Raw genomic sequence first — 72,089 nt, forward strand, 5'->3', positions numbered from 1 at the left:
AATTATTGAGTCTATCATCTGCACCTCTATAATTGTCTGGTTTGGTTCTGCAACCCAACAGTACAGATACAGACTTCAGAGGATAATCAGGAGTGCAGAAAAAACAATTACTACCAACCTGCCTTCAATTGAGGACCTGTATACTGCACAAGTCAAAAAGAGGGCTGTGAAAATATTTACAGACCCCTTACATCCCAGACATACACTCTTTCAACTCCTACCCTCAAAACGATGCTATAGAGCACTGCACACCAGAACAACTAGACACAAGAACAGTTTTTTCCTGAATGCCATCACTCTGCTAAACAAATAATTCCCCCAACACTGTCAAACTATTAAGTCTGCACTACTATTGCGATTAAACTTCTCGTCACTCCTTATCTCTTCTAAGTTTCTTTTTCTGTCTACTATTCAGTTTTGGACAAAACTTGCTTTTATCTGTACCTTAGCTAGGAAGGACTTCTCCTAATTTCCCAACTTCGTTCACATATACTGTTATATCACCCTCGTACTCCCAAATTTATTTATTTATTTATTATTTATTTGATTTGATTTGTCAATTGTTTACAAGATAATAAGTATAAGCGTATACATAGTTATGAATACATAAAATGGGTACATATAAGAAAAATAAAAGAAAAATAAAAGAAACAATAGGACAGGGACGGTAGGCACGTTGGTGCGCTTATGCACGCCCCCTAGAGACCTCTTAGGAAAGGGGTGAGGTCAATAGTAGACAGTCTAAGGTTAAAGTTTTTGGGGTTTGGCCACAATATGATTGACTTTGTCGAATTTAGCCATATTTAGTAGGAGGAAAAATTCAGGTATTTTATTTACAAGGCTTCTTGCATTGAGTAGCTTGCATTTAAGGCCAGCAGTAGTTGGAATTGAGGTAGTTAGGGGCGTGCGTGCCTAGTCTTGGGTGATGGTGGATTGGTTAAGGTAGGGTTGTAGTTGAAGGTTAAAGCTGAGTTGTGGGATCTGTGACTTACTTTTGATACAGTCAGCATGGTAGTCAATGTACAGGTCCTTCTCTCCATTGTCTAGACGTTTTTTGAGTTCAGTGCGGAGTACACGGGAGCGGGCACGTTGCTGTATGGTTAGGTCAGGGCGACAACGGAGGTTCTTATGGTTGGTGTTGGTTTTGGCGAGTGAATTTATAGTGTAAATGAATTTGCGTTTGCTTGATTCATTTTTGCAAATGACCCTGCAGAAGCGTGGGGTCACAGAGCCGTCTCTGTTTTTGAGCTCTCGGCCAATGCGGGAAATGTCAAGTATTTCATCAGGGGAGATGGTTGATGCTTGATAATTACTGATGATGTTTCGGACAGTTGTGATGTAATCATTATCATTGATGCCCTCTAGACCAAATAAGATGGCGTTTGGACGTTTCCGTTCACGCTCAACAGCTTCTCTGATGAGGATTGGGATAGCAATATTTGTCTGGGTTATGTTTTTTTGTAGATTGGGTTGTGGATTGGGTTGTGGTTGTTGGGTAGAGATGTGGTTTGTAGCTATTGGATGTTCAGGTTTTTGCGTTGTGTCTTGTTTTTCGAGGTTGGATAATCTTTCTTTTAAGGCGTCCAAGGATGCTACTATGGTATCAAGGGATGTTAATCGTGTTTCAATGGTATCAACTCTTTCCAACAGATCCAGTTTAGGTCTGCATGATTTGCAGAGATATGGAAACTCGTTGCATGATTCTAGGTATTGAATCATTTGCTTGGGTAATCCCAAGCAGTCATGATGAGTGTATTTGTTACACAGAGAACATTTGATGGAGTTTTCATTTTCCTTTAGAGTTTTGTAGCATTTAAGGCATGTGCAGGAGTCTTGTGGTTCATTGTTGGGGATTAATTTCTCTTTAGGTTGTGGTTTGGCATTGGATTTTTTTCTTGGCATGGTAGGTTTGTTAAGATAGTACGTTGATTGAATTAATTAATGGAACAATTTTGGGTAATCAATATAGCCAATATCACACCAATCAATCAATTGCAGTAATCTCTCTAGTCAGATAATTTCCTAAGCAACAATCAACCTAATCAATTAATTACACTAACTACTAATCAATTAATTACACTAATCATTAGTCACACTGTTCAATTAAATTCACTAAATCACTGATTTTACTAATCAATTAAATTACATGAATCTTGAACTAGTCAGTAATCACACACTTTGCACTAAACACTCTAATCACACTAATCAATTAATACAATAAATCAATTAAACCATTAATAAAATATTTTATAGAAATTGATTATCTAATCATTGATGTAGGTGATGAGGTAGAAGTTGTAAGTTTTGAGGTAATGAATTAATGGGTGTTTGATTAAAGTAATGAGGTAGTACTGAGAGTCTTTAAGGAAAGGGTTGTTTGTTTTTCTAGCAGCTGTGATAGACTGGGTAAGAGGAATTTATTGCTCTGATTGCTGCTGTTATTGCTCTGTAAACAAAAGGCTGTAACAGGATGTTCAAAGCACGCTGGGTTTTTGAAAGAGAGCAAAACTCGCTGAATTAAAACTCTTTAACTACAATCAATATGTCTCTGAATAGGATTGTTTTGCAATAGTTTCCTAAAGTTCTTCAAGTTGAGTAGTACTAAAAATACAGTCCAGAAATTTGGGTTAACTAATCCAATCTGTCCTTTACTTTTAAAGTTGCAATACCCTTTTTTTAACTAAATCTAACAGTCACTCCAGATCGTTAATCACAGTTATTTTCCTCCTTTGAGTCCCACTTTCCGAGGAAAATTCCACTGCAGAAATTTGAGTGATTCTAACCAAGACTAAGCACGCTGTTACAAGATCTTTCCTTTCTTTTTCACTTCTGTCTCAGCTGACTTACTGGTTTTGATTTAGCTATGCAGGCAATTCTCTTTTTAGTTCGGATGGAGGGGTTTTCTTCGGGTCAGTCAAGGAGACTGTCCTGTCCTCTCAACAACCGAAACTGGTTATGGCCTATGAGAATTATTTATTTATTTTTATTTGTTTGTTTTTCTATTTAATTTTCATAGTATTGCATCTCAGCTAGGTGATTTTGGACTGAGAACTCTTCTAAAATGCATGTGTGTTGTTTTCATTCTCCTCTGGAAAACGTTCAGGATCATAAATGATCTCCTGTTTATGGGACACCTGCCCCTCCCTTGGGAATCTCTTGATCTTGGTCACATCTACTGTGGAAGGAACAGATATGTTACCTGTTGCTCAGTCTCTTACACTGTTCTCATCCCAAAAGGTGTCCTTATTGCTCATTTACCTAAATGCCTTTCATAAAAATGGAGCACTCTTCCGAGAATTCTCCATATTTATCTTGCTTATCCCAAAACTATGATGTGACTGGGAATAAAGGAAAAAAGGAAGTGCTATTTTATATATCCCTGGTCATCTATCACAGGAACAGTTATCTAAACTCAATTTTCTGATTGATGAAGGAGGAACTTTCCACTATCTATTCAATTTAATATCAACATTCTTGGGTGTGGAGGGACTCCACATTGTATGTGGATATGCACTACTGTTTGTGGAGATGGAAAATGTATTTGGGTAAGAGGCATTCAGAAACCACAAAGTGAACAAGTCCGAATGAGCAGGTAGTGAAATAGGTTCTGCTGTTGAAAACCATTGTTTGTACTCAGTCAAGCCACTTTTGATAATGCACTATAAGGAAATACAGACATTCTTGCAGTTGGAACCCTGGGCTGATATGTAGGGACCTCAAGTACAGTTCTCCTATAACTGCAGTGTGTAGCCTTCATTCTGTGTAAGTAGTACTACGTAGACCATAGCAAAGAGTAAAAAAAAATAATGTACTTAATAAATTGAAGTCATGTTGAAAGAGATAGAAAAAGAATTATTACAGCTTTTACAACCTTAGATATACACTAGTTATTCTCACTATCCTTCAAAGGGTTGACTGAGGGTATGAGGTTAAGGAAATATCCCTGCCAGGTCTGATGCTCAGTGTTCTCTTGTACAATAAAACACATTTCAACATTCCATGTATCTGATATAAAAGGCCTGACTGAATTTTAGGAGCATTGCAAATAATAGTTACAAGACAGAACATTCCAAGGATTTGTAGGTTTATTTAAGAGTATGCTTAGAATTGGATTCATGCAAGTTGTTTCTGTGGAAGTTTGGATTCCTTCCTCAGCTGCTGAATCCACTCCATCTGTCAAACAATCCCATCAGTGAGATCAGGAATTGGAGTCAATGTTACCCTGGAAAGGAGACAGAATCAAAATCAAGTTGTCAGCAGTAGAAGAGTCAAGTATGTCATTGGTTCCTTAGTCTGCTCTAGCTTGTAGGGCACCCAACTCCTCAGCGGGAAAATTGAACATAGGCAGAATGAGGTATGGACCTTAGTGTGTTTTCTATCTGATTATCGGTATGTGCATTTTTTTTTATTTCCTTATTTTATTCATAATGTGATGTCCTGATGCATTATATGATGCCATGCTTCACAGCAGGAAAGAAATGGTTCTTCCCCACTCCAAGGGAAGGAATCTGCAAAATCCCTATTCCCTCCCCACCCCGCTAACCTGCTTTGCAGCTCCATTCTCCTGTGCAGGACAACCAAAAGAGACCCAGCCGATCAGCTGGGACTCTGATCAGGTGTGAGTGAGGAGGCAGAGAATAGATGGGGGTGGGGCAAGTCAGAGGTGATATTTATAGGTTCTCCAAACTACTCAAAATTTCCGCTACCATTTCTCCAGAGCCTGTCAGAACTGGATGAATATCACCTCTGGATGCCATGTTTCACAGCAGGAAAGAAGTGGTTCCAAAACTGACTTTTCATTGTCTTTCTAGAAAGGCTGGAACCAAGCAAGTCTCTCTAATTTAGATAGATAGCAAGAATTATGGATCCCTCACAAACAAAGGAGAAAAGCTCAGGTGGAGGAAATAGGATGAGGTAGGAGAGATGCCAAGATACTCAAAAGATACCAGGTCTGTGATTGAGAGAGAGCTAGGGGAAAAAAGTCCCAGTCTACAGCCAGATCCACACTGATGGAAATCTCACTTAAATGCTGCAGTAAATTTCATTGCCACTTAGGTGCAAAGTAGCACCATTTTTCCAGAATACATTAAAATGTAAATGTAAAATGTAAAAATATACATTTTAATGGTATATAATATAATTTCCTTCATGGAGCATGATGGCCAGGCTGTCTGGACAAACAAAAGCATCTCCAGGCATTACATGTGTTACAGCTCTGATATTTCCTGTGAGGAACATATAATTTCCTTTGATTCTACCGTATTTTACTCAATTTTAATTCTAATTCTTCTCTTTATAAATACTCACACAATTATTTGCAAGAAAAACAGTAAAAACAAGAAAGCTTGCTATATGGCACTTCTTTATGAAATATCTTTGTATTTTTACTATTTTAAAAGATCGATAAACTCCTTACTAGTCCAGGGCCTAGAATGCTGAACTGAGATTAAATTAACTTTAGGACTAAAGAGTTTTCAGATCATTGACTGATGGACAAGACTAACATGTTTCTTTTAATGGTGTGCCTAGGCAAAGATTGAAATTTCTTCCTTACCAGAACGTTGACATGTAGCTCTGCATTGATTAAATGTTATGAAGTTGTTTCTCAATTGAGCTGCTCCGAGCATCCAGAGAGTGGGAGGTGCTCTAGTCTTCACCAATTGCAGGCTGAGCTATAATTTGAGGAACGCTCCTCCCACCACGTGGCTTCTCCATGCGTTCCCCAGTTTTTAGCTCAGCCTCGCAAGAGACAGGCAGCTATAGATCATTCTCCATAGAGCTGCTACGAGTGTCCAGGCTGGGAGGTGCTCCAGTCTCGGCTCTCACAGGCTGAGCTTGAAATTGAGGAACGCCTCTCACCATCACGTGGTCCTCTGGTCGCTCCCCAGTTTTTAGCTCAGCCTCATGGTAGTCAGGCTGTTTTTCTCTCACCTCTTGGTCGTTCAGCATTTTTCAGAGTTTCTTCCACTTAAATTGGACCCGATCTCAGCAGCGCAGGGGATTTGAGGTTTGAACTCCTTGGGAGTCTTCTCTTCTAAGGGGGATACTTTATTCCGCTTTTCTCCAGGGGTAGAATCTAGCGCTTCGAGCGCTGCCCCCTCCGTCTGCCGCTATTTTTGCTCCGTGCGAAGCCGCTTCGTTCTTTTTCCTGCCTTACTCTCTGATCGCTGTTTCCCCCCCACGAACGCCTTTTAGCCCAGGGAAACTCGCTTCCCTGTCTCTCCCAATGGTTTTTGCGGCCTGCTGGCCTTTTGCATTCGTTCTGGGAGATTACCGCCGCTGGGTTTGCCTCCATTAATTCGCGGCCTCCTTTTTGGGCGCCGCGTGGCGTCCGCCATCTTGGGTGCACCCAGGAGTCACCGCCATTTTGTGTGTGGCCGCATGGCCGTCCGCCATTGCCAGAGGCCTAGCTGCAGGCTGTGTTTAATCTCGATTCACTAGGCAGATCCTCGGACTGCCTACATCTCAGCCTGTACTTCAAACACTCTGTCAAGGTTTTTTTCTCAGGAAATAAGGGTCCGTTGGCTCCGCAGGCCCCCCCAGCAGGCGAGGTAGCAGCACTGGCTTCCCCCTCCCCCGGTCCGCCCGGCAGGAGCAGCTGCTTGGCGTTCACTTTCTGGCTGATTGGTTCCTGGGCTAGGCCCTGCTCCTCAACAACTTTTACAAAAAAATTTTGATCAAAGGGGTGTGTGAAACGAGCGCTGGGATCCCCGGCCTCAACGTAGGCCGCATCCAGATGTGCCAACCGTCTTACACTAACCAAAATCCTTTTTCTCTCTCTCCAGATGGCAGATGACAATGCATCTCGTGGCACTTCTTTGAAGGCCAAGTCAAAATCTCATCACCTGCACAAACAGGCACAGGAGGTCTCCAAAGCCTCCCAGAGGGATGTCCTCAGGCGGCACAGGGCTCTTGAGAAAGAGATTGACAGGCGGTCCAGAGAGTCATGCTCCGTGCCCCTGGCTCCTTCCACCCCCACTCCCTCAACCTCCACCCACCCTCCTCTCCCCTCTTCCCCTGCTCCTTCCTCTTCCTCACAGCCTAGACAGGCCCCTGAGGCCACTTTTACTCCCACTGCTGCAGGCCTGCGCCCAGAGGAGCCTCATCCACTCCCCACGGTGGAGATTCCCGAGAGCCTGAAACAATGAATGGAGCTGGCCATCCGGCAAGGGATAGCGCAAGAGCTCCAGCAGATGGCCGGTCCGGCCCCTGAGGTTCAAGCTCCATCTGTTCGATCGCTCTCCGGATCAGCGGTCTTGCACGGTCAGGTAGCATCCCACAGGGATTTGCCCTTGCCTTTGGGGATGGAGGAGATGGAGACCCAGGAGCCCGGGGGACCTACTCTCTTTGGGGACGAGGAAGACCTCGACTTGGGGTCCATCATGGGCAGTGAGCTCTTTTCGGGAGCAGACCCACTGGAGGGGGACATGTCGGAGGACGAGGGCCTCACTCCGGACCAGCCCGCATTTGTGGGGCTGTTTAAACCGCACCTGTTTAGGTCCCTTCTATTCAAGGCCAAGAATACCTCTGGCCTGACCCCTCCCACTCCATCCAAGCCAGCGGCCTCGGGGGAACCTCTCGACTCCATCTTTTCCCAGCCCGTGGTGGAAACCAATGTGATCCCTGTTCCACCTATCTTTTCCGACCTGGTCTCCAGGCAGCTAGCCTCCTCGGGGCCCCCTCCCCCTCCCACCACTCAGGACAAGCGGTTTTTCAACCTTGACCCGCAGTTCTCCCTCTTGCTCGATCCCCCTCCTGTGGACGAGCCTATTGTGGGCCTAGCTTCCCGTTCAACTCCTAGCGATGCCCTCGAGGCACTCAAGCCTGAGGACAAACGAGCCGAGCTGGCCCTGCGCCGCGCTCACCTTTCTGACGCTTGGGCAGTCAGAGCATCCACTGCCGCGTCCTTTTTTATCAGATCCTCTATCAAGTGGCTTCGACAGCTCAAACAGCATGTCCCCGCAACCAACCTCAGAGCACAGCAGGACATCGCTAAGCTCATGGCCGCGGCCGAGTTTTCGGCGGACGCCACTTTCCAAGCCGCAAAATTTACACCCCCTTCCCTCTTTCCTGCCTTTTCAAGCTGTTCCTGCTTTTAAGCAGAGGCTTGCTATCATGCTCTCCTAGCACGCGTTGTGTCTTCCCCCCCCGAATGCCTTTTCCTAGCCCTTATTTGTCCAGCTCAATCTTTTTAGCTGACTGCTTTTTTCTTAGGGCTATTCCGTCTCTGAGCCCTGCTTCCAGCCCGGTAGCCATTTTTAGGCGTGCCTCGTGGCGGGCGCCATTTTGTCCAGGCTCAAATTGCTGCGAAGTTGATAGAGTCCCATAGCAGGCCCTACAGGCCTGTGGGAGCTTTTATTTCAGAAGGGGTGTTGTGGCCTTGTGCCCTGTTGCCCCATTTTAATTGTTGGCATTCCACAGCCTGCTCAGAGGTGAAGACAGGCACCTACTTCCCAGGTTGTTGGGAGGCAGCCTCAGAGGCCTTTACAATTTCTTTCCTGGTATATTTTTTCATGTTTTAAGTTTGGCCTCAGCGTTCATTTGGTTAAATTTGGTTGTTTAGAGATAGTTTTCTCATCTTAATTTTTCCCTATTTTTTTTTTTAAAAAAAACCAAACCATTTATATTTTATTAATAATTTAGTTCCTTTTTTGGTCATTTGGTGCAGTTATGGTATACCTTAGAGGTGTTTTTTTCCTTTTTCCAAAAATAAATAAATAAATAATCATAAATAAATAAATAAATATATCTTAAAAAATTTCCAAAAGGGGGACATGGCTCGACTGTAGGATACCCGGTTCCCATTGTGGACCGCATTCCTAGGCGTGCCAACCGCCTTCATATTCAATATACCTTGTTTCTACCTTTTGGTTATAATGGCAGAGGAAAATCCCAGAGGGCCTTCCCTAAAGGCTAAGTCTAAAACTCACCATCTGCACAAAAGGGCCAAGGAACCTACCACAGCCTCTGAAAGGGACGCCCTGAGGCGCCACAGAGCTCTGGAAAAGGAGTTTGATAGGCGCTCCAGGGACTCTCATTCTGTAATTCCAGCTTCTATTCCCTCTACCTCTAACCAACCTCCCCCTTTGCCAGAACAACCTTCTCTCTTCAGGCACAACACACCTGTCCAGAGCCCCCGGGCCACTCGAACTCCAGAGGAGACTTTCACCCCAACCGCTGCTGGCCTACGCCCAGAAGACCCTTCAACTAGCATCATCCCTGACAGCGTTAAGGAATGGATGCAGCTTGCCATCCGCCAGGGGATCGCGGAAGGTATGCAACAGTTGTCCAAGACAGCCTCTCAAGCAATGGCACCCGAGATTGATTCTGCCTCCGGAGAACCTCTACCCAGACCGGTGACTCTCCACAGACAGGTACCTTCCCAAGGGGACCCTCCTTTCCCAGAAGGGGAGGAAGAGGAGGACGAGGAAGAGGAAATGGCCTTTGCACCCTACGGGGCAGAGGAAGGGGCAGAGAGGGGGTCCCTCCATTATTCTGAGCCCTTTTCCGAAGTGGAACAGCTGGAAGGGGACATGTCGGAGGATGAGGGCATCTCCCCCGACCAGCCCTCCCTTGTAGGCCTGTTCAAGCCTCATTTATTTAAGTCCTTGCTGTTCAAAGCAAAGAATATCTCAGGCCTAACTCCCCAGCCATCTTCTAATTCCTTGCCAGCAGCCTCTGGGGCTCCAGAGGATGCCATTTTCAGGCAGCCAGCGGTGGAGGCCGAAGTTGTGCCAGTCCCTCCAATCTTCTCCAATCTAGTGGCGAAACAGTTAGCCTCTTCCGGTCTCCCCTCTGCCCCCTCAGGACAGGACAAGAGATTTTTTAATCTCGACGCAGACTTCTCCACCATGCTAGACACCCCCGAGGTGGATGACCCTATTATCAGACTGGCATCCTCATCTAACCCCACAGACGCTCTGGAAGCCTTAAGGACAAGAAGCCGGAGGACAAGAAAGCGGAGATGGCGCTGCGACGGGCGCACCAGTTTGATGCTTGGGCCATTCGTTCTGCCACCGCCTCATCTTTTTTTACTAGGTCATCTATTAGGTGGCTTCGAAGCAGCATGTTCCTCCATCTAATACTAGGGCCCATCAAGATATTGCAAAACTAACAACAGCAGCTGAGTTTGCGGCCGATGCAAATTTTCACTCGGTGAAGTTCTCCTCTCGGCCCATATCCTCTCATGTTACGGCCTGACGGCTGCTTTGGCTTAGACATTGGCAGGCCGACATTAAAAACAAGTCGAAACTGGCCTCAGCTCCCATCTCCGGAAATAAATTTTTTGGTCCAGCCCTGGAACCATTGTTGATGGAGAACCGGAACAAAAAGAAATTTCTTCCGGCTCTTTTTCGTAGGCAAGAGTCCAGATCCTTTCAGCCCTTTCGAAGGGGCTCCTTCCGTACCCCCTTTCAAACTCCCTTCTCCCCCCGTTATCAGAGATCTCCAACCTTTCGCCCGGCCTATCAAGACCGGGGCGATTAGGGAGACAGATCCAGAGGGGGGGGGTAGTTACAGAAGACCCTTCCAGGGTTCAGCAGGTAAGACTCCCCGCCGTCCAAGATAGGTTTTCAGCCCCCTTACCCATTGGCGGTCGCCTTAAATTCTTTGCGAGCCAGTGGGAAGCATCTACGTCTGATGCTTGGGTTAAAGACACGGTCCAATTTTGTTTTTCCCTTCAAGTCACTCCACCCGAACACTTCATGGTTTCTCCCATTCCAGGGATCATACCAAGCGCGCTCTCCTAGAGACCGCCATTAAACATCTGTTGGATATTAAGGCCATACAGCCCGTGCCACCTTCTCAACGAGGAGAGGGATTCTATTCCCTCCCCTTTTCTAGTCCCTAAGCACTCTGGGGGTTGGAGGCCCATTTTGGATTTTAAAAAGGCTCAATCGTTATATTGTTCATCATAAATTCAAAATGCATACCCTTCAGTCCATCCTACAGGGCACCAGGGAAGGAGACTGGCTCACTTCCATGGACCTCTCTGAGACATATCTTCACATACCCATTCACCCCTCCTTTTCTAGATATCTGAGATTTTATTACAATGGCTGTCATTATCAATATGTAGCCCTTCCCTTTGGGTTAGCCTCGGCTCCCAGGACCTTCACCAAGGTTTTGGCAGCCTTAGCAGCTCACCTCAGACAACTCCCTGTCCATATTTGCTGCTATCTTGACTACATTCTCATTCTTTCTCCAACCCAAAGCCAAGCTGAGAGGGACACCAGAACCACTCTTTCAGTACTTCAGGATCATGGTTTCCTTGTAAATTGGGAAAAGAGCCAGCTTACCCCTTCCACTCGAATAGTTCATTTAGGGGCGGTGATTGATTCAGTTGAGAGAAGGTTTTCCTCTCCCTGGAAAGGTTTGCTAGCATTCAAAATTTGATTAAGGCCATCAGGCGGGCAAAGAAAGGTTCATTGCTGCACCTATCTAAATTGCTTGGGAAAAGGATCTCATGTATATCCATTGTTCCCTGGGCCCAATTTCATTCCAGGTCCCTTCAATGGTTCCTGCTACCTTATCATCGCTAAAGAAGGAGCAATTCAAGATTCGTAGTAAGGATCCCTCCAAAGGTTCTCACCTCGCTACTCTGGTGGACCAGACCCACTACCAACAAAGGGCATCCGTTCAAAGAACCCCAGAGAGTCACCCTCACAACAGACGCCAGCCTAACAGATTGGGGGGCCCACCTTCGTTTGCTGTTAGCTCAAGGAACCTGGTCAGTAAACGAGCGCTCTTGCAGCATAAACTGGTTAGAGCTCCATGCAGTATACCTGGCATTACGCACCTTTCTTCCTCAAGTTTGAGGGCGTCACGTCTTGGTCTTGACGGACAACACTACAACCAAGGTCCACATCAACCGGCAGGGGAGCACTCACTCCATCAGACTCATGAAAGAGGCCGAACGGATCTGTCAATGGGCGGAGGCCAATCTGCTATCCATAAAGGCAGAGCACATCTCAGAGGTCTCCAATGTTCAGGCAGACTGGTTGAGCAGAACCGTCGCCGACCAGTCTGAATGGCGTCTGCATCCCTCCCCTTTCCGGGAGGCCTCAGGGAGGTTCAGGTTTCCGCTAGTGGACCTGTTTGCGTCCCCATCCAGTGCCCAGACACCAAGGTTTTTCTCCCAGTACCCCACCCAGGGGGCCGAGAACCACGATGCCCTGCGTTGCCCTTGGCCCACGGGGCTCACGCTTCCCCCCCCCACCGCTGCTGCCCAAGATGATCCAAAAGGTAATCCTCAAGAAAGCGGAACTTCTTCTGGTGGCCCCATATTGGCCCAGGAGGCCCTGGTTTGCGGACCTTCGCAACCTGTCAGTGGCTCGTCCTTGGAGGTTTCCACCGGTCAAGATTTCGCTGTCCCAGGGACCTCTTCAGCATCCGAATCCACAATGGCTTCAGCTGACCGTTTGGAGGTTGAGCGGGACCGTTTAAGGAAGGAGGGCATGTCTGATCTGGTCATCAACACTATTCTGGCAGCCAGGCGGCCTTCAGCCACTCGCATATACAATGCCACCTGGAACATATTTTGTAAGGGGTGCCACAAGTTACACATTAATCCGATCTCTCCATCAATCGCACAAATTCTGGCTTTTTTACAAGAAGGATTGGGCAAAGGTCTTTCCCCCAACGCTTTAAGAAGGCAGGTGGCGGCACTATCTACGGTTATCTCTGGCAACCTGTCTGGCCCGCTTTCCCACCATCCTCGCATTAGAGCTTTTCTTAGAGGTGCCACTAATTTGCACCCTCCAGTAGTTCACAGATACCCGACCTGGGACCTCAACAAGGTTCTCTCGGCGCTAACTAAGCCCCCCCTTTGAGCCTCTAAGAGAGACGTCACTCCAACTCCTCATGCTCAAGGTGGTTTTTCTTGTGGCAATTACATCGGCTCGTCGGATATCTGAAATAGCAGCTCTATCCATTAGAAAGGAGTTATGTGTTTTCCACGCTGATCGGGTGGTCCTGCGACCAGATCCCTCCTTCATGCCCAAGATAAACTCAGCCTTTCACAGATCACAGGAGCTTGTCCTTCCTAACTTTTGTCCAAGTCCTTCTCAAGAGAGAGAAAGGCAGTGGCATACTCTCGATGTTAGACGGGCGCTCCGTATCTATATCAGTTGCACTCAGCCTATCAGGAGGTCGGAGGCTTTGTTTTTATCTTTTCAACCAAAGACGCTGGGCTGCAAAGTTCCCCGTCTACTGTTGGTCGTTGGATTAGAGCTACAATATCCAAGGCCTATTTGTCACAGGCGCTTCCTGTTCCCTGTGGAGTAAACGCTCACTCTACAAGGAGTGCTGCTACTTCTGCAGCCTGGGCTACTCAGGCTCCTATTCATGATATTTGCAGAGCGGCTACCTGGTTGTCTCCATCTCCATTTAATCGCCATTATAAAATCGATGTTTTTGCCTTGGCAGAAGCCTCCTTTGGCAGACGAGTCCTTCAGCAAGTGGTGAGAGATCCAGAACATGCTCCGAACCAGACGGAGTCCCCCCCGTAGGACAGGCCATGCTTTGGTATGTCCCACTCTCTGGATGCTCGGAGCAGCTCGATTGAGAATGGGCGTTGGTACTTACCTGACACGCCATTTCTAGTCGAGCTGCGTAGAGCATCCAGCCCGACCCTATTTGGTCCGTCTTGTGGGGAATCCTGTTTCGGCCAATGATTCATATTGTTTTTTTGTGGTTAAGTGTTGTTTATAGTTAAGATGAGGGGATAGTTGTTTGTCTTCTCGTCTTCGTAAAAACTGGGGAACGCATGGAGAAGCCACATAGTGGGAGGAGCGTTCCTCAAATTATAGCTCAGCCTGCAATTGGTGAAGACTAGAGCACCTCCCACTCTCTGGATGCTCTACGCAGCTCGACTAGAAATGGCGTGTCAGGTAAGTACCAACGCCCATTTTATTTCCTCCACATCCACTATAATATAATCGCTCACACTTCCCAGTTGCTGCGTTGAAATAAAAACGATAGAAAAAAGCATTGCACCCTCCTGTAATTAGGGGAAGGTTACATATCTCTGGAGATACAGGGGAAACTGAAAAGAAAAAAATAAGACAGATTGTCCATCTTAAGTAAACCCTGAAGTTATTTGTATGACTCCAAATATTTCAGAATCTATTCGAAAAGACGATAAAGACAAATCCTCCTGAAACTCCAGAGGAAGTATAAATACATTGCCTTCCCAACCATAGTGAAAACACTGCATTTTGAGTCTTTGCCAATTGCCGTTGGAAGCCCTTCAAGCAACTGAGGTGCACCCTGGACAATGCAAGCTCCTGCACCCCGAGGAAGAGCTACCAGCCACCACCACCCACAATTGCTGTGATTCCAGCCTTTTGAGGTGGACTGAGAAAATGGTTAGGGAGAGCTTTCCTGCCATTTGCTTGAGGGTTAAGGACTGTACTCTACCAGACTGAAGTCAAAGCCTCTTCTGGAGCTGGACATTCAACACTGAGGAGAGGGACACCTGGAATGTGGGAGTGGGATTGGCCTCTTCCAAAGATTTCACGTGTACCTTTCTTCACCCAGACTAAAATCTTTGTCGTGTCTGCTTAGGGTGGGAAAATTCATATATTGTTTATATTGCAGTGCCCAAATACATTGCTCTGTTGCTCCTCGTTGATGTACAAAAACAGTAGCTGTAGTTTTTGGAATAATGTCTTTTTCATAGGGAAACTTATATAAGGAATGCAAGAAAGATTTTAGTTGTGTCTTTTTATACTATGTCAGGGTCTCCAACTCCTTAAAATGCTCACATTCCATAATGGTTACCACTGAACTAAGAAGGATGGTGTTGACTGAACTCTACCTTTACTCAGTCTTCCATTCTTCTGAGGTTGGTAAAATGATGACATGTATTTTGGGGGGCAAATTGCTGACTCTGTAAAGTGTTCAGAGAATGCTGCTAAAGTATTGTGGAGTGGTTATATAAGTGCTAAGTACTATTGCTATAGAGGTGAGTGAAATATTGCAGAAAAGAGACTTTTATTCTGTTTAGGGCTTCCTAAAGGCAATATACTATTCTGGGAGCTCCTCCACCAAGTCTGTTCTTACTCATGGCTTGGAAGAGAAAGGGGCGGTTGCAAGGAGATTGTATGTAGTGGTGTAGAGAAAAGAAGATCTTATCTACCTACCTTGAGAAACGGCATCCTGAACGGCAAAAATGAGCAGTCCAAAAGTGAGGATTATGTAGTTGAAATGCATCATGGTGATGGAAGTAAGGATCCAATGCTGAACTAAGCCTTTTTATAGATTATTCAACAGGGAACTAGACCTGGGCATTCATGTGGTTGGAACACCAAGGTCCATTACCCCCAAACTGGAATAATGCTCACATCCCAAAATGGTTACTCCATGGACCGAAGGGGGAATATTACAGAACAGTGAGTTCTGGGAAATAATTTTTTTAGAAGTTTATTGACTTGTAAAGTCAATCACTCATTCATGTAATTGCAACACCGAGATCATATCTAACGACCATGAAGAGATTCTCAGTCATCCAGGTCATGGTTGTCCCAAAGGTGCTTTTCTTCAAGGGGCGACTAGAAAAAGGGTTGCTTCTATTTAAGGAGAGCAGAGAGCTCAAGGCTGTCCATTGGCAACAACTCACTCTGTGTCCTTCTGAAACCTTTTGACTTTGGCCTAATGTAAGTTCCCCCCAACCCCAAATAAACCAGACAGGGGGAAAATGGTGAGCTTATTGTGCTTTATTGTAACGTTACATTAAGAGAATCTTGTGAGTATAAAAGTACAAATCTCCCACTGTTTCATTTTAACCACCTGATGATTTAGAGTGAATCTCTTCTGGGTGTCTTTTTCTGCCCGTTATTCAGCTATGGGCTTCCCCTGGCATTTATCGGATCCTCAGCTCTTCTCCCCCTCATTTTCCAAGATCATTCTGACACATACCATTATGTCCCCTTCTTCCCCCCTGCCCCAAATTCCCAGGGAAAACAGATTGTGGGCTGTGAGAATGACATGTCATTACTTTTATTTATTTGTTTTCATAGTTTAATGTCTACAGCAGTCTATCTCAACTAATTGACTCTGGGCTGAAAACTCTTTTAAAATGCATGTGCTCAGGATCACAGGTGGCATCCCTAAATTTTCTCTTCCCATTTATGTGATATCTGCTCCTCCCTCGGGAATCTGGTTCGCACTTCTGTGCCTGGTGTGGAAGGAGCAGGTGCACTTTCCCTTACTTGGTCTCTTGCTCTTCCTGAGGCTCCCTCCACCTCAAAGATGAACTCTTCCTGCTCGTCTTGATTACCAGCTAACTCCTGCAAGGCCAGGTTTGCAGGGATATTGGTTGTGCCAGCATGGTAGCCACAATGGAACGTGGACATCCAATTGCTGCCTGGCCTGTTTCTTGGACATTCTCACGGATATTGTAAATTTGTAGACAGCCAAATCTTCTCTGTTGCATGCTAGATCATCGATGCATGGATGACAAATCAATGTTAATATTCAATAAGTGCAAGAGGGCCTTCCAAAATTTAGAAGTGAAATGACTTCCTCGGTCTGTTATTGCAGGATTGACCAATCCTCTGTATCTAAAGATGGGATCTGTAAAGATTTGGAGCCTCTTCTTGGTTCTTTTGAAATAATAAAATAGGCCTATTCAGAATTTGTTCTTGTGATTATACACATAATATGACTTAGTAACTTACATATTTTAATAGGCAAACCAGCTGCTCTAAGAATCCAGTAGAAATTGAAGGCTTAGAAGCTTCGCAGTGTTTAGTAGGAAATTGGGGTAGAAAGTATAAGCCCTGATTCTTAGTGTTGCTAGATCAGGCTTATCAAACTCGATTTCATGAAGGCCGGATCATCATTGTGGTTGTCCTCTGCGGCTGGGGGGGAGAAGGGTTGTGGCTGTGGTCGCTGCCAACTGGGCATGACCCAGCCGCATAGCCAGTTTGCTGTGGCTCACGTGGATGATACCTGTAGTGGCTGGGCAGGAATCGAGAGGGAATCCAGGGGTCTCCGATGGGTGGAATGGGGTGTGGGAGGCTGGTCCTGCGGAAGAAGATGAGGTGAGGCAGGGGGCGGGGCAGGTACAGGCAATGTGTTTTCAGCTGCTTTCTGTACCTCTTGGTTTCCCACCCCTCCCCCACCAGCTTGGTCTGGTCTGGTGGGGGGATTGCCTTCCACCTTCAGCGCTGCACCATGAATGGGGATCACCCCGCCATGGTCAAAGTAAATCCTGGGCACTGCGCTGCAATGGACAGGTGAAAAGCACAGGTTTTGTCTGGAGGAGGAGGAGGAGGAGCAGGAAGAAGAAAGAGGGAAATTGGCCACGTGAGAAGCATCCCGGGATGGTGGGGGATGGGAAGAGACGACGCGAGCCCTTACAGTTTCCAGGATGGCCATGTGGGACAGATCTGACCTCATTGTGGGCTGGATTCGGCCAGCTGGCCTTGAGCTTGACACCCCTGTGCTAGAGCATGCTAGGAAGAGAGAAAATTGAGATGGTGTGCAAAGAGAAAGGTTCTCCAGAACCCAAGGAAGAGAGAAGTTGTATGGTAATGGAACACATTTTAGAAGTTGTGGTGGTCACAGGAATACACGTTCTTCATGTAAAGACTATAGGTGCCACAAAACACCTGTATTATTTTGCCAGAAAGGTCTCACCGTCCAAATTGTCACATTTATATGAAGGGCAGGTCAAGTGCCTTTTGTTGGGCAACAGGATTCTACTTGAGTACAGGTAGTCCTCGACTTACAACAGTTCGTTTAGTGACCATTCAAAGTTACAACAGCACTGAAAAAAGTGACTGGTGGCTGTTTTTCACACTTACAACCGCTGCAACATCCCCATGGTCACAGACTCAAAATTCTGATGCTTGGCAGCTGGTTCATATTTATGACGGTTGCAGTGTCCTGCCATCGTCTGATCCGCCTTTGCGTCCTTCTTGCAAGCAAAGTCAATGGGGAAGTCAGATTCACTTAACAACCCTGTTACTAATTTACCAAGTGCACTTAACAACTGTGTCAAGAAAGGTGTTAAAGTGGGCCATAGCTCACTTCTCAAACGTTTCACTTAGCAACACAAATGTTGTGCTCAATTGTGGACCTAACTCGAGGACTACCTATAATCATACAAGGATGGTGGTCAAAGAATACTAGATCTCTTTCTTTTCTTCTGCAGACTGAGAAAACAGTAGGAACCTGTGGGGTAACTGGCCTTGGAAAAGGATTCTCATTAGGAGCATCACAATACAATGACTTAGCCAAGCATCATAGTTCTGAGGCTAGCTGAAAGTCTGCAGGGAATTCTTCAAAAGCTCTTTGCACTTACCTCGGTCTATACCGGTTTACACTCCTGCATGCAATCTTCCTGATTCAAAAAGTTGTTTCTGTTGCCGTTGCAGCCACCAAACTTGAATGGTTTACAAATCTTGGTCGTGCGATCGTAGTAAAAGCGAGTAAAGTTTTCTTTGCATGGTCCAACATCTAATGGTTGGTCACACGTATCTAGCATGGCTTCTGGGAGATTCAGGAAGATGAACATAAGAGAGGGGTGTGTATAAAAGTGTGCTTTTATTTAACAGCTTGAATGTTTTCTTCCATATACAACAAGGGAAACTGCAGAAGCGACTCTTGACAATGTTGACCAAGCAATAAAGATAACTATCCATACATCTGGTCTCTACATTTTCAAGTTTTCTATCTCATTCTCAGGGGGCTTAGTTTGGTTTTTCTGAGCAGACATTAGTGCTGCAAAGTAGAGGGTGGTGTTGGAGTTGTCCTCTTTGAACATCTTTCCAGTATAATTTTCTGAAGTTGTCCTGCCTTCCACTTTTCCCCATCTGAAAAAGCTCAAAGGAAGCAGTTGTGCCTCCTTGGAAATTAATGGAAGCATGGGTTGTGTGTTAATTCAAGTCGTACAATTATGGACAAATCCAAACTTCTTCAAGCCAATGTGAAATATATCAAGAAGTGAAGCACATGCATAGGAAAATTACAAGCAAGTGATAGAAGGTCCAAAGCCATCATATATCTTAAAGGTCAAATGAAATCCACAATGGAGCTCTTACCTGGAGACAAAGGTTTCACGATATCTCCTATAGTAAGGATAAGAAGAAGTATGTTATTTAAGGACGCTTCTAGGTGTTTATCCTTGCCATCTTCCAATTCTTCCCAAAAAAATTTTTTTTAAAGTTCAGATTAACCACATCTCTTCTGACTGTTTAAAGACATTGAGAGGATCGTAAGCACGAAGATGTTTGCATTTTACAAATCTAAAGAGGTTGAACAGATCAGCACTTGCCTGTCCCAAACTCAAACTACCACTACCTTCATTTGGCCTCTCAACTGCGTGTTAAAATATAAATATGCCACAAAGATGTGTGTGTGGTTGAGAGAGGGGGAGAGAGAGAGACTAAGAAAGAGAGAGAGAAAGGGAAAGAGAGACAGACACTAAAAGAGAGAGATTAAGAGAGGGTAGAAAATAGTATAGGAAACTAGAAAAATAAGCTTCTCTCTCTGACTTTGAGAAGATGAGCAATTAGTGATTACCTACAACTCTCATGAAGTTATTGTTTGAGAGTTCCCAAAGGGTATTCTAAAAATTCCAGATCTAGAAAATAAGGGGTTTTCACTTATATTCCTCAACGGGCACCTCTTCCTGATAATAAATTCACTCTATACAACGGTGGGATTCTACCGGTTCTATAGAACCCCTTGTTAACTTTCTAAGCAGTTCGGAGAACCAGTAGTTAGAAGCAATTTCCTTTTGTTTTTTCCCACCCTTATTACATTCTTGCCAGTACTCCTAGACTTCCTGTCTCCAGAGCTTCTGGGGCTTGACTTTCTTAAAGGGAAAGCATTGTTTTAAGATTTTTGCACTGCTGTTGGAAGGAAATACTTCCCTGGACACTCAGTACTTTGAAGAAATAATTGAATAATGAAGCAAATCTTTTAGTGACAGGGAACCAAGATGAGTGACATTTAGCAAGGCTCCTTGGCTAACTAGAAAGATTGATATTCAAACGTGAGTTTACATACCCTTTCTGAGTTTTGGTCTAAAACTGGTTTTTGGTGAAGTTTAATTCTGTGTTTGATGACGTTTAATCCTGTGTTTATTAATGGGATAATTTTCCCTATTCAGCTTCAACAAGCAACAGCTACTGTTGTGATTTAATTATTTGTATTGTGTTTGAATTTTTTCCTGCCTTGTGGTTTCTTTTTCTATCTGGGGAGGGGGTCTTCCTTTACTGTTTTAGTGGTATCTGGCACTGTCCATTTGGGGTGCACTTCCAAGAGGCAGGATGCAAGTTTGGCACTGATTTTTTTATTGCCTTTCTGGGGGACATAGGACCTTTCCTTAAATCTGGATGATTTTCTTAGGATATCTTGTGAGGTGAGTCAGACCAGCTGGTATCTTTAAGTGGTGCAAATGGATCTAAGGATTACTTATTCTGTGTATGCTCTTTCTGGAGAGCTTAAATGACCTCTCTGCTAAAGGGTTTCACTTTATGAGCAAGAGCTAGCTGCTGATAGTTATCATTACATTTTAACTATTTTAATTCCTCAAGGTGCTCTGGCACTCTGCCTGATTTGCAACTCCGGCTTGCAGGTATTTAAATCAAATGATTGGTATTTATGGCAGCTTTTTGCAAGCAAAGAAGCTTTTTGTATTTTTGTACAGGTAATCCTTGACTTACAACAGTTCATTTAGTGACCATTCAAAGATTCAGTGACACTGAAAAAAGTGACTTATGACCATTGCAGCATTCCCACTGTCACGAAACGCCAGGCGAAAAGTAGCGCCTTTTGATAAGAGTGATGTCGAGTTGGCCACGTCCACCCAGTCACATGATTACCAAGCCACACCCACCAACTAAGCCACGCCCACAGAACAGGTTGTTTAAAAAATTGAATCCAGGTATCTTAGAACTGCAACCCACAAAATTTTCAGCTAACTGAGCCCAAATGCTTTGCTGAAGACAACAGGAGGAAAGATCTTTGAACTTTCAAAAATTGTGGAAAATCTATAGTAGCAAACTGCACATTTTAACACAATGACCACAAAATGCAATATATAGTATAGTGTCTATTGTAAATTTCATAAAATATAATATTTTTAAAATATTTAAAAATGTAGTTCATAAGCAAAACAATTCAAGGAAATGATGTCAAATTTCTCAGTGGTTGCTTTCCTTGGTGCTTTGACACTAAAGGGCTAATTTAAAATCCAGGAAGAGCATGACAAGCCCAGACCATATGTTTAATATTTCAGTTCCTGAATTACATTTCCAACAACAAGGAAATGGTTAACTCTTATGAAATGTATCTTGTAGTATTTAATAAATATAGAATTTTTACCTTGCAGATGTATTAAGCACATACATAATTTTAAAAAGAGAAATGCAACTGCATATCTCTGTGTAACAGAACAATAGAGTTGGAAGGGACCTTGCAGCTCTTCTATCCAACCTGCTGATCAGGCAGAAAATCATATACCTTTTCAGACATTCTCTTCTCTAAGAAACCTCCAGAGTTGGAACATCCACAACTTCTGAAGGAAAGTCGTTCCACTGATTAATTATTCTCATGGTCAGGAAATTTCTCCTTAATTCTAAGTTGCTTCTCTCCTTGATTAGTTTCCATCCTTTGTTTTTGTCCTGCCTTCTGGTACTCTGGAGAATAGGTTGACCCCCTCTTTTCTGTGGCAGCCCCTCAAATATTGGAACACTGCGATTGTATCACCCCTAGTCCTTCTTTTCCCTAGACTAGACATACCCAATTCCTGCAACCGCTTTTCATATGTTTTAGTCTCCATGCCAGGGGTGGGATTCAAATTTTTTAACAACCTGTTCTTTGGGCGTGGCTTAGTTGGTGGGCCTGGCTTGGTGGTCATGTGACTGGGTGGATGTGGCTTGGTGGCCATGTTATTGGCTGGGCATGGCCAACTCAATATCACTCACATCAAGACACGCATCTCCTTGCCTGGCCTCTCATGACTATGGGGATGCTGCAACAGTCGTAAGTGTGAAAAATGTCATAAGTCACTTTTTTCAGTTCCATTGTAACTTTGAATGGTCACTCCACACAAGCACAAGCTCCACACAAGTACCAGCAAAGGAGGGGGAAAAAACTCCAGAGAAGTTCCTGAGAAAGGAAATCTAGTCCTGCCAAGAATGTAATAAGGGTTAACGGAGAGGCAGTTTCTGTAAGCAACACCAGAATGTTTCCTTCCTGCCTTCCTTACAGGATTAGGCCAGTAATTTCTTCTAACAACCAGTTCTCTGAACTGCTTAGAAGGTTAACAACTGGTTCTAGTGAATAGGTGCGAACCTGTAGAATCCCACCCCTGCTCCAGGCCCCTAATTATCTTCTCCGCACTCTTTCTAGAGTCTCAACCTCTTTTTTATATTGTGATAATCAATTAATTAATTAATTCTGGGTGGAGGAATATAAAATTGTTTCAACGTACCAAACACATCACAGGCCTTGTTGCATTCGTCAAACGTCTGAAAATTGTTTGCATTTCCTCCGCAGCCACTGTAAATAAACAATTGGCATCTCTTGTTGGAGACATCATAATAATAGCGAGGAATTTTACCCTTGCATTTTCCTTTCCTGGCCCATAATTTGCAATTCCTCGGTGTTTCTAAAAGGAAAACGGGTATTGGAAACTAAAGCTCTGTTACATCTCTTTTTTGAAATGCAGAAATGAAAATATCAAGCAACAATAACTGGCTAGTCCAGCTTCTTGAGAAGGACTTGAAAGGTGGATTAAGTGCCATAAACATAATAATCATAATAAGAAAACAGAGGACAGTTCACTGTGCATTCTATCCTTCTAGAGTAATACTTAAAGGTCATATTTGTCCTGCAGAAATGGAGGTAGAGATATACTTCAAGTAAAATAAACTGTCTTTGCCTGTTTATTTTTCATTTTTTTAAAATTCAATATATGTTGAAGTTATGCAAAGGACAGCCAAGAAAAGCATTGGTGCAAGTAAAAATGGAAACTTAGTAGATGTACAGGAAACAAAACATGAACATTGAAATAATGTAATTTAAAAAATAACAATGCTGGCAAGGAAAAGCATATTGCAAGATCAGTTTGTACAAAAGATCAAGGGAAAAAGTGGATAAAGATAAACCCTGGCAATGGCTTCCAACAGGAACATTAAAACAACAACATCAACAACAACTAAAGACTTGATTTTGGCTGCACAAGAATGAGCTTTTCAAAACAACGCAATCAAGGCCACAACTGAAAAATTATCAAATGATACAAAGTGCAGGTTGTGCAGAGAAACAGAAGAAACCGTAGATCATACCCTCCTGCATGAAGATCACACAAACTGATTACAAACAATGACATAACGCAGTTGCCAGAATGATTCATTGCAACATATGTGTAAATTATCACGTGCCAGTAATGAAAAACTGGTGAGAACATATATGTTAACTATGCATTACGCTATGTCTACATGAACCACCTCATATGCAAAGTCAAGTCTCATGTCAGACTCCACTTATTAGTTTCAGCCACTGGTGTGACTATTGGAGATCTGTCAGTGGCTGAAGTATTGGACAACGCTGGCTATAAAAAGCCGGTGCTGGCCGCGATTGTCACTTTTTTGAATCAGTTTGTAAATAAAGAGTTCTCTACACTACTGGGTCTGCTCCTTCCTCATCTGTGCCCATTTAACAATATAGTTGAAAAAGTAGTTGAAAATAGGCAGGTTAAAATACTGTGGGATTTTCAAATATGAACTATTAACATCTTCGCTCATAAGTTCATAATGCACGAGAGATAGCTGTGGTTGAAAAGAAGAAAACTGGATAACTGTTGTGTACTAGGCCCGTGAAGGGGAACCTATCGCAAGCATGCCACAGGTGGCTTGCAGAAACATTTGTGCCAGCAGATGAGCCGCAGGTAAATTTACCTCACTGCATGTGTGCACTTCACAGCTGATTTTTGGCAGGTTTGAGGCCTTTTTCAGCCTCCCAAAGTCTTGAGGAAACCTTCTGCAGTCTTTGCAGGCTGAAAACTAGCCCCGTTTTGTCACTTTCTGTTTTTCCGAAAATACCAGAAGTGATGAAATGGGGCTAGTTTTTGGCCTGCAAAGCCTGCAGAAGCCTTCCTCAAGTCTTCTGGGTTCTGGCACGCGAGCGTGAGCATGCAAGTGCGCACACAATTTTTGGCCCAGGATCCCAAAAAGGATAGCCACTACTCTACTAGGGGATAGTAAAATAAAAGATGAATTAGAGAAAACCACGAAGTATCAAAACTGAAAGATTATGGCACAAACTATCTGTGGTCCCCCCAAAATAAAAAGTTAATCTGATATAACAGGGGTGTCAAACTCAGGTCATAACGGCGGTGTCACGTGACCTACGGGGACTTTTTTCCCTTTGCTAAGCCAGACGTGGGCGTGGCCAGCATGTGACGTATCTGGGCCGGGAGTTTGACAGCCCTGTGATACAATATGCTCTTGACAAACCCACGCTGACTTTTAGTTATAGTACATTTATTAATTACTCAGACACATATTGTTTCAAACCTTTCTAGTTCCTTGCTCAGTATAGATACTAAATTGACAGATCTGTAGCATACCCCTCTTTCCTTTTCTGAATTGTGAGACTACATGTTTTCCTGTCCTGGTTTCAGTGAAAGGAATACAGTAGCACTAGCACTTAGACTTATATACCACTCGATAGTGCTTTACACAGTACTCTCTGAGCAGCTTACAATATCAGCCTATTGCCCCCAACAATCTCGGTTTTCATTTTACTGACCTTAGAAGGATGGAAGGCTAAGTCAACCTTGAGTTTCTTAGAATCAAACTCCAGGCTTTGGGCAGAGTTATCTACAATACCGCATTCTAACCACTGCGCCACCACTGCTTTTACAGTAACCCCCCAAGCAAATGCAAGGCAAAATGCAGTGTGATGCAGACACTTGGGGACAAGGCTTACAGAGATGCTGGGCAGGAGAACATGCACTTTGGAAAGAGCAGTTGGAGTAGAGCATTTAGAGATTTGTGAAGGCATCAGGTTGTTTTCCTGATGAAATGACAGCTGATGGGCAGGAGAGGTGACAGGAGAGGAAATGGGAAGCAAGAGAAAGACCACGTATGTTCATTACAGCTTATTGTAGGATGAGGAGTAGACATAATTCAAGATAGATAGTCCATAATCAGAAAACACACAATGTTGTCAAAAGTACCAAGGGAAGAGTCAAAGACTTAGTCAGGAACAGTCTGAAGTTGAAAACAGAGCAGGAGTCAAGAGCAAGACTAAACAAAGTGCAAATCCAGATGTCAAAGTTGGTTTCAAGCAACAGAAGGTAGTCCTGACATGGTTTAAATCTTCTCCCTGCAGGCATGTACAGCCAAACCTTTCCTTGCTCAATAGGTCTTTGACAGATTAGGTCAGGCCTGCCTGGGCAGAAAATTGGTAGATAGGTAGAAATTCAATATTTTTTCCTACCGGGTTCTGTGGGCGTGGTATGGTGGGGATTCAAGTGACTGAGTGGGCACACCCACTCAGTCATATGACCCTCCCCCACAAAGCCACACCCTCAGAACTGGTAGGGGGAAAAATTGAATACCACCACTGTCTGATTTGCCTTTATCTTTTAACTCTAAGGTCAGCCTGTCCATCTCTGCGCAGTCCAAAATCTTTCTTATCACAGTCCCCTCAGATGGTATATTACCCTGTTTCCAGTGCTGTGCATCAGTGGTGGGATTCAAAAACTTTTACTACCGGTTCTGTGGGCGTGGCTTGGTGGACGTGGCCATGTGATTGGGTTGGCGTGGCTTTTTTGCAGCCCCCATGCATTTTTGGGAGCTTCCTAGCCACATAGGAGCCTCTCAGGGGGGTTGCTTTTGCTCCCCTAAGGCTCCTCTGGGGCTCTGGAAGAAAAGGAACAGAGCATGGGAGGGGCCTGCAGCACCCCTCCAAGCTCCATTTTGGGAGCTTCCTAGCCTCAGAGAAGCCTCTGGGGGGTCATTTTTGCTCCCCTAAAGCTCCTCTGGGGCTCTGGAAGGCAAAAAAGGAGGGGTGCCTGAGCTTCTCCCTTCATTTTTTGCCTTCCTGGGCCTCAGCAAGGGAAATTCCGGCACAGCTGATCTTATCTACAGCTGATTGTCGGAAGGGAAAAAAAAGAAATGCCTTAGGCAAATATCAGGCAGACAGGCAGGGTGAGTGAGCATCGGGTGGGAGGGCAACCGGGTGGGGGGCATGGCCAGCCACAACTTACCGCCGGTTCGGCGACCCACGCCAAATTCTTGCTACCAGTTTGCCGAATCTGGTGTGAACCGGCGGAATACCACCACTGCTGTGCATACACTATTCTGGCCGCTGTTGTTATGCGTAGGATGGTATATTTGTTGGTCTTAGTATAATTTCACTGTATAAGTCCCAATAGAAAGAATTACGGTCTAAATTCAATTTTTTGTTTTGTAATTTCCTCCATCCACTTTTTAATCTTATTCCAGATTTTTTTTGCTTCAGGGCATGTCCACCACATGTGGAAATAGATGCCATGTTTATTTTTGTATTTCCAACATTCTGGTTTTCTAGTTGGAAACATCTTTGCCAAACTGGCAGGGGGTTGGTGCCACCTATACAACATTTTGTATATAGTTTCTTTATACGTTGCTGATAAGGTTAGTTTATAATCCCCACCCACACACACACATTTTTTCCCAATATTCTAATTCAATACTGTATCCCAAATTTTTATCCCAAACAATCATTGTTTCTTTTACAATTTCTTCCTCCATTTTAAAGTTCAAAAGTAGGTTATATGTTTTAGATATCACCTTCTTTTCCAGTCCCTGGATTATTTTATCTAATTGTTGCTGCTCTTTATAAAATCCATATTCTTTATCATTTATATATCCAGTCTGAATTTGTAGGTAGGGCCAACAGTCGATATCTATACCTTGTTGTTTTAGTTCTTGTGTTGTTTTCAGCCTTCCTTGTGGGTCAATGAATTCCTTATATTTTCTTACTTCATTTAAATCCATTGCATTGGGATATATCATCGCTTCCATCATTGACAGCTAGATTGGTATTTTCGTGTAATGATTTTTTCCCCATACCTGAATCTCTGATCTGATGTCTTTGGAAATAAGAATTTGCATTTCCTTTCCCATAAGAATCCATGCCACCCTCGTTGCAAGTAATGTACCTTTACTAAAAATATTCTTTTTTAAAATTTGTTTATTCAAAATTTCAAAAAAAAAAAAAAAAAAAAGAGAAACATGTTCTCTCACATTTTGCAGCATTATAACAGTGCACATATCTATTAGTGTCAATTGAATTCAATTAAATGATAAATAAGGAATTGAAGATACTTCTTGAAATTAATATAAATGAACACACAACGATTCAAAACTTATGGGATACAACAAAGGCATAAGTGAGGGGTCTGACAATAGCATTTGCAGCAAAAAAAAAAAAAATTATAATAATATTTTTTTATTCTCCAAATTAATCCAGTCTCTTATCCAGGTTATGGCCACTACCTGGTAATATAATTCCCAGTCCAGAAAAAAGCCACCTCTACTTCTTCCATCCTACATTAATTTCATTTTAATTCTAGGTGTTTTTCCCGCCCAAACAAATTTGGCTATTACCTTATTTAGCTCCTAAAAAAAGGGTTTGCCTAATTTTATTGGTATAGCTTGAAACAGATATAATATTTTCGGTAATATGATCATTTTAACTGTGGCAATCTTTCCAATTAGTGAGATCTGTAAGTTTCCGCATGTCTCCAGATCTTTTTTAAATTTTTAATATTAATTTATAATACTTATTTTCCTTAATTGAGGAGCATCTTGCTGTTAACCAAATACCAAGATACTTCACCTTTTTGACTATCCAGATTTCCAATTTTCCCTTTAGATCTTTTTTTCTGGGCATCCATCAGGTTTTTGATTAATATTTTTGTTTTATTTTGTTTATTTAAAATCCTCCTACTTTGCCAAATTTTTCAATTTCTTGTAATAGACCAATTCCACTTTTGCCAGGTTCATCTATAAAAATAACACTACATAGTTGGCAGATGTTTGTGTTTTGTATTCTTTTCTAATTGTAGTTTCCCTTATTTCTTGTTCTTCCCTGATATTTGTTAATAGTATTTCTAATGAGAGGATAAAAAGTAGAGGTGACAATGGACATCCTTGTCTCATTCCTTTGTTTATTTTAAATATCTCAGTTTTGTCCCCGTTGAACCAAAAACTGGCGGTTCGGCTTGAGTAAATTGCCGATATCATTCCTATAAATTTTTCTCCAAAGTCCATGGCCTTCAGTTGTATAAAAGATTGGCAATTTAACTTATTGAATGTTTTTTGTGCATCAACACAATGTGATATCTTGATGCAGTATATGATGCCATGCTTCACAGCAGGAGAGAAGTGCTGCCAAAACTGACTTTTCATTGTCTTTCAAGAAAGGCTGGAACCAAGTAAGTCTCTCTAATTTAGATAGATAGCAAGAATCATGGATCCCTCACAAACAAAGGAAAACAGCTCAGGTGGAGGAAATAGGATGAGATAGGAGAGATGCCAAGATACTCAAAAGATGCCAGGTCTGTGATTGAGAGAGAGCTAGAGAAATTCCCAAAAGTGAATAAGTAGCGGAAAAAAGTCCCAGTCTACAGCCAGATCCAAACAGATGGAAGTCTCAATTCAACACTGCAGCAAATTTCATCGATGGTTAGGTGCAAAGTAGCAGCATTTTTCCAGAAAACATTAAAATATATACATTTTAATGGCATATAATACAATTTCCTTCATGGAGCATTATTGCAAGGCTGTATGGACAAACAAAAGCATCTCCAGGCATTACATGTGTTACAGGTCCAAAATTTGCTGTGAGAAATATATAATTTCTTTTGATTCTATCGTATTTTACTCAGTTCTAAGGTGATCCCCTTTATAAATACTCACACAACTCTTTGTAAGAAAATCAGTAAAAACAAGAAAGCTTGCTTTATGGCACGTCTTTAAGAAACATCTTTTTGCATTTTTACTTTTTTAAAAGATTTCATAATTTTGCAGTTTGCATCCATTGATAAACTCCTCACTACTCCAGGGCCTGGATTGCAGAACTGTGATTAAATTAAATTTAGGACTAAAGAGTTTGCAGATCATTGATTGATGGACAAGACTAACATGCCATTTGTTTTAATGGTGTGCTGAGGCAAAGCTTGAAATTTCTTCCTTACCAGAACGTTGACAGGTAGCTCTGCATTGACCCAAAGCTTTGAAGTTGTTTTTATTTCCTCCACATCCACCATAAATGAATCCCTCACAATTCCCAGTTGCTGTGTTGAAATAAAAACGAAGGAGCGAAGCTTTGCACTTTCCTGTGATTGGGGGAAGATTACATATCTCTGGAGATACAGGGGAAAGTGAAGAACAAAATAAGACAGATTGTCCTTCTTAAGGAAACCCTGAAGTTATTTGCATGACTCCAAATATTTCAGAATATATTCAAAAAGAAGATACAGACAAATCCTCCCAAAACTCCAGAGGAAGTGAAAATACATTGCCTTCCCAACCATAGTGAGAACCCTGCATTTTGAGTCTTTGCCAATTGCCATTGGAAGCCCTTCAAGCAACTGAGGTGCACCCTGGACAATGCAAGCTCCTGCATCCCGAGAAAGAGCTACCAGCCGCCACCACCACCACCCCATTGCTGTGAATCCAGCCTTTTGAGGTGGACTGAGAAAATGGTTTGGGAAAGCTTTCCTGCCATTTGCTTGAGGGTTAAGGATTGTACTCTAGCAGACTGAAGTCAAAGCCTCTTCTGGAGCTGGACATTCAACACTGAGGGAATTTGGGAGTGGGATTGGCCTCTTCCAAAGATTTCACGTGTACCTTTCTTCACCCAGACTTAAATCTTTGTCGTGTTTGCTTAGGGTGGGAATATTCATATGCTGTTTTATAGTAGCTTTTGGAATCTTCATAGGAAAGCTTATACGAGGAATGCAAGAAAGATTTTAGCTGTGTCTTTTTATACGATGTCAGGGTCTCCAACTCATTAAAATGCTCACATTCCATAATGGTTACCACTGAACTAAGAAGGATGGTGTTGACTGAACTCTACCTTTACTCAGTCTTCCATTCTTCTGAGGTTGGTAAAAAGAGGACATATATTGTTGGGGGAAAATTGCTGACTCTGTAAAGTGTTCAGTGAATGCTGCTAAAGTATTGTGGGTTGGTATATAAGTGCTAAGTGCTATTGCTATAGAGGTGACTGAAATGTTGCAGAAAAGAGACTTTTATTCTGCGTGTCTTGGATGATTCATTCCAGAAAACAGCTTCCTAAAAGCAATATAATCGTCTAGTGGCTCCTCCATCATCAAGTCTGTTCTTACTCATGACTTGGAAGAGAAAGGGGTGGTTGCAAGGAGATTGTATGTGGTGGTGCAGAGAAAAAAAGATCTTATCTACCTACCTCGAGAAACGGCATCCTGAAAGCCGAAAAGGAGCAGTCCAAAAGCGAGGATTATGTAGTTGAAATGCATCATGGTGATGGAAGTAAGGATCCAATGCTGAGTTGAGCCATTTTATAGATTATTCAACAGGGAACTAGACCTGGGCATTCATGTGGTTGGAACACCAAGGTCCAGTACCCCAAAACTGGAATAATGCTCACATCCCAAGATGGTTACTCCAAGGACCAATGGGGAATATTACAGAACAGTAAGTGTTCTTATTGGAAAATAAATTTTAGAAGTTTATTGACTTGTAAAGTCAATCACTCATTCAGGTAACTGCAACACCGAGATCATATCTAATGACCATGAAGAGATTCTCAGTCATCCAGGTCATGGTTGTCCCAAAGGTGCTTATTTTCTTTCTTTTTTTTAAAATAGATTTTATTAAATTTACAATTTAAAAATACATCGACAATACATTTACAAAGTAGAAAGAAAAACGGGTAGGGGGAAAGAAGGAAAACACCCAGCCTAGCACATCGGATAAAGGCTGGTTGGGGGAAAGAGAAAGGATATAGAGGGAGAGAAGGGAAGGGAAGGGGAGGGAGAATAGGGCAGAAATACAATTAAAAATGAATGGTATCTTTTTGTGACAGTCTGTAAGGATCATTTCTCTTCATCATATCCAATCTACACCTCTTTTCCATTATGTTTAAGTTACTTTTTATCATTTACATAATTTGTCTCTGTGTAAGCCAATTATACCATGAGTCCCAGTTGTTGTAAAATGTTGAGGACTCTTTATGCTATCATTAATTTATCCATTTCAGCACACTCACAAATTTTCTGAATAACCATTTGCTCTGAGGGTGTATGAGGTAATTTCCAACATTGAGCAAACGCTAATCTAGCTGCGGTTAGAATATGGATTATTACATATTTTGTTTTTTTGGATAAATATCTATCAGAGATCCCTAGCAGGAAGAACTCTGGTTTATAGTCTATTTGTTCTTTAGTTATCTACTCCAACCATTTTCTAATTTTTTGCCAAAATTTTTAGGTAGTTTTACAAGACCACCATGTGTGAAAAAATGTTCCTTCAGTGCTTTTGCATTTCCAACACCTTGAGCTCATGTTAGGGTTCATCTTCGCTAACCTCGAAGGGGGTAAGTGCCATCTATATAACATTTTATACATATTTTCTTTGTACGCCGCCGATTTTGTAATCTTGATGTTTCTATTCCAGATCTTTTCCCATTCTGTTAATGTAATGCTTCTTCCAATATTCCTACTCCACGTTATCATGTTCCCTTTCACTATCTCTTGCTCTAATTCTACCTCTAATAAATATTTATAAAATTTGGAGATATTCTTTTTATTTGATCCTAATAAGATTTTATCTAAATATTGTAATTTGCTATAGATTCCAAACTCTTTGATATCTTGTTTGTATCTGCTATGGATTTGTATATATAACCACTGGTCAATTTTAAATTACTGTTCCTATAAGTCCTGTCGAGTTCTTAATTTTCCTAGAGGGTCTAATAAATCTTTATATTTAGTCATTTTTGTTATATCCAAATTGTTGGGATGAACCATTGCCTCCATTGTTGAAAGCCAAATCGAAATTTTTAAATAATGTTTTTTGCATATTTTTTTCCAATTAGTTACTAATGAATCTCTAATAAGGTGTCTATGAAAATACGACTGTTTAGTTTTCCCCACATCCCATAGAAATGCGTGCCACCCTCTCTGAAGATCGTGCCCTTCCAAGGCAAAATTCTTTTATTGAGTAAATTGACCCAGTCTTTTAACCATAATAAGTTGGCTGCCCAATAATATAATTCCCAATTTGGGAGCGCTAGCCCCCCTCTACTTTTTGCATCTTGTAAAGCCTTAATATTGATTCTAGCTTTTTTCCCTTGCAAAATAAATTTAAGTGTTACCTTATTTATATCTTCAAAAAAAAATTTGGGTAATTTAATTGGGATTGTCTGAAATAAGTAAAGGAGTTTTGGTAAATGTTCATTTTGATCGTGGCAATCCTGCCCAGTAGAGAAAGCTGCAGCTTATTCCAAGATTCTAGGTCTTTCTTAATTTGCTGTAATAGTTTATCATAATTATTCTCTTTGAGCGATTTACTATGTGGTGTTAACCATATGCCTAAATATTTGACCTTTTTTGTTGCCTGTATCCCCATGGTTTTTTCTAATTCTTTCCTCTGGTTCTCTGTTAGATTTTTAGTCAGTAATTTTGTCTTATTTCTATTAATCTTTAATCCTGCTACTGAACCAAATTGTTCTAGTTCTTTTATTAGGTTATGTCCTTTTTCCATGGGTTCCTCTAGGAAGAAAACCATATCGTCTGCAAACGCCTGTAGTTTATATTCCTCTGTTTTGACCCTAACTCCTTGGATTTCAGAGTTTTGTCTTATCCGCGTTAACAATGATTCTAAAGCAAGTATAAATAGGAGGGGTGAGAGGGGGCAACCCTGTCTAACGCCCTTTTCGATGTTTAATGGGCCTGTTTGTTCACCATTAATTAGTATATTGGCCTGTTGGGTATTGTAAATTGTTGTGATAATGTTCTCGAATTTAGTGCCCAGACTCATGTTATAGATTTTTTGTATTAAAAAGTGCCAATGTAGATTATCAAATGCTTTCTCCGCATCTAAGAACATGAGTGCAAATTGTTTCTCTGGATGAACTTCATAATATTCTAAGACGTCAATAACCGTTCTTAGATTATTTTTGATTTGGCGGGATGGAAGGAAACCATTTTGGTCTTCATGAATGTATAAATTTAAAACTTGTTTTACTCTATTCGCTATAATTGAGGTAAATAATTTATAATCAGCGTTTAAAAGTGAGATTGGTCTATAATTGTTGATATATCTGGCATCTACTTCCTCCTTTGGAATTAACGAAATCAATGTCCCCCTCCATGAGTCTGGCATTTTGGCTGCCAAAAGTACTTCGTTAAACACTTCCAGCATCAGTGGCCCTACTAACTCTATTGTGGCTTTGTACAATTCTACTGGAATCCCGTCTGGACCAGGGGATTTATTATTACTTTGATTCTCCATTGCAGATTTCAACTCAGACCATGTAATATCCTTATTTAATAATTCTTTCTCTCCTTCTCCTATTGTTTTATCATTCGTATTCTCCAGATAAGTTCTTATTTTGTCTTCATTGATTTCTTCTTTTTTATATAATCTTTGAAAATAGTTTAATATAATATCTTTTTTCTTCTCAATCTCATGTTGTGGGATGCCTTTCTCGTCTATTAGTTGGTGTATCAGTCTCTTTTCTTTTTCTTTTTTAAGTTTATAAGATAGCCATCTTCCTGGTTTATTGGCGTGTTCAAAGTAATTTTGTTTGGACCTTCTCAAGCTAACTTCTATTTTATCTTGTTCAATTAAATTCAGCTTATGTTTGGCTAATATTAACTGGTTTTGTATTCCTTGGATCTTAGGGGTTTTTTGTAATCGTATTTCTAAATCTTTGATTTGTTGTTGTAAAACGTTTTGTTGGGCATAAGTTCTCTTGTTTCTCATAGCATTATAGGAAATTGTTGTACCTCTTATAATTGCTTTCATAGTATCCCAAATATTCTGTTTTGAAGTTGTTTCATTATTATTATCTTTTAGAAAATAGTTTAGCTCCTCTTTCAGCTTATTAATATACTCTTCTTCATTTACTATTTGGGTGTTGAGTGTCCATCTTTTTTTTATTCCTCTCCTATCTCTCCAAATTAGCTGTATTGGGTTGCTACAAGTAAAAATGTGATGTGGTTTATCCAAACTTGTATAACCAGAGTTCTTCCTTCGGGATCCAACCAGGTTAATTCTGCCCTTACATCTTGTTTTACGTAAATTGCAATTCCTTTTTTCTTTTGTTTATCGGCCGGTGCCGTAAAAAGTTTCCCTAATTTTGGACAAATTAGATGTCTTTCATCATTTTTCATCATTTTTGGTTCTGTGATGATATCGGTCCTCCTGTGGTCTCCTTTTAAGTTCTTCTTTAGTGGATTGACCATTCGTATCCGTGAGCTGTTGATAAAAATCTTGGGCCTGTTCTGTTGATTCTATTTTGATTTTCCTCTCTTTCCACGTAATTAACATCCCTTCCGGGATTAACCATTTAAATTGGATTCCTTTTTTATTTAAATCATTAGCTAGAAATTTATAATCTTGTCTTATCATCCTCACTTTCTTGGGAATTTGTTTTAAAATCATAATTTCTCTGCCTTTATATGATATTGTTTCCTCCCTAGACATTTTCAAAATTAAATCCCTCAGACATCTCCTCAGACAGATATGGATTTCTCTTGGACAGTTGTTGGGTCTGGCATAGCTTGTGCTAACCCTATATACCTCATCAAACTCTTTAATTAGATCATCTTTTTCCTTTCCTAACCATTCAGCCAATATTTCTGCCATCAAATGTTCCAATTCTTCATTTTTTGCTTCAGCCACATTCTCCTGGAACCTTAAATACTCCATTGCTTTGTCCATCTCGAGGTGAACCAGTGAGTCTTCCGTTTCTCTAAGTACCTTTTTAAATTCCTCATCCATCCTTTCAAAGTTAGTCTCCATGCGTATTATTCTACTCTCTATATCTTTTATTTTCACTTCGTTTTTCTCCATGGCCTGCTGTAGAGACCCTATCTTACCCTCCACCTTCGATATATCCGCTTTCATTTCAGCCTTCAGTTTCCCCATCTCATCTTTCAATTCGCTTATGTCTGCTCTAGTTTCATTGTGATTTTTAATCATCATTTCTTGCATTTTAGATATAGCTTCCTGCAAGGATAATAGGGAAGTTTGTATATTAATGTTGGGGACATTAGGCTGCTTTTCCCCTGTTAAGGACTCCTCAATAATTTTTTGAGTTGTTGATGGGGTGGGTGTCAACATAGTCGATAGGGTCGGGGTAGCCTTCCTTCCTGTTTTTAAGGCCATAGTTGTCATGGATGTCATCTCTCTAAGTATTTGTTTTTGTTGATGCACAATTTTAGATATATTATCCCAAATCACCATTCAGTGTTTGGGTCTTGTATTTGAAAGTCTATTTGCGTATTTCAATTTAATATCTCACTCCACAGTCTTTTCCCCTATATCATAAATAGATATCTACTACAGTATTCTAGTCTATGTAATAAGAAAATTGGTCAGCAATAGTACATCAAATAACACTTTAAGGAATTAATCTTAAATGTCTTAAGTAGTCTAAATAATTTATAAATAGTTTATATCAACAGAGTTTATCCCTCTTTACTATTAATACTTACAACAGTAATCTCTTAACTCTATAATAATAGTATACCCCCCTCTTTTTTTTCCCCCAAATAAGTAGAATTATGTAAGCTATTTAGGAGATACAATAGGGAGGCAGGGGGCAAAACAATAAGAGAAAGGGTAGGAGAGAGATTACCACAGCTTCAGAGAATCAGCAAACAAAAAGTAAGGAAGTCATCTTAAGGAGAAAGAAGTGCCAAACTAGTAATATTAAGTAGTACCACGTAAAAGAAAGTAAGTTGGGTGAGCTAAAAGTCCATCTTCCAGCTAGAGAATTCTTTTCAGCCTTCCAATCAGCAAATGGTGTAATGTGCTGACTAATCTACAGTCCCAAAAGCGTCTTTCCCAGCCTTCTGTTCGCCTCTGCCTTCTTCCTCTTGCTGCTTCTTCTTTCTTTGCTTTCCAACTTTTAAATCAACATACAAATCTTCCAAAGTCCAATATAATGCTCAGTTTGTCTTCTCCACAGTATTAAATAGATGTAATAGTCATGTTGTGCTCAGATCTGAGGATTCATAAGACTCAGTCAATGTCAGTATTCTTTCACCTCCGTCGCCTCCCTTTTCTCAAGTAAAGTCAAAAAGAAAGATCCAAAAATCAGATGAAGCCCCTCACCAATTCCGGACCTCCGATCTACTGGTTTTAACAATCTCCCTCTTTCCCCAGCGCTTCCCTTTCACAGGGTAAATCTGTGCTTTCCTTTTGTGCTTAGGCTTTTCCGCTCTCCATTATAATCCTTTCATTTTCCCAACTGCTTTTCTGGCCGCTTTCCGCCCGACTTCTGAGAGGTGCTAATCACAACCAGGAGAGAAGAATTTATGCTGTCATTCTTCTGTCATTCTGCTCTCTTCAGTCTTCAGAGGATCCAAGTTATAAACCGCTTCTCTGTTCCTGTTACTCTCGGCCTCGCAGGCTGTCACTGCTTTGCTTATTCACTCAAGTGGCAGACCGGACTTGAAGCCGCCATAGAATGACACTCTTTTGCGCTGGGCTCGGGAGCTTCCCTCTTCACTGTCGGGGGGTTGCCTTCCCCCTTCTGCAGCTCGAGGTTCTCCACGTTGACACGAACCTCTCCGGGGTTCGTGTATCCCTGGGGGATCGCTCCTGGCACCAGAAAAGGTGTTCAAAGACTGCGACAGCCTTCTTCACCTCCGTTCTCCCTGTCCTGCCACCGCTCTCTCCCCAAAGGTGCTTATTTTCAAGGGGCAACTAGACTTTCTGATTTTTCTTTGAAGACATTTCATTTATCATCCAAGAAGCTTCTTCAAATGTATCTTTCTATCCTTGCAAGACAATTTTGGTTTTACCAACTCCATAGTCTGCTGTGCATTTACACAACAGTAGTGTCTCATCCCTTTAGACTCTCATGTAATCCAAACTCTTGACTCCAACTCTTTGCCTTCTTTATGAACCACTCACTTTTTCTTCATATATTTGCTTTGCAGTTTGATTCCCGTTTATTTACTCTATCAGACTGAATCACTTTCATTCCATTTTGTATTCATTATACCCCACAAAATCTTGATCACGCCCCTTCTTTTTCTACCACAATAATACTTTAGGCACATCTTTAGCTTTCTGGGGTGTTCCCGCTAGGCTTCCCAACTTTTAGTTCCTATAACAAAACATACTCCTTACACAGTATGTCAGATCCGTGTATCTATCATTTCTTCAATGGAAGAAGAAAAGTTGGGGAGACTGATAAATAAATCCTTCTTGATGTAACCTGAATATATTTAATCTTATATTGAATTTGTATAACCTACACATGATACAGTGGAGAGCTGAAACCCAGATGGCCAGAACCTATCACCTCTGAGAGAGACAGCCAGGAGATGAAGAGATCATAAAAATTCCAAAATGAGATGTCTCCTGAGAAACTCTGAAAAAGATTGTTCTAAAAAGGAGGTGGTGGGAATTAACATGTTGGCTCTTTGCTTCTCTAAATACACATCAAGATAAGGGGAGGGGTTTTAAACTCCCTTATCTACCTCTGCACGCCTGAGAAACCTTAGACGCTGCTTTTAACTCCTACATGAATTGTCTCATATCAATAAAGGATTCCTTTTTGATACGTTTGATATGTTTTCAGAAGTTCATTCTAGTTGATTGAATGGGGAAATTTCAAGATGTGTTCTCCTATCTTTAGTATACATTTTACCAAGTTTCATGGCCAGTTCGGCCTCTGTTGAGGAAATCAATAATGAGCACCATTTCTCGAGTTCCTGGAGGAACTGCTGCTTCAGTTTCTGCAGGATGAGGAAGTTGTGCCGTCCAGCAACCAGGAGAACCAGCTGGTGCTGCTCAGTGGTGGGATTCAAAAAATTTTACTACTGGTTCTATGGGCGTGGCTTGATGGGCATGGTGTGGCTTGGTGTGCGTGGCAGGGGAAGGTAACTGCAAAATCCCCATTCCCTCCCCACCCCACTAACCTGCTTTCCAGCTCCATTCTCCTGTGCAGGACAACCAAAGAAGACCCAGCCATTCAGCTGGGACTCAGGAGGCGGAGAATAGATGCGGGCGGGGCCAGTAGAGGTGGCATTTGCTGGTTCTCCAAACTACTCAAAATTTCTGCCGGTTCTCCAGAACTGGTCAGAACCTGCTGAATACCAACTCCAGTGCTGCTGCTACTCTCTGTAGATGAGGAGTCTCAGCAAGGACTCAGCACTGAGAGAGCAGAGCAAATACAATCTGCAAGGCTCCTTGTAAATAAGCCACCCTAGGGTTGCTTCTATTTTTTTTAAAAATATATTTTTATTGGTTTTTAAAACAAACATAAACAAACAAAACGTAAAAACATCAAATCATCTTCCATATATGTACATATAGCGTACCGGTTGGTTTACAACTTGTTTTGTGTCTTCAATTTTAATTACATTGTATATAATCTCGTATTTTCAATCAATATATTAAATACATTAATATCATTATTAATCTATCATTTGACTATACTTTTATTCATTCATGTTTTCCAAAATGATCATATTTTACTTAATTTGTTTTATAACAATTCGTATCATCGTCCCTGATCTATCCCAGAATCATTTTGTAGATATAATTAGAAAAGAATACATCTTTATCTATTTATTATTTTCTAAAAGTCTACATATTTCATTACTGTATTTTCTTGTCTAACTGTTGATAGAATAGTTCCCAAATTTTATAAAATTGTTTATCTTCTTGTTCTCTAATTTCAAATGTCAATCTACTCATTTCAGCACATTCCAATATTTTCTTAATGATTTCCTCCTGTGATGGTATTTTCTCAATTTTTCAATTTTTAGCAAATACAATCCTAGCCGCTGTTAATACATTTACTATCAGGTATTTGAAGTCTTTACTATATATTTCAGGTAAAATTCCCAATAAAAATATTTCTGGTTTCAAATCTATATGCTTTTTTGTCATTTTTTCCAACCACGTGTGGATTTTAGTCCAGTACTTTTTAGCATCCGCACAAGTCCACCACATATGGTAATATGAGCCAGGTATCTGATGACATTTCCAACATTTTTTGGATTTATTCTTGAACATTCTTGCTATTCTTCTCGGGGGAAAGTGCCACCTGTAAAACATCTTATACAAATTTTCTTTATATGCTGTTGACATTGTCATTTTATAATTTTGAGACCACAATTTTTGTCATTTCTCTAGATCAATCCCATATCCAAAATTCTTCCCCCAAGCAATAATAGTTTCTTTAACTTGTTCCTCTTCTAGTTTAATTTCTAATAAATACCCATACAATTTTTAATCACCTTTTCATCAGTACCTGTCAAGATCTTATCTAAGTCACTCAGTTTATCGTAGAAACCTTCTGTTTTAGAATCCTTATCATACCTTGAATGTATTTGCGCATATGAAAACCAATTCTTCTTTATAGCTTGTTCCTCTAGTTTTTGTATAGATTTAAGTTCAACCTTTTCATTCAATATTTCACCATATCTAACTTTGTTCCTTTTTGTATATTATAGGATAAGAAAATGCTTCAATAGTCGATAGCCAGACTGGAATTTTCAAATAACATTGTGTTATGACTCCCCTTCAAAATTCAAACGAACAAAACAGAAAGCAGCCATTTCACAATTAAATCAAACGGAAAGAAGTCTTACAAGATAACGGCTGGAGGGGACTTCCGGTTTGTCGGCTTTGGTGACAGCAGGGATTCGCCTTCTCTGCGATCCCTGCTGTGCTAGCCGCCTTGGTGCCTCCGATCCTGACGGATTTGGAGGCTAAGGCTTCCCTGTTGGGGTAGCTGAAGAAAGGGGGGATCCGGACGGGGATGAGGGGCATCACAACCCCCCCCCCAGCCGGCAATAACCCCTTCTCTCAAGACGGTGCAGCGGTGGTCTTTTATGGCCACCATAAAGAAGCCGCAATTGGATAAAGAATGCGCAGGAGGGAGAAGGAGTTTTTTTAAAGAAAGTTTTTCTTGGTCGAACTGGGACCTTAAGGACATATTTAACACCTGGGAAAGTAATGACTTGGAAGCTATAATGTTCCCGATTGATGTTTTCAGCTGCGAAGAAAAGTGACGAAAAGGGGAAGTTACTCTCCCTCCCTTATGGAATTAACAAATGGACAAGGGAAACCAGCCTTTTGATAGAAGGTAAAACCTAAACTCCTTTGTTATAAGTGGGAAGGGAGAGGCTTGGGAAAACAAATCTTTACTCTAAGATTTTGCTGGAGGAGATGCCTTGAAGATAAAGAGAATAGAAATTAATTCTAAGAAAGATTTAAAGCACAGATTGGACGTTTCTGCTTTCCCTAATTTGACTACACTCCTAGAAGAGAAACTGTAAAAAGAAGAAGCTTGTACTCTGCCTGGACTGTTTGATGACTGTGGGATTTGGGGACTTTTGGGAACTGTTTTAAGTTTGGAAATAATTGATTGGCTTAATAATAAGAAGAGGATACAGAAAGAGAAGAAGAAACAGTTCAAAATGGCTCTATCTCTTGATGAATTAAAAAAAACAATATTTAAAAATAAAGAAAGAAGGCAAAGATGTTATGGGAGAAGCCCTTTGTTTTCTAGATATGGCGCTTGTCATGTGTCAGCAAATTAAACAACAGCTGGAAGAAGCCGAGGAAGAAGAAGCCATTTTTAATGAACTAAACGGTGTGACTAAGAAAGAAAGGAGAAAGAGAGGAGTGAAAAGGAAGGACTTAAGAAATAAAAAAATGTTTATGAAAGAGAAAAAGAAGATGCAAAAACAACAGAATGCTAGAAAGCAAAAGGAAAGAGGAATGCAACAGAAAGGGGAAATCAAGAAGGCAGAGGTTTGGAGAGGAGGGGGTAAAAAGTTTAGGCGGGCTAAGAAGGAAAGGGAAAAGGGGGAAAAAGTTACAAAGGTATAAGACAAGATGGAGAAAAGGAAATTTTTTTTAGGGATAATGGGTAATATATGTGATTTTTTTTTTAAAAAAAAAGGGGGATTCTGCAAAGTACACATGAGTATTGTAATAGTGGTATTTGTATTATAAGTAGATAATCAGAACTTTTAAAGATCTAATAAAAGACTAAAATATCAAGGTATAACTTTAAAAGGTTTAATAATGAATGATAATAAGTTTTAATAAAATACTAAAGGGAATGTTTAAAATATTAGTTTGAATATAGAGTTTAATGGATTAATGTGTTGATCGTTATGGATTTATTATTGTAGTATTGGTTTCTGAAATAGTAGAATGTACTAAGCAGAATCTGATTGGGATTTAGGTGTTATTTTAAATTTTAACTTAGGGGAATGATAGAAAGGCATCATACTCCGATTAGTGATTCCAGGGGAAACTATTCTTTCTTAAATTGGAAATGAGACGGATGTAAACGGAGAAATGGACAAAAGATATAAAAATATTTTTCTTTAAAGCAAGATTAAATATATAAAACAGAATTAAGAGGAGGCAAAAGTGGAGAGGAGTTATATAATAGATATAGAATGGTAAATAAGATGGGTAATGGTATATAAGAAGAGCATGAATTCAATTGAAGTCCATACAAAAAGTGGTAATCTGGGGCCAAGTTACTTTCTAGAAGAAAGTTTTATGTTTTTATGTCTATGTCTTATGTGTGTGTGTTTAATTAAGAATTAAATAATAAAACCTCGGAGGAAGACTAGATGAGAATAATTATAAACAAGCCAGAGGAAAATATAAAGTTGATGACTGGATAGCAGATAAATCAGAAAGGAAATATGATTGAATAATGATTAAAGAGAAACAATGTGGAATTTGGTAAAGGGAATTTGTGTTTATATGGAAATGGGATAAATTATAAGTACGTGATATAAAGCAATATGTTACCTGCCTTGTAAGGATCTACAATGGAAAGAGGTTTTATGTTTTTAATGTTTAATGATGTTTTGTTTTGTTTGTTTGTTTGTAAAATCAATAAAACTTGTTTAAAAAAAAAAAGATAACGGCTGGCAGAAACCACAGCATAAATCTTTACTCTGTCCAGCAAACCAATCCTGGCAATAAATCTCCAGTCTCAGAACTCCTTGCTGTAATGTCCTCACTCAAATAGTCACTTTGTTCCTGGCAAAATGTACCAGCCCAGCTTTGTCCTTTTATGCTCATTGAGGCAACGTGCTAATTTACTGACTCGCTCTCCTCATTCGCTCCAGCTGATTTTGCCTTCTCAACCGTCTTCTATTTTTTACATTTAACCACAAATTTTCCAAGTTCTTATCTCCATTAGAAGACTCTCTCAAAACTTCCCTGTCAGCCATTCCCGGCTGTTGATCAGATAAGGAACCAGAGGAGGTCAAAGGTCCTGACAATTCTAATACATCAGGTCTGTCGTCCTTTGTCACGTCCATCTCCTCATCCTGGTTAGCAGTCCAATCACTAAGCCATGCCGGCTCATAGTTTTCTGCCATGACCTCCTCACTTGAACTCATATCAGTCACAGGAGCTGAATCCAAGCCCGGAGCCACAACAACATTGTCTTTTAATCTTCTCCCAATTTAACCACAGAGACTCCCGTATAAAATGTAATATATTCATCTTAATTGTTGATATTCTCCCCATTAATGACGGTTGTAAATTTTCCCATTTTGCCAAATCTAGCGCTATCTGCGGTTTAAGTTTGATATAATTATTCTCTTTTAGTGTACTGCATCTTGCTGTCAAGTATATCCCCAAGTACTTGATCTTATTCGTGACCTGAATTTTCAATAGGTCTGCCATTTCTTCCTTTTGTCTTGATAGCATATTCTTTGTCAAGATCTTTGTCTTATCTTTATTTATTTTCAAACCAGCCACCTTTCCATATGTCTCTATCTTTTCTATCAATTTTGATGCTGTTTCTAGTGGGTCTTCTAAGATAAAAACCAGATCATCTGCAAATGCTTGCAGCTTAAATTCTTCCTTTTTAATTTTCATCCCTTTTATATTCTTTTCATCTCTAATATTTCTGTTTAGCACTTCCAAAGTTAACACAAACAACAGAGGCGATAGTGGGCACCCTTGTCTTGTTCCTTTTCTTATATCGATAGATTCTGTCAGTTCTCCCTCTATCATTACCTTTGCCATCTGCTTATGATATATAGCTTCTATTGCTTGAATAAATTTTCCAGCAAAAGCCCATCGGTTAGAGCAGTAATAACATGAATCTCCAATTCACATTATCAAATGCCTTCTGTGCATCTAGAAATATCAAAGCCATATGTTTTTCAGGATGTGCCTCGGAGTATTTCAAAGTGTCCAAGATTACTCTCATATTGTCTTTGATTTGTCTCTGGCAGAAATCCATTTTGGTCAGGATGGATAAAATTATTTAAACATTTTTTAAGTCTTTCTGCCAATATTGAAGAAAAGATTTTATAATCTGTGTTTAGTAGGGAGACAGGTCTATAGTTCTTGATTTGTAATGGATCGGTCTTCTTTTTTGGAACAAGTGTGATATAAGCTTCTGACCATGATTTAGGTATCCTCTTCTTTAACATAACTTCATTCATAACTTCTAGCAATGGAAAATTCAATGATTCTTGTAATGATTTGTAAATTTCTGCCGGAAGTCCATCTGGGCCTGGTGCCTTTCCATTATTTTGCTTCTTAAGTGCTTCAGTTAACTCCATCATCGTTATATTGCTTTCTAACATTGTTTCAATCTTTTTAGGTATCTGGGGTAAATCAGCATTCTGTAAATACTGTTTAACTCTTTCCTCATCAATATTCTTTTGTGTGTATAGTTTCCCATAATAATCTCGAATAATTTCCTTCTTTTTACTACCATAGCAAACTTGGCCTTGGTTATTGATTAATTGCCGTATTTTCCTTGATTCTTTCTCCTTTCTCAATTTATATACCATCTACCTGGTTTATCTGCATCTTCAAAATAGTTCTGTTTGGCACCTCTAATTTTTTGTATTAATTCTTCTTTTTCTATTAGATCCACTTTATGTTTGGTTATATCCATTTTTAACTTAATGTCCTTTCTCTGTGGCATTTTCTGTAGCTCTTTTTCGAGTCCTTTATCTTCTAATGCCTTAGAGGCTAATCTTTTCATGGTATTTCTTTTCCTTGTATAGTCTATTATCAAGCCTCTGGCATATGCCTTCATTGTATCCCATACAGTCTGGATTGATGTATCTTCTTTTTTGTTTTCTCCAAAGAAAAAGGCCAATTCTTTCTCCATCCACTGTGTGAAGTTTTTTCCTTTTATTTAACGTCCATCTAGATCTTCTTCTTTGTCCTTTCCATTTAATTGTCATTGGATAGTGATCTGCCCAAGTACTTGTTTCAATATTTATTTCTTGAATATTAGATAACAATTCTGTTGACATCCATATCATATCTATTCTGGACCATGATAAGTGTCTATTTGAGTAGAAGGTGTATTGTTTAGTTTTAGCATTTCTTCCTCTCCATGTATCTTTTAAGTTTATTTCATCTACCATTTTAAAAAAAGATTTACGGAAAGTCTTTCTATTTTGCTTTATTGTTTTCTGTGCTATGTAGTACAGTTTATTGTCTACAATTCAATTTAAAATCTCCCATCATAACTATATTAACATAGTGCAGTTCAACTATTTTCATATGTAATTTTTTATAGAATTCTTCTTGTTTGTCATTGGGGCCTAAATTACAATCAGGAGTGTTTTCGTATTATTGTCCATTATTTCCACCATTAATATTCTTCCGTCGTCATCAGTATAAATCAATTTCGCTGAGATGGTCTCTTTAATATATAAAACCACTCCTCTTTTCTTACATTGTGTCAAGGAAGTGAATATTTTCCCTAATTTTGGCTGTATCAACAATTGTCCATATTGTTTTTTAATATGTATTCTTGTAGGCAGATTATATCGAATTTTAATTTCTCTAATTTATGAAAGATTTTCCTTCTTTTAACGGCTGAGTTAAGTCCATTTATATTAATTGTAATCAATTTTTTCTCTTCCATGGTTATATTTTGTAATTAGGTTTGACAGCTCTCGTGGATCTTGGTTCACATTGTTCTTTGGCTTCCTCCTTTCCACCTACTGCACCTTCTTCTTTTTCAGTCATCGTTTGGGAGTCCTCTTGGAATTCAATTAGCGAAATTTCTTTTTCTTCCTCTTCCTCCCCTTTGAAAAATTCTGTGTAAAATGATTCAGCTTTCTCAATTGAATGAATTCTATATCTCTGTTCTTGCCATGTAAACATTAAACCTTCTGGAATCAGCCATCTATAATTCACCTCTTTTTAAAGTAACACTTTGGTCAAGAATCAATATTCTCTTCTCATCTCTCTCACTCTTCTGGGTCCTTGTTTCAAGACCACAATCTCCTTATCTTTGTATTTCAATGTTTTCTCTCTTGTCACTTGCAATATTTGCATTTTAATGTCTTTCTTTGTAAATCTGATGTGAACTTCTCTTGGTAAGCTGTTTCTCATCGCATATCTTGTGAAGGCTTGATAAACCTCATCTATTCCATCCATCGCCTTCTCTTCAGTTATTTCCAAAGCTTCAGCCAATATTTCTATCATTAACTCAGCTAGATTTTGTCCTTTTTTTTCCTCTATGTTTTGGAATCTAAGATAAAATTCTGATCTGTCCATCTCCCATCTCAGCATACCACTTTTATCTTGTTCAACCACAGTTAATCTGTTATCAATGTCTCCAATCTTCTTGTCTCTTTGTTTATCTTCATCAATTTTTTGGAGTCTCTCATCATACTTCGTCATCATTTGTTGGATGTTCTCCACTTTTACATCGGATTTCCCTGTTCTTTGTTCAATATTCTCTGTTCTTTGTTCAATGTTCTCTATTCTTTTTTCAATATTCTCTGATCTTGTTTGAATATTTTGAATTCCTTGCATAATCGTCTGTAGGGTCACTTTTTCTTGTTCTTTTTCTTGCCTTAATGTTGTCTGTATTGAACGTAGTCCTCCAGATGGTGGAGAGGAAGAAGTAGAAGTTGAGGGACCAGGAGCTGTTAATTTCCTACTCATTTTGAGCAATTCAAAATCTTCAGGTTCTTCTAGACCTTAATCCAATTGTGAAATAACCAGTTGCAGTTCCAAGTAAAAATAGTAGGAAGAAAGAAGCCAAATAGTAATAATAATAAAAAAAGAAAAAAAATTCTTCAGGTTCTTGTATACCTTAATCCAATTGGTTGGTTAGATAACAATAAAAATTCAAAAATGAATTTTTGAAGGAAAAGACCATAAACACACACAAAAAAGAAAAAGTTGTAAAATCCTAAAAAAGGCGAAAAAGTGAAGAATAAAAGGCTAAAAATAGAAAGAAAAAATTCTTCAGGTTCTTCTAGACCTTAATCCAATTAAGAGGTCTCAAATATAAAAGGATGCATAAAAATAAACCAAAGAAAAAAGAAAAAATCACTATGGAAGGTAGATGGAAAGACAAATAACAGAACGGGTGAGGGGAAAAAAGCCACTCCCTTAAAAAAAAAAGAGAAGGGAACCATAAATACTAAAACTTTTCCTTTAAAATAAAAGGCAAGCGTAGAAATTTAACTTCCAAAGACAAGAAAGAAAAACAAAGACAAGTTCCAAAGAGCCGAAAATCCAAATAGCTATTACAAAAAAAAAAGTAAACTGATGAGGAGGGGTAGCCCAGCTTAGAAAAATTAAAAAGAGCACACTGCATTTTATTTAATTATCCAGGGCTCTTGTTATAACTCTCTTCTCCAAAGACTTATCACCTTTTCTTTTCCTATAAGCTTCAACACCAGACTCCAGCTGTTGATAGAAACCCAGAAGAGCACCTGCAATAATACTCTCCTATGCTCTTCCCTCTATCTTATCAAATAGGCAATGTCCTTGAAAAGAAGTCTCAGTTCTTTCTCAGCTTTGTCTGGTCAAAAGAGAGATAGAATATTTCCAAGCCTCTAATTGGTAGTGTTTCTTTAGCTTTCACTTTCCCCCTCCTTTTCCAAGTAAAATATAATAAGAATTAATTAAAAAAAGAAAAATATATATTTTTTTAAAAAAAACTAAAACTGAGTCTCTGGCTTAAAATATAAAATCAAAAAGGAGAAAAGAATAGATAAAAAGAGAAAAAAGCCAGTCCAGTTTCAAAATATAAGATCATGTGTAGAAAATCCAGCAATGAAAAAAAAAATACTTTGACATTCCTGTTTAAAATCGCCGCTTAATCAATTCTGTCAAAACTTTTACAGATTCTTTCTTTTCCTTAGGGTGTCCTTTCAAATCTTAAAATAAAGAAAAAGTTCTCACCAAACCAGCACACTCTCTCTTTCTGTTCTCTTTCGTTTCGGAGCTGTCCCAACTTCCGCAGCTTTAATGGCTGCCTCTTTGCCGCTGGCAAAAAGAGCTTCTCCTGGATCTACCAGGAACTTTGTGATATCCCTGGGATCAACAGGATGTGCTCTTTACATTCACCGTCTCTTCGGGACGGTTTAAATCCACTTGGACCGTCCAGGAGCAAAGATATTGGCAGCAATCTCAGACCTCCAAGATCGCTTGCCGTATCGTTGCAATGCCAGCTCCCTCCTCCAGGGTTGCTTCTATTTAAGGAGAGCAGAGAGCTCAAGGCTGTCCATTGGCAACAACTCACTCTGTGTCCTTTTGAAACCTTTTGACTTTGGCCTAATGTAAGTTCGCCCCAACCCCAAATAAACCAGACAGGGGAAAAATGGTGAGCTCATTCTGCTGTATTGGAAGGTTACATTAAGAGAATCTTGTGAGTATAAAAGTACAAATCTCCCACTGTTTCATTTTAACCACCCAATAATTTAGAGTGAATCTCTTCTAAGTGTCTTTTTCTGCCCGTTATTCAGCTATGGGCTTCCCCTGGCATTTATCTGATCCTCGATTCTTCTCCCCCTCATTTTCCAAGTTCATTCTGACACATACCATTACGTCCCCTTCTTCCCCCCTGCCCCAAATTCCCAGGGAAAACAGATTGTGGGCTGTGAGAATGACATGTCATTACTTTTATTTATTTGTTTTCATAGTTTAATGTCTACAGCAGTCTATCTCAACTAATTGACGCTGAAAACTCTTTTAAAATGCATGTGCTCAGGATCACAGGTGGCATCCCTAAATTTTCTCTTCCCGTTTATGTGATATCTGCTCCTCCCTCGGGAATCTGCTTCGCACTTCTGTGCCTGGTGTGGAAGGAGCAGGTGCACTTTCCCTTACTCAGTCTCTTGCTCTTCCTGAGGCTCTCTCCACCTCAAAGATGAACTCTTCCTGCTCGTCTTGATTACCAGCTAACTCCTGCAAGGCCAGGTTTGCAGGGATATTGGTTGTGCCAGCATGGTAGCCACAATGGAACGTGGACATCCAATTGCTGCCTTCTTTCTGATTCTGGATAGCCTTTCCAGGATTTGACCCATCTGCCTTTTGCCTATAGTGTAACACAACTTACAGCTCCTATTCTTCCTCCTTGTTTGTTAGAATGGGGAAGAGGAGTGGTCTGTGAATGCAAGGAGCAGCCGCTTTCAAAAGAAAATGCCATTGAACACAGGGTGAACTTTCATTGAAACTGACAAAAATTGCTAAAACAAATTTAAGGCCTGTTTCTTGGACGTTCTCACGGATATTGTAAATTTGTAGACAGCCACATCTTCTCTGTTGCATGCTAGATCATCGATGCATGGATGACCAATCAATGTTAATATTCAATAAGTGCAAGAGGGCCTTCCAAAATTTAGAAGTGAAATGACTTCCTCAGTCTGTTATTGCAGGATTGACCAATCCTCTGTATCTAAAGATGGGATCTGTAAAGATTTGGAGCCGCTTCTTGGAATTTGGAGTTTTTTTTTTTTTTAAAAAACCAACTTTATTGTTTTTTTAACAAACAAACAAACAGACAAAACATAAAAACATCAGCTCTCATCCGTACTTATGTACAAACAGTGTGTCGGTTGGTTCATCAGTTTTGTGCATTCATTTCGTAGTCATAATTACAATTACCTTACATAATAACTCTTATTATCAATCCAAACTTATATATCCTCATATCATTATATAAAAAAAGATTTGACTATACTTTTATTCAATCATGCCTTATGAGATAACTATGATTAAAGTAATTTATTCTATAACAAATCATATAATCATACCAATTCTATCCTAAAAAAAGAAAAAAACATTTTATAAATATAATGTCAAATACCAGAAGAAAAAAGAAAAGTGTAATCAATAATATTCCTTATTATCTTACATTCTAAATATTATATTTTTGTATTTCATCATCCAGCCATTGATAGAAAAGGTCCCAAATTATATAAAATTGTTTATCTTCTTGCTCTCTAATTTCAAATGTCAGTCTACTCATCTCAGCACATTCCAATATTTTCTTGATAACTTCTTCCTGCAATGGAATTTTCTCATTTTTCCAATTTTTTGCAAATACAATCCTAGCTGCAGTTAATACATTCACAATCAAATATTTCAAATCTTTACTATAAACATCTGGTAAGATTCCCAATAAGAAAAGCTCCGGTTTCAAGTCTATATGCTTCTTTGTCATTTTTTCCAACCACATGCGGATTTTAGTCCAATATTTTCTAGCATCCTCACAAGTCCACCACATATGGTAGTATGAACCAGGTTTCTGATGACATTTCCAACATTTTTCCGATTTGTTCTTGAACATTCTTGCTATCCTTGTCAGGGGAAAATGCCACCTGTAAAACATCTTATACAAGTTTTCTTTATAGGCTGTAGACATTGTCATTTTATAATTTTGCAACCATAATTTCTGCCATTTCTCTAAGTCAATCCCATATCCAAAATTCCTCCCCCAGGCAATCATAGTTTCTTTAACTTGTTCTTCCTCTAGCTTAATTTCCAATAAGTAACCATATAATTTTTTAATCACCTTTTCATCAGTACCTGTCAAAATCTTATCTAAATCAGTCTGTTTATCATAAAATCCCTCTGTTTTGGAATCCTCATCATACCTTGAGTGTACTTGCACATATGAAAACCAATTCATCTGTATACCTTGTTCCTCTAATTTTTGTATCGATTTAAGTTCACCCTTTTCATCTAGTAATTCCCCATATCTAACTGTTCCTTTTTATAGATTATAGGATAATAGGATTATAGGATAAGAAAAAGCTTCTATCGTCGATAACCAAACTGGAATTTTCAAATAACATTGTTTTTTTATCTTCTCCCAATTTAGCCACAAAGACTCCCGTATATAATGTCTTCTAAAATAGCCCTGTGTTTTGGTTCCCTTATACCATAGAAAAGCATGCCAACCCAACAGCAAATCATGACCTTCTAGTGTCAACAATCTAGTCTTCCTTAATGTTATCCATTCTTTAACCCACATCAAATTTGCAGCTTGATAGTACAACTCCCAATTAGGCAGGCCAAACCCTCCTCTAGTTCTAGCATCCTGCAAGAGCTTTAGCTTTATCCTTGCTTTCTTACCTTGCCATATATACTTCAACACAATTTTATTTAAGTCCTCAAAATAGTCTTTTCCGAGCCTAACTGGTATTGTTTGAAACAAAAATAGGATTCTGGGTAGAATATTCATCTTAATTGTTGAAATCCTCCCTATTAAGGACAATTGTAAGTTTTCCCATTTCTTCAAATCTAGGGCTATCTGTTGTTTAAGTTTAATATAGTTGTTCTCTTTTAATGTACTACATCTTGGCGTCAAATATATCCCCAAATACTTAACCTTATTTGTAACTTGGATTTTCAACAATTCTGCTAATTCTTCCCTTTCTCTTAGTAACATATTCTTTGACAAAATCTTTGTTTTATCTTTATTTATTTTCAGACCGGCCACCTTACATATATCTCTATCTTTTCCAGGAGCTTCAAGGCTGTCTCTATGGGATCTTCTAAGATAAAGACTAAGTCATCTGCAAAAGCTTGTAATTTAAATTTTTCCTTTTTGATTTTCATTCCTTTTATAGTTTTATCTTCTCTAATATTTCTATTCAACACTTCCAAAGTCAGTACAAATAACAAGGGAGAAAGGGGACAACCTTGTCTTGTGCCTTTTCTTATATTAATAGAGTCTGTAAATTCTCCCTCCATCATTACCTTAGCTGTTTGTTCATTGTAAATTGCTTCTATTGCCTGAATAAATCTTCTAGCAAAGCCCATCTGTTCCATTAAAAGTAACATAAATCTCCAATTCACATTATCGAATGCCTTTTGGGCGTCTAAAAATATCAAGGCCATTTGCTTTTCAGGATGCGCCTCATAGTATTCCAAAGTATCCAGAATTACTCTCATATTATCTCTAATTTGCCGCTTTGGCAAAAACCCATTTTGGTCTGGATGAATAAAATTATTCAAATATTTTTTAAGTCTTTCTGCTAATATAGAAGCAAAAATTTTATAATCCGCATTTAATAAAGAGATTGGTCTGTAATTCTTAATTTGGAGTGGATCCGCCTCCTCTTTTGGAATAAGTGTAATATAAGCCTCTGACCATGTTTTAGGTATCATCTTCTTTGACATAGCTTCATTCATAACTTCTAACAGTGGAATACACAGTGATTCTTGAAATGTTTTATAAAATTCTACAGGAAACCCATCTGGACCTGGTGCTTTCCCATTATTTTGTTTCTTAAGTGCTTGACTTAATTCCATCATTGTTATATTACTTTCTAACATTTCTTCAGTCTCTTTAGGTATCTTAGGTAAATTTGCATTCTGCAGGTACTGTTTAACTTTCTCCTCATCAATATCTTCTTTCTTATATAAATGTCTATAAAAGTCTTGAATAATTGCTTTTTTCTCTTTGCTGCCATAACAAATTTGACCTTGGTCATCTATTAACTGCAGTATTTTCCTCGACTCTTTCTCCTTTCTCAACTTATATGCTAGCCATCTACCTGGCTTATTTGCATCTTCAAAATAATTCTGTTTAGCATTCCTAATTTTCTGTGCCAGTTCTTCTTTCTCTATTAAGTCCATTTTATGTTTAGTTATAGCCAGTTTCAGTTTAACGTCTTTTTTCTGAGGCATTTTCTGCAGTTCCTTTTCAAGTCTTTTATACTCATCCTCCAAGGCTTTAAATAGCTTGCCTTTTCCTAATATTCTTTTTTCTTGTATAGTCTATTATCAAGCCTCTGGCATATGCCTTCATTGTATCCCAAACATTCTGTATTGAAGTGTCTTCTTTTCTATTTTCTTTAAAGAAGAAGGCCAGTTCTTTCTCCATCCATTGTATAAATTCTTTCTCCTTTAAAATAGTATTATTTAACGTCCATCTCGATCTTTTTTTTTTTGTCCCTTCCATTTAATTGTCAATGGGTTATGGTCAGCCCAAGTACTTGTTTCAATATTTACTTCTTGAACGCTAGATATTAAATCTGTTGAGATCCAAATCATATCTAGTCTGGAGCATGATAAATGTCTATTTGAATAGAAAGTATATTGCTTAAGTTTAGCATTTCTTTCTCTCCATATGTCTTTTAAAGTTAGTTCATCTATCATTTTAAAAAAAGATTTAGGAAGTGTCTTTCTGTTGTGCTTTGCCGTTGTTGCTATATAGTCCAATTTATTATCCACAATTCTATTAAAGTCTCCCATCATAATTATATTAGCATAGACCAGTCCAGTTATTTTCAAAGAATATTTTGGTCTTAAAACAAATACCTAGAAGAGTGAGAGAGAGGAGAAGAGAATATCGATTTCTGACCAAAATGTTATTGAAAAAGGAGGTGAATTACAGATGGTTGATCACAGAAGGATTGATGTTTACATGGCAAGAACAGAGACATAGAATTGATTCAATTGAGAAAGCAGAACTTTTCTACGCAGAATTTTTTGGAGGGAGAGAAGAAGAGGCAGAAAAAGAGATTTCATTAATTGAATTTCAAGAGAACAAATGGAGATTGGAAAAGAAGAAGGCGCAGTAGGTGGACAAGTGGATATTAAAGATCAGCGTGAATTAAGATCCTCGAGAGCGGCTAAATCTAAATATAAAATATAACCATGGAAGAGAAAAAACTGATTACAATAAATATAAATGGACTGAATTCAGCTGCTAAAAGAAGGAAGATTTTTCATAAATTAGGGAAATTAAAGTTTGATATAATTTGCTTACAAGAAGTACATATTAAAAAGCAACATGAACAACTGTTAGTACAACCAAAATTAGGGAAATTGTTTACTTCTTTGATCCAATGTAAGAAAAGAGGAGTGGTTTTATATATTAAAGAGGCTACCCCAGCAAAACTAATTTATGAAGATGGGAGAATATTAATGGTGGAAATAATGGACAACAATAGAAAGATATTTTTGACTGCAATTTATGCCCCGAATGATAAACAAGAAGAATTTTATAAAAAATTTGGAGTTCTTTTGAAATAATAAAATAGGCCTATTCAGAATTTGTTCTTGTGATTATACACATAATATGACTTAGTAACTTACATATTTTAATAGGCAAACCAGCTGCTCTAAGAATCCAGTAGAAATTGAAGGCTTAGAAGCTTCGCAGTGTTTAGTAGGAAATTGGGGTAGAAAGTATAAGCCCTGATTCTTAGTGTTGCTAGATCAGGCTTATCAAACTCGATTTCATCAAGGCCGGATCATCATTGTGGTTGTCCTCTGCGGCTGGGGGTGAGAAGGGTTGTGGCCATGTGGTCGCTGCCAACTGGGCATGATCCAGCCGCATAGCCAGTTTGCTGTGGCTCACGTGGATGATACCTTTAGTAGTCGGGCAGGAATCAAGAGGGAATGCAGGGGTCTCCGATGGGTGGGATGGAGTGTGGGAGGCTGGTCCTGAGGCAGAAGATGAGGTGAGGCAGGGGGCGGGGCAGGTACAGGCAATGTGTTTTCAGCTGCTTTCTGTGCCTCTTAGTTTCCCACCCCACCCCTCCCCCACCAGCCTGGTCTGGTCTGGTGGGGGGATTGCCTTCAGCGCTGCACCATGAATGGGGATCACCCCCCCCGCATGGTCAAAGTAAATCCTGGGCACTGCGCTGCAATGGACAGGTGAAAAGCACAGCTTTTGTCTGAAGGAGGAAGAAGAGGAGCAGAAAGAAGAAAGAGGGAAATTGGCCAAGTGAGAAGCATCCCGTGGTGGTGGGGGATGGGAAGAAACGACGCGAGCCCTTACAGTTTCCAGGATGGCCGTGTGGGACAGATCTGACCTCATTGTGGGCTGGATTCGGCCAGCTGGCCTTGAGTTTGACACCCCTGTGCTAGAGCATGCTAGGAAGAGAGAAAATTGAGATGGTGTGCAAAGAGAAAGGTTCTCCAGAACCCATGGAAGAGAGAAGTTGTATGGAACACATTTTAGAAGTTGTGGTGGTCAGAGGAGTACACGTTTCTCATGTAAAGACTATAAGTGCCACAAAACACCTGTATTATTTTGCCAGAAAGGTCTCACCGTCCAAATTGTCACATTTGTAGGAAGGCAGGTCAAGTGCCTTTTGTTGGGCAACAGGATTCTACTAGAGTACGGGTAGTCCTCGACTTACAACAGTTCATTTAGTGACCATTCAAAGTTACAACAGCACTGAAAAAAGTGACTGGTGGCTGTTTTTCACACTTACAACCGCTGCAACATCCCCAACAACCTTGGCAACTGGTTCATATATATGATGGTTGCAGTGTCCTTTTTCTCCCTGTTACTCAGTTTTGGACAACAACTTGCTTTTATCTGATCCTTAGCTAGGAAGCGCTTCTTCTCCTCATTTCCCAATTTCATTCACCTGAGCAGTTATGTCACCCACACACACACCACCTCCCAAATCCCCAGGGGAAACTGCATATGGTCTGTGAGGATTATTTATTTATTTTTTATTTGATTTGTTTTTGTATTTAATTTCCATAGTAGTGAGTCTCAGCTAGGTGACTCTTGGCAGGTAACTCTCCTAAAATGTAGGTGTGTTGTTTCTCTTCATCTCCTGGAATCCAGTGTCTCTTACTCAATCAAGCCACTTTTGATATTGCACTATAAGGAAATACAGACAGACATTCCTGCAGTTGGAACCCTGGGTTGATCCATAGGTACCTCCAGTACAGTTCTCATCTAACTACAGTGTGTAGCCTTCTTTCTGTTTAAGTACCAATACGGCCTCCACCAATAGGAAGCCCCACCATGTTTTATTGGCATAAAATCAAATTAAGCCCCTCCCCCCAAATTAAGGCGCATATTAAACATGCAGTATGGGGGAGGGGGGGGTTGCCATTAGGAAGTACTTTTGTTGCATGCCCGGATATGGTGCTGCCTGCATTGGTGGGGCACTTCATATCGGGAGACCTTCCACCGTTGCTTTCCCTTCTCCCTTGGTGCCACAGCATTAGGTGTTTGGCACAGCCATGTCCGGCCAGTCAGGGCTCCTCCCTGCAACCGGAGCCCTGAGGAGACACTTGGCTTCAGGCGCTCCGTCTTCCCTTTGCTTTTGAGGTAAAGCGAATTATTTTACAAAGCCTCCCCTGCCCGAAAGGGCAGCCCAACCCCACGTGGGGAGGCGAATCTCCCGGGGCCTCTTCGGTTCCTCCCCGACCTCCCTACGCTGCGCGCCTCTGATGCGCTGGTCCCTTCAGCCCAGCGAGCTCTTCCACCTCAAAGAAAGGCCAAGTGGCTGGCTGTGGAGCAGCAGAGCAGATCCGAGCCGCAGGCATTGGAAGCGGCCACCACCCTTATCCTGACGCGGGCAGAACAACCGAGGTTAGCTGCCTGCCAGCCTGTCCTTCCCACCTTTGGAGGCACCTGCACCGAGCGCCTCCGCGGCGAGCCTAGGCACCCCGCTTCCGACCGACTACTTCGGGAGCGCCCACTGAGGGAGCCTTCGCTGCTCGGTTTCCCCTCCCGGCGGGTCCTCCTTTTGTGCGGAGGGCGGCGGGGGAAGGTGCTCACCCGAGAGGATCTCTCCCTCTCGCACCCGTGGTTTTCTTTCCCGGCTCTCCTTAGCCATGGGCTGTGGCGCGGCCCTGGCGGGCAGCGAGCACCTCCCCGCCGGAGCCTCTGCTCATCCTTCCAGGGCAGTGCCAGAGCTGGGCAGAGCCGGGAAACAGAGCCGTGGGTGCGTGCGTGCCTTCTCCTCTCCTTCATTCCCATATCTCTCGCCCGGGCGAGCCGCGCTTCATTTGCTCTGCAAAGCCACGGCTTCCTCCCCTCTCAGCAAGCAGGAGGAACCGGCTGCAGCCGCCTCCTCCGCAGCGCAGACGTTGACCTTGTGGGGGGAGAGAGGGAGAGATCCTCTCGGGCAAGCGCCTTCCCCCGCAGCCCTCCGCATGAAAGGAGGACCCGCCGGTAGGGGAAACCGAGCTGCGAAGACTTCCTCGACAGGCGCTCCCGAAGGAGATGGTTGGAAGTGGCGTCCTTAGGCTGGCTGCGGAGGCGCTCAGTGCAGGTGCCTCCAAAGGCGGGAAGGACGGGCTGTCGGGCACTAACCTCAGTCGTTCTCCCCACGACGGGCTAAGGGTGGTGGCTGTTTCCGCTGCGAGAGGCTGCTGCTGCTGCTCCACAGCTTCCGCCTGGCCTTTCTTTAAGGTGGAAGAGCTCGCTGGGCTGAAGGGACCAGTGCGTCAGAGGCGTGCAATGTAGGGTGGTCAGGGACGAACCAAAGAGGCCCTGGAAGATTGGCCTCCCTACGTGGGATTGGGCTGCCCTCTCGGGCAGAGGAAGCTTTGTAAAATAATTTGCTTCACCTTTGAAAGCAAAGGGAAGATGAGAGCACCTGAAGCCAAGTGTCTCTTAAGGGCTACAGTTGCAGGGAGGAGCCCTGACTGGCTGCATGTGGCTGCGCCAAATGCCATGGCGTTGGTCTAATGCCACGGCAGCAAGGGAGAAGGGAAAGCAATGGTGACCGAACCCGAAGGTCTCCCGAACATCCAAGCTGTCGCCGCCCACCCACCCACCTGAGAATGCTGGGGGGGAATTAAGTCAACCCCGAAAAGACGGCCTAGCCGTTTTTTCCGGGATCAAAAAAAAATAAGGTCCGGCCTTATTATGTGAGAAACATGGTAGTACTATGTAGAACATAGCAAAGAGTTAAAAAGTAGCGTACTGAATAAATTGAAGACCTTGTTGAAAGAGATAGAAAAAGAATTATTACAGCTTTTAGAACCTTAGACATACACCAGTCATTCTCACTATCCTTCAAAGAGCTAATGGAGGGTATGAGGCTAAGAAAATACGCCTGCCAGGTCTGATACTCAGTGTTATCTTGTACAATAAAACACATTTCAACCTTCCCTGTATCACTGGAAACTCTGTTTTGGGGTGTCCAGTTTGCAATCTGGTCACTGGCCTGACTGAATTAAAGGAGCATTGCAAATAATAGTTACGAGACAGAACATTCCAAGGATTTGTAGGTTTATTTAAGAGTATGCTTAGAATTGGATTCATGCAAGTTGTTTCCGTGGAAGTTTGGATTCCTTCCTCACCTGCTGAATCGATTCCACCTGTCAAACAATCCCATCAGTGAGATCAGGAATTGGAGTCAATGTTACCCTGGAAAGGAGACAGAATCAAAATCAAGTTGTCAGTAGTAGAAGAGTCAAGTATGTCATTGGTTCCTTAGTCTGGTCTAGCTTGTAGGGCACCCACCTCCTCAGCGGGAAAATTGAACATAAGCAGAACGAGGTATGGACCTTAGTGTGTTTTCTGTCTGATTACCGGTACCTCCATTTTTTTCTTTTATTTCCTTATTTTATTCACAATATGATGTCCTGATGCATTATATGATGCCATGCTTCACAGCAGGGAAGAAATGGTTCTCCCCCACTCCAAGGGAAGGATTCTGCAAAATCCGCATTCCCTCCCCACCCCACTAACCTGCTTTGCAGCTCCATTCTCCTGTGCAGGGCAACCAAAAAAGACCCAGCCAATCAGCTGGGACTCTGATCAGCTGCGAGTGAGGAGGCAGAGAATAGATGGGGGTGGGGCAAGTCAGAGGTGATATTTATAGGTTCTCCAAACTACTCAAAATTTCCGCTACCATTTCTCCAGAACTTGTCAGAACTGGATGAATATCACCTCTGGATGCCATGCTTCACAGCAGGAAAGACGTGGTTCCAAAACTGACTTTTCATTGTCTTTCTAGAAAGGCTGGAACTAAGTAAATCTCTGTAATTTAGATAGATAGCAAGAATTATGGATCCCTCAAGTTCAGGTGGAGGAAATAGGATGAGATAGGAGAGATTCCACTATACTCAAAAGATGCCAGGTCTGTGATTGAGAGAGAGCCGGAGAAATTCCCAAAAGTGAATAAGTAGCGGAAGAAAGTCCCAGTCTACAGCCAGATCCACATAGATGGAAGTCTCACTTCAAACACTGCAGTAAAATTCATTCCCACTTAACTGCATAGTAGCACCATTTTTCCAGAATACATTAAAACCAGTAGTGGGATTGAAATTTTTTTACTACCGGTTCTGTGGGAATGGCTTGGTGGGCATGTCAGGAAAAGGATACTATAAATTTTCCAGTCAGAGGCGGGATTTGACGGTTCTCCTAACTACTCAAAATTTCTGTTACCAGTCTCCAGAACCGGTCAGAACCTGCTGAATACCACCTCTGATTAAAACATATACATTTTAATGGTATATAATACAATTTATCTCAGGGAGCATGATGGCCAGGCTGTCTGGACAAACAAAAGCATGTCCAGGCATTACATGTGTTATGGATCTGACATTTCCTGTGAGGAATATATAATTTCCTTTGATTCTACCGTATTTTACTCAATCTCAAGATGATCCCCTGTATAAATACTCACACAACTCTTTGCAAGGAAATCAGTAAAAACAGGAAAGCAAGCTTTCTATATGGCACTTCTTTAGAAAATACCTTTTTGCATTTTTACCATTTTAAAGGATTTGCAGATTGTGCCCATTGATAAACTCCTCACTAGTCCAGGACCTCGAATGCTGAACTGAGATTAAATTAACTTTAGGACCAAACACTTTTTAGATCATTGATTGACAGACAAGACTATAATGCCATTTCTTTTAATGGTGTGCCGAGGCAAAGACTAAAATTTCTTCCTTACCAGGACGTTGACATGTAGCTCTGCATTGAGCCAAAGTTATGAAGTTGTTTTTATTTCCTCCACATCCACCATAAATGAATTCCTCACAGTTCCCTGTTGCTGCGTTGAAATAAAAACGATGGAATGAAGCTTTGCACCTTCCTACTTTTCGGGGAAGATTACATATCTCTGGAGATAGAGGGGAAACAGAAAAGAACAAAATAAGACAGATTGTCCATCTTAAGGAAACCCTGAAGTTATTTGCATGACTCCAAATATTTCAGAATCTATTTGCAAAGAAGATAAAGACAAATCCTCCCGAAACTCCAGAGGAAGTGAAAATACATTGCCTTCCCAACCATAGTGAGAACACTGCATTTTGCGTCTTTGCCAATTGCCGTTGGAAGCCTTTCAAGCAACTGAGGTGCACCCTGGACAATGCAAGCTCCTGCACCCCGAGGAAGAGCTACCAGCCCCCCATTGCTGTGATTCCAGCCTTTTGAGGTGACTGAGAAAATGTTTAGGGAGAGCTTTCCTGCCATTTGCTGGAGAGTTAAGGATTGTACTCTAGCAGACTGAAGTCAAAGCCTCTTCTGGAGCTGGACATTCAACACTGAGGGGAGGGACACCTGGAATGTGACAATGGGATTGGCCTCTTCCAAAGATTTCACATGTACCTTTCTTCACCCAGACTTAAATCTTTGTCGTGTTTGCTTAGGGTGGGAAAATTCATATATTGTTTATATTGCAGTGCCCAAATACATTGCTCTGTATCTGTTGCTCCTCATCGATGTACAAAAACAGTAGCTGTAGGAAGAAGGTGGAGCCTCCTCACTGAAGGACCGTAGATCACAACTCTCTGCGGCTATGGTCCATGCTCTTTCGTGGAGGAGCCCCTATCATCATGATTAGGGGCTGAAGCTGCCTTGGAAGGGCAGTGGAGTAAGGGGAAGCTGCAAGCCAGGCTGAGGGGAGCCGCATCTCCCCTCATGGGCTTGGTCTCTGCCCCCCCCGAAGACAACTGCAGCGGTGGTTTAAAATGGCCACCCCAAAGAGGAGTACTCAGCTGGATTAAGATTTGTGCAGGAGAGAAGAAAGAGGTGGATAACATCTGAACCGGGACAACTGGGCAATACAACTAAACAAAAGTACCCCGGGATTAACGTAACATGGAATTTTTAAGAAAAGAAAAGTGAGCAGCCAAATTACAAATGGACAGGAAAAAAAATAAAAAAATATATTTGACAACTAAGCAGGGTTTCAAACCGGGAAAGGAAAAAGCTGGAACTAAAGATTTAAGTAAATTGGACTAAAATATTTTGGCAATAAACAGGCATAAAACAAAGCTGGACTTAAGATTGTCAAAAAATAATAATAATAAAGTTTACAAATTGGAGACTGGACTGTGCTGGAATATTGAGGTTCGAAAAACCCTAAATAAAAAAATAGGGGGAAAATGTGAAGACTTTGTATAATGGAGAGTGCCACCGTTTGACAAAAACTTGAGCTCTAACAAAAGGGAAAACATCCTGTTTCTGAATGAATATAACATTAAATAAATATTGAAACAAAATAAGAATCTTAGAAAGTGAAAGCAGAACCAGAATGAAGGAAAAAGCAAGGAAAGACTGACTGTGGGATTGATTGATGTTTTTGGTATAGACCCTGGGCTGGAATAATTGAGAACTTTAGAAAATTGAAAGAAGAAAGAAGGAAAATAAAAATGTTTGGTTTTTTGGTGGACTTTAATGATCATAAAATACAAGAGTGTGTAATAATGATATCTCTTTGGTAATTAAAAACGGAACTTAAAAATATGAGAGAATTACTACAGGAAAGAGGGAATCACTTTGCTCTGTTTTAGAAAAAATGGAAATGGCAATTGAAGAACAAGAAGAAAGAGCTTCAGAGGAGGAGAAGTTGACTCAAGGAGAAGACATCTTAAATAGACAATTAACACAAAGAAGGCTACAAAGAAGTGGGGAAAGAAGGAAGGAAGTAAGTTGAGGTTTAAGAAGGCAATCAAAAGGCGGAATACCTGTGAAGTCGGGAAAGGCAGAAAGACCCATCAGAAAAGGGGAACAGAAAATATTAAGAAAGAGAGTGATATAAATTGGAATGAGAAAAGATATGGGGAAAAGAGGGGGACGAGAAGCAGTAAGGAACAGGTGCATGAAATAAAGAAATACGGAAATAGTAAAATGTTGAAAAGAAATTATTTTTTCAGAGATAATGGTTGATGAATTAAAAAGGGAATTCTGCAGGGTGACAAGGGGTAATAAGAATATTTTTGCAATTAAAAATATTTAGAAAATAGGGTAATATAGATACTGATAACTCTTATTAAATATTAAGGGGGGGGAAATATGCTGCGGAATCCAAATGAAAAGATGTCATGATTATTATTGTAACTTCTTAAAAATAATGGTTTATTGGGAATCAAGATGAGGGAGTAAAGGTATATTTTAATCATTGAGGAGGTCACACTCACAGCAGTAAAAGAGGGGAAACCTGTACCGTTTTTTTTCTTCTTTTAGTATTAAAATTTGTATTAATCTAGAATTTATAAAAAGAATGTGTAATGGAAAGGGAATATGACAGATTAAAGAACCAACTAAATTAATAGGTTAATATAGACTATTAAAAGCAAGGAGAGACATTTATCATCATCATCATCATTAGGCAAACACATATTGTTTGTCTTTCTTTTTAAAATAAATATTAAAGGATTATATCTGAAATAATTGAAAGGAAACAAAAAGCTGTTTCGACTGAGATCAATGAAAGAGGCTAGAAATAATATGTTTGTATTGAAAATTTGGAATGGAAAAGGTAATAATAGAATTAAGTATGCATATATGAATGAATAATTGCTGTCATATTTATATGTAAAGGTGATGACCTGGAAATACGTTGTCCGCCAAAAAGAGTTTTTTGTTTTTAATATGAAAAACTGAATAAAGTTTGTTTAAAAAAAACCAAAACAGTAGCTGTAGTTTTTGGAATAATGTCTTCTTCATAGGAAAGGTTATACAAGGAATGCAAGAAAGAGTTTAGTTGTCTCTTTTTATACTATGCCAGGGTCTCCAATTCCTAAAAATGCTCACATTCCATAATGGTTACCACTCAACTACGAAGGATGGTGTTGACTGAACTCTACCTTTACTCAGTCTTCCATTCTTCTGAGGTTGGTAAAATAGGGACATGTATTGTTGGGGGCAAACTGCTGACTCTGTAAAGTGTTCAGAGAATGCTGCTAAAGTACTGTGGAATGGTATATAAGTGCTAAGTGCTATTGCTATAGAGGTGACTGAAATATTGCAGAAAAGAGACTTTTATTCTGCGTGTCTTGGGTGATTCATTCCAGAAAACAGCTTCCTAAAAGCAATATAATCTTCTGGGGGCTCCTCCATCATCAAGTCTGTTCTTACTCATGGCTTGGAAGAGAAAGGGGTGGTTGCAAGGAGGTTGTATGTAGGGCTGCAGAGAAAAGAAGGTCTTATCTACCTACCTTCCGAAGCGGCATCCTGAAAGCCGAAAAGGAGCAGTCCAAAAGCGAGGATTATGTAGTTGAAATGCATCGTGGTGATGGAAGTAAGGATCCAATGCTGAACTAAGCCATTTTATAGATTATTCAACAGGGAACTAGACCTGGGCATTCATGTGGTTGGAACACCAAGGTCCATTACCCCAAAACTGAAATAATGCTCACATCCCAAAATGGTTACTCCAAGGACCAATGGGGAATATTACAGAACAGTAAGTGTTCTTATTGGGAAATAATTTTTAGAAGTTTATTGACTTCTAAAGTCAATCACTCGTTCATGTAATTGCAATACCGAGATCATATCTAATGACCGTGAAGAGATTCTCAGTCATCCAGGTCATGGTTGTCCCAAAGGTGCTTTTCTTCAAGGGGCAACTAGATTTTCTGATTTTTCTTTGAAGACATTTCATTTATCATCCAAGAAGCTTCTTCAAATGAGCAAATGAGTAAAGTATTGTACCTTTATTAAATTGAAGCCATGAGGAAAGAAATAAAAAGGGAACACTAGAGTGATTCTGAATCACCTTCCCTCAGTCTCTGTATCTTTCCATCCTTGCAAGACAATTTTGGTTTTACCAACTCCATAGCCTGCTGTGCATTTACACAACAGTAGTGTCTCATCTCTTTAGACTCTCATGTAATCCAACCTTGACTCCAACTCTTTGTCTTCTTTATGAACCACTCACTTTTTCTTCATATATTTGCTTTGCAGTTTGAGTCCCGTTTATTTACTCTATCAGATTGAATCACTTAGTTTCGTATTCATTACACCCCATAAGCTCTTGATCCTGTCCCTTCTTTCTCTACCACAAAAATACTTTAGGCACATCTTTAGCTTTCTTGGATGTTCCTGCCAGGCTTCCCAAGTTTTAGTTCCAATAGCAAAACATACCCTTTACGAAGTCATTTCCTCTCATTTTGTGACATACCGTCAAGCACAAACCGTCGTCCTTTTTCCTATCAGCCTTTGAAGATGTTAAAATTTCAAGATGTTTTCTCCTGTCTTTAGTATCCGTTTTACGAAGTTTCATGGCCAGCTCGGCCTCTGTTGAGGAAATCAATAATGAGCACCATTTCTCGAGTTCCGGGAGGAACTGCTGCTTGAGTTTCTGCAGGATGAGGAAGTTGTGCCGTCCAGCAACCAGGTGAACCAGCTGTTGCTGCTCAGTGGTGGGATTCAAAATTTTTTACTACTGGTTCTATGGGCGTGGCTTGATGGGCATGATGTGGCTTGGTGTGCGTGGCAGGGGAAGGTAACTGCAAAATCCGAATTCCCTCCCCATCCCACTAACCTGATTTCCAGCTCCATTCTCCTGTGCAGGGCAACCAAAAAAGACCCAGGCAATCAGCTGGGACTCTGATCCGCTGCGAGTGAGGAGGCAGAGAATAGATGGGGGTGTGCAAGTCAAAGGTGATATTTATAGGTTCTCCAAACTACTCAAAATTTCCGCTACCATTTCTCCAGAGCCTGTCAGAACTGGATGAATATCACCTCTGGATGCCATGCTTCACAGCAGGAAAGACGTGGTTCCAAAACTGACTTTTCATTGTCTTTCTAGAAAGGCTGGAACTAAGTAAATCTCTGTAATTTAGATAGATATCAAGAATTATGGATCCCTCAAGCTCAGGTGGAGGAAATAGGATGAGATAGGAGAGATGCCAAGATACTCAAAAGATGCCAGGTCTGTGATTGAGAGAGAGCCAGAAAAATTCCCAAAAGTGAATAAGTAGCGGAAGAAAGTCCCAGTCTACAGCCAGATCCACATAGATGGAAGTCTCACTTCAAACAATGCAGTAAAATTCATTGCCAGTTAAGTGCATAGTAGCACCATTTTTTCAGAATACATTAAAACCAGTAGTGGGATTGAAATTTTTTTACTACCGGTTTTGTGGGAGTGGCTTGGTGGGCATGTCAGGGGAAGGATACTATAAATTTTCCAGTCAGAGGCAGGATTTGACGGTTCTCCTAACTACTCAAAATTTCTGCTACCGGTCTCCAGAACCGGTCAGAACCTGCTGAATACCACCTCTGATTAAAACATATACATTTTAATGGTATATAATACAATTTGTCTCAGGGAGCATGATGGCCAGGCTGTCTGGACAAACAAAAGCATGTCCAGGCATTACATGTGTTACGGATCTGACATTTCCTGTGAGGAATATATAATTTCCTTTGATTCTACCGTATTTTACTCAATCTCAAGATGATCCCCTATATAAATACTCACACAACTCTTTTCAAGGAAATCAGTAAAAACAGGAAAGCAAGCTTTCTATATGGCACTTCTTTAGGAAATATCTTTTTGCATTTTTACCATTTTAAAGGATTTGCAGATTGTGCCCATTGATAAACTCCTCACTAGTCCAGGACCTCGAATGCTGAACTGAGATTAAATTAACTTTAGGACCAAACACTTTTTAGATCATTGATTGACAGACAAGACTACAATGCCATTTCTTTTAATGGTGTGCCAAGGCAAAGACTAAAATTTCTTCCTTACCAGGACGTTGACATGTAGCTCTGCATTCAGCCAAAGTTATGAAGTTGTTTTCATTTCCTCCACATCCACCATAAGTAACTTCCTCACAGTTCCCAGTTGCTGCGTTGAAATAAAAACGAAGGAATGAAGCTTTGCACCTTCCTATTTTTCGGGGAAGATTACATATCTCTGGAGAAGGGGAAACTGAAAAGAACAAAATAAGACAGATTGTCCATCTTAAGGAAACCCTGAAGTTATTTGCATGACTCCAAATATTTCAGAATCTATTCGAAAGGAAGATAAAGAGAAATCTTCCCGAAACTCCAGAGGAAGTGAAAATACATTGCCTTCCCAACCATAGTGAGAACACTGCATTTTGCATCTTTGCCAATTGCCGTTGGAAGCCCTTGAAGCAACTGAGGTGCACCCTGGACAATGGAAGCTCCTGCACCCTGAGGAAGAGCTACCAGCCGCCACCACCACCCCCAATTGCTGTGATTCCAGCCTTTTGAGGTGACTGAGAAAATGTTTAGGGAGAGCTTTCCTGCCATTTGCTTGAGGATTAAGGATTGTACTCTACAGACTGAAGTCAAAGCCTCTTCTGGAGCTGGACATTCAACACTGAGGGGAGGGACACCTGGAATGTGGGAGGGGGATTGGCCTCTTCCAAAGATTTCACATGTATCTTTCTTTACCCAGACTAAAATCTTTGTCGTGTCTGCTTAGGGTGGGAAAATTCATATATTGTTTATATTGTAGTGCCCAAATACATTGCTCTGTATCTGTTGCTCCTCGTCGATGTACAAAAACAGTAGCTGTAGGAAGAAGGTGGAGCCTCCTCACTGAAGGACCGTAGATCACAACTCTCTGCGGCTATGGTCCATGCTCTTTCGTGGAGGAGCCCCGATCTTCATGATTAGGGGCTGAAGCTGCCTTGGAAGGGCAGTGGAGTAAGGGGAAGTGGCAAGCCAGGCTGAGGGGAGCCGCATCTCACCTTGTGGGCTTGCTCTCCGCCCCCCCGAAGACGACTGCAGCGGTGGTTTAAAATGGCCACCCCAAAGTGGAGGACTCAGCTAGATTAAGATTTGTTCAGGAGGGAAGAAAGAGGTGGATAACATCTGAACCGGGACAACTGGGCAATACAACTAAACAAAAGTACCCCGGGATTAAGGTAACATGGAATTTTTAAGAAAGGAAAAGTGAGCGGCGAAATTACAAAGCGACAGGGGAAAAAAATGAGAAAATATATTTGACAACTAAGCGGGGCTTCAAACCCGGAAAGGAAGAAACCGGAACTAAAGATTTAACTAAATTGGACTAAAATATTTTGGCAATAAACAGGCATAATAGAAAGCTGGACAGAGCAGCTGCATACTTAAGGTTCCAAAACGTGGAGGAATCCAAAAATGAAGAATTAGAACAATTAATGGCAGGTTTGTTGGTTCAACTAGTTGAAAAAGAGAAAGATGACTTACTCAAGGAATTTGATGAAATCTATAGGGTGAATACTAGTTATGCAAGGCGTCACAATTGCCCAAGGGAGATCCATATCCGCTTTTCAAGAAGATGCATGAGAGACCTAATATATAGAAAGGCCAGAGATGAGAGAATATTATATAAGGGCAAAGAGATTATAATTCTCAAGCAGAATTATGAGGCAAGAATATAAATTTTTAGCTAATTACTTAAATAAAAACGAAATCTCATTTAAATGGCTAATCCCAGAAGGGATGCTAATATCGTGGAAGGGAAGAAAAATTAAAATAGACTCAATTGAACAAGCACAAAACTTCCTAGAACAGCTAACAACCACGGAGGATCAACTCACTAGGGAGAAAATCCAAAGAAATATGCAGGAGGATCGTAACCGCCATAGGAACAAAGAAGAAGGATCTGTCCAAATTCAAGGGAAAGACAACTTACAACGAGAAAGAGTAGAAACAACTCCATATCAACCACAAGAAGAGAGCCGTAGAGTTACGAGACAAAAAGCGAGGCAGACTTAAGTAAATGGATGAAGGAAAGAAAATTCTTTCCATTAATATAAACAGCCTAAATTCAAGAGCTAAAAGGAAAAGGATTCTAACCAAACTAATAAAACAAAATGTTGATATAATTTGCATACAAGAAACACACGTTAGGAAAAGTGAGGAGAAATTCCTAGAGTGTCCAAAACTGGGAAAATTATTTACAGCACCAGCAGACAAACACAAAAAGAAAGGTATTGCAATCTACGTGAGAGATGACTTAAAAGTGGAGTTAATCTGGGCGGACCCTGAAGGGAGAACGCTGGTGGTACAAATCTCGATTAATGGCATTACACTCTTACTGGTAGTAATCTATGCCCCAAATGATGATCAAGGTAAATTTTTTAAACATCTCCATCAAAAAATAACAGAATTTGAAAATGGTAATATTATTCTGATTGGCGATTTTAACTCTATTGCTGACTACCGGAAGGATCATAGTAATAGGAGTAAAAACAAAAAAGGGAATAGAGAATTCTCTAAGCCATGTAAGGATATGTTGAATGAAATGAATCTGGTAGATATCTGGAGAAAATTAAATCCCAAAAAAGAACAGTTTACTTATTATTCTAACCCACACAAAATTTGGAAAAGAATAGATATGGCTTGGATAAAGGGTGAATTGATTAATGAAATCAAAGATAGCGAAATCTTACCAAATGACTGGGCTGACCACAACCCAATTCAAATAACCTGGAAAGGTAGAGGAAAACCAAAGAAAAGATGGACTTTTAACACTCATTTAACAAAAGAAGAAGAATATACTAATAAACTGAAAGAAGAACTGAACTTCTTCTTAAAGGAAAATAATAATGATCTAACTTCGAAACAAAATATATGGGACACATTTAAGGCATTTATAAGAAGAATAACAATCTCTTACAATGCTATGAGAAATAAAAGAAAGTATGTCCAACAAAGTAATCTACAACAAGAAATTAAGGATTTAGAAATCCAATTACAAAAGAACCCCAAAAACCAAAGAATACAGAACCAGTTAATAACAACTAAACACAAACTAAATTTACTGGAACAAGAAAAATTGGAGATTAGTCTGAAAATGACTAAACAAATCTACTTTGAGCATGCAAACAAACCAGGGAGATGGTTAGCCCACAAACTTAAGAAAACGAAAGAAAAAAGATTGATACACCAATTAATGGATGAGGGGGGCAATATGCAGGAGGAGATAGAGAAGAAAAAAAAGATCACTTTTAATTACTTCGAGAAATTATACAAAAAAGAAGAAGTCTCTGAGGATAAAATAATGAAATACCTGGAGGAAGCGAATGATAAAGCAATTGGAGAGGAAGAGATAGAATTATTAAACCAAAAAATAACAGGGTCCGAACTGAAGTCAGCAATAGAGAAGCAAAGTAACAATAAAGCACCTGGACCGGACGGGATACCAGTAGAACTTTACAAAATTATCATAGAACAAATTGGACCACTGATGCTGGATGTATTTAATGAGGTACTCTTAGCAGCCAAGATGCCGGACTCGTGGAGGGGAGCCTTAATTTCGCTGATCCCGAAGGAGGACCTAGACCACAGACTTATTAATAATTATAGACCAATTTCGCTCCTGAATGCAGATTACAAATTATTCTCTTCTATAATAGCTAATAGATTAAAACAGGTTTTAAACACTTATATCCATGAAGATCAAAATGGATTTCTCCCATTTCGACAAATTAAGAATAATTTAAGAACAGTGATAGACATTTCAGAATACTATGAAGCCCACCCGGAAAAACAATTTGCATTTATGTTCTTGGATGCTGAAAAAGCATTCGACAATTTAAATTGGCATTTCTTAATTCAAAAAATATATAATATGAATCTTGGCACCAGATTTGAAAATGTCATCACTACAATTTACCACACTCAACAGGCAAACATTCTAATAAATGGGGAACAAACTGGCCCGATAAAAATAGAAAAGGGGGTAAGACAGGGTTGCCCTCTCTCCCCTCTGCTTTTCATATTCGCCCTAGAATCTCTTCTGACGTACATTAGGCAAAACTGGAGAATTAGAGGGCTGAGGATCAAATCAGAAGAATATAAAGTACAGGCTTTCGCTGATGATTTGGGTTTTTTTCTGGAGAAGCCCATAGAAAAAGGACACAACTTATTAGAAGAACTAGAACGATTTGGAGAAGTCGCGGGATTTAAAATAAACAGGGGAAAAACAAAATTAATGACTAAAAATTTAACAGGAGACCAGAATAAAAAGCTAGAGACAACAATGGGAATACAGGTGACAAAAAAAATTAAATACTTAGGAATTTGGCTAACTCCACAAAGCAAATCGTTAAAAGAAAACAATTATGATAAACTTCTCCAACAAACTAAGAAAGACTTAGATTTCTGGAGCAAGTTACAACTTTCCTTATTGGGCAGGATTGCTTTGATTAAGATGAATATTCTGCCAATTTCTATATTTATTCCAGACAATTCCAATCAAACTAAATAAAAATTTTTTTATGGAACTAAACAAGATAACATTGAATTTCATTTGGCAGGGGAAAAAAGCTAGGATTAATGTAAAAGCCCTACAAGATTTGAAAAGCAGAGGAGGGTTAGCCTTGCCAAACTGGGAAATATACCATACAGCCGCCACCTTACTATGGATAAAGGATTGGGTAAACCTAACCAACAAAAGAACACTAGTATTAGAAGGCCACGATATGCAGAAAGGATGGCATGCCTTTCTGTGGGAATCGGGGAAACCCAGGCAATCATATTTCCATAGGCATCTTATTAGGGACTCTTTATTAACTAATTGGAAAAAAGTACGTAAAAAACTTTATCTAAAAATACCGATTTGGCTATCTCCAATGGAAGCGATAGTACACCCTAATAATCTGGATATAACCAAAATGATTAAGTACGAAAATTTATTAGACCTACAAGGAAAGTTAAAAACATGACAAGAATTACAACAACGAGGATTTATAATTGATCAGTGGGTGTACCTTCAAATTCATAGTAAATACAAACAAGACATTAAGGAATTTGGAATCTACAATAAATTACAGACTCTAGACAAAATTCTACTAGGACCAAGTAAAAAAAATATATCTACATTTTACAAATATTTATTAGAAACAGAACTAGAACAAGAAATTGTCAAGGGAAATATGCTTGTGTGGAGCAGAAATGTGGGTTGGAGCATAACCCTAGCAGAATGGGAAAAGGTCTGGAACAGGAACATTAAGATCACTAAATCAGCAGCTTATAAAGAAAACTTATATAAAATGTTTTATAGATGGCACCTGCCCCCTTCGAGATTGGCGAAGATGCACCCCAACACGAGCCCCAAGTGTTGGAAATGTCAAAACATAGAAGGTACCTTCATCCACATGTGGTGGTCATGCAAGGAAACCCAGAAGTATTGGCAAAAAATTAGGCACTGGCTAGAGGAAATAACCATGGAACAAATTGAGTACAAACCAGAGTCCTTCCTTCTAGGAATTTTTGATAAACGAATATCCAAAAAATCAAAGTATATTACAATCCATATCTTAACCGCGGCCAGACTGGCATTTGCCCAGTGCTGGAAACTACCTTCTATCCCCACTGAACTTATGGTTATTCAGAAAATTTTACAATGCGCAGAAATGGACAAACTAACCCAAGCATTAAAAAATAAAGAATCTTCAATCTATTCTAGCAATTGGAATCCTTTGTACATTTGGCTTAATCAAAGATAGATCACCGCTAAGAAAATTAAGGCCGAGGCCTCTGAGGCAGAGATAAAGAGAAGCACTGCCGACAATAGTTTTGAAGAAGAAAAGACCTTACAGACAGTCACAAAAATATGGTTTTATTATAACTGTTTTTCCTACTTTTGTTTTCCCCACTTTCCCCCCCTTCTCTTCCCTTTCCCTCTTTCCTCTCTCAAGCTTTCCTCTCTTTCCCTCTTGGCCTACGCCAAGACTTGTTCGTCTTTTTGTTGTATATAATTTGTAGCTGTGTTGTTGTCTTTTTTTTAAAAAAAGTAAAATTAATAAAGTTTATTTAAAAAAAAAAAAAGAAAGCTGGACTTAAGATTGTCAAATAATAATAATAATAAAGTTTACAAATTGGAGACTGGAATATTGAGGTTCAAAAAACCCCAAATAAAAAAATAGGGGGAAAAGACGAAGACTTTGTATAATGGAGAGTGCCACGTTTTGACATAAACTTGAGCTCAAACAAAAGGGAAAACACCACCTCCCAAATCCCCAGGGGAAACTGCTTATGGTCTGTGAAGATTATTTATTTATTTATGATTTGATTTGATTTGATTTTGTATTTAATTTCCATAGTAGTGAGTCTCAGCTAGGTGACTCTTGGTAGATAACTCTCCTAAAATGTACGTGTGTTGTTTCTCTTCATCTCCTGGAAACCAGTGTCTCTTACTCAATCAAGCCACTTTTGATATTGCACTATAAGGAAATACAGTCAGACATTCCTGCAGTTGGAACCCTGGGTTGATACATAGGTACCTCCAGTACAGTTCTCATCTAACTACAGTGTGTAGCCTTCATTCTGTATAAGTAGTACTATGTAGAACATAGCAAAGAGTTAAAAAGTAGCGTACTGAATAAATTGAAGACCTTGTTGAAAGAGATAGAAAAAAAATTATTATAGCTTTTACAACCTTAGACATACACCAGTCATTCTCACTATCCTTCAAAGAGCTAACGGAGGGTATGAGGCTAAGAAAATACGCCTGCCAGGTCTGATGCTCAGTGTTCTCTTGTACAATAAAACACATTTCAACCTTCCCTGTATCACTGGAAGCTCTGTTTTGCGGGTGTCCAGTTTGCAATCTGGTCACTGGCCTGACTGAATTAAAGGAGCATTGCAAATAAAAGTTACGAGACAGAACATTCCAAGGATTTGTAGGTTTATTTAAG

The 72,089-nt window shown here is 40.2% G+C and overlaps 1 protein-coding gene across 1 annotated transcript; it reads right to left on the bottom strand.

The window, feature by feature from the left end:
• Window positions 1–17,809: 17,809 nt before the first annotated feature.
• LOC148125050 (boophilin-H2-like) lies at window positions 17,810–30,520 on the bottom strand. The gene is made up of 5 exons (XM_087938744.1): window positions 30,448–30,520; window positions 22,451–22,627; window positions 19,050–19,076; window positions 18,311–18,498; window positions 17,810–17,923 (listed from the first exon to the last, which is right to left on the bottom strand). The coding sequence occupies exons 1-4, from the start codon at window positions 30,518–30,520 to the stop codon at window positions 18,317–18,319; spliced, it is 459 nt and encodes a 152-aa protein (XP_087794870.1). The 3' UTR covers window positions 17,810–17,923; window positions 18,311–18,316.
• Window positions 30,521–72,089: the final 41,569 nt, after the last annotated feature.

This window comes from Pseudonaja textilis, chromosome 9 (assembly GCF_049901715.1).
Source record: "Pseudonaja textilis isolate UNSWEBS1 chromosome 9, rPseTex1.2, whole genome shotgun sequence".
Classification (NCBI taxonomy): Eukaryota; Metazoa; Chordata; class Lepidosauria; order Squamata; family Elapidae; genus Pseudonaja; species Pseudonaja textilis.

Coding starts and splice junctions, on each gene's coding strand:
- LOC148125050 (XM_087938744.1), bottom strand. CDS start 30,520: ATGATGCATTTCAACTACATAATCCTCGCTTTTGGACTGCTCCTTTTC. Junction 22,628..30,447: donor TCAGGATGCCGTTTCTCGAG/GTAGGTAGATAA, acceptor TTTTCCTTTTAG/AAACACCGAGGAATTGCAAA. Junction 19,077..22,450: donor CAAGGCCTGTGATGTGTTTG/GTACGTTGAAAC, acceptor TCCTTACTATAG/GAGATATCGTGAAACCTTTG.